Source organism: Dama dama, chromosome 16 (genome assembly GCF_033118175.1).
Source record: "Dama dama isolate Ldn47 chromosome 16, ASM3311817v1, whole genome shotgun sequence".
Taxonomy (NCBI): Eukaryota; Metazoa; Chordata; class Mammalia; order Artiodactyla; family Cervidae; genus Dama; species Dama dama.
Genome location: NC_083696.1, coordinates 21337416 through 21409091, shown reverse-complemented (window position 1 = coordinate 21409091; position 71676 = coordinate 21337416). Strand labels below are relative to the sequence as shown.

At 44.1% G+C, this 71676-nt stretch overlaps 2 protein-coding genes across 4 annotated transcripts; both read left to right on the top strand.

The window, feature by feature from the left end:
• Positions 1-14926: 14926 nt before the first annotated feature.
• On the top strand, positions 14927-20597 carry LOC133071338 (NUT family member 2D-like). The gene is made up of 6 exons (XM_061163953.1): positions 14927-15507; positions 16072-16200; positions 17215-17354; positions 17815-18110; positions 19245-19361; positions 19851-20597. Exons 1-6 carry the CDS (start codon positions 14927-14929, stop codon positions 20595-20597), a joined length of 2010 nt encoding a protein of 669 aa, XP_061019936.1.
• Positions 20598-39349: 18752 nt separating this feature from the next.
• On the top strand, positions 39350-70593 carry MSANTD3 (Myb/SANT DNA binding domain containing 3). 3 transcript variants are annotated; one of them, XM_061163537.1, is made up of 4 exons: positions 39350-39396; positions 39482-39549; positions 62331-62781; positions 69907-70593. In XM_061163537.1, the coding sequence occupies exons 3-4, from the start codon at positions 62364-62366 to the stop codon at positions 70314-70316; spliced, it is 828 nt and encodes a 275-aa protein (XP_061019520.1). In that variant the 5' UTR covers positions 39350-39396; positions 39482-39549; positions 62331-62363; the 3' UTR covers positions 70317-70593. The 3 variants fall into 3 exon arrangements, with proteins under 3 accessions (XP_061019520.1, XP_061019519.1, XP_061019518.1); XM_061163536.1 differs by lacking the exons at positions 39350-39396; positions 39482-39549 and adding an exon at positions 46669-46768; XM_061163535.1 differs by lacking the exons at positions 39350-39396; positions 39482-39549 and adding an exon at positions 48513-49373.
• Positions 70594-71676: the final 1083 nt, after the last annotated feature.

The window sequence follows — 71676 nt, the reverse complement described above, 5'->3', positions numbered from 1 at the left end:
TCCGCCTTTGAGTTTTGGAAAACCAAGATATGTGCTGAGTCTCATAACCTTTTTTACGCGCTGAGCTTAGAATTCTTGCTCCAAGTTCAGTTTTACTTTTCCTGGAACACCTTGTAAAGTAGCCACTTAGAGCTGAGCCCACTAAAGTTCAGTGACCTCCACCCCAACCACCTAAAAATTAATAGATGCATGCTATCCTGCTTTCTACCTCTTGCTGGCTCATAACCTGGGCAGAGGATTGCCTTTTCCCAGCTCCTTGCCCAACCCACCCCCACCACCCCCCAGGTCCAGGGTCTGACACTAATAACGCTTGTAACTTGACTTCCTTTGTGTGTATGTACTGAAACTATGCCTTCAATCAAAACAACATTTAGGGTTTTCATTCCCTGAACGAGGGAGTTTGGATGCTGAGGGAGCTGCCTGTCATTTCCTTGTAGGGCTGTGCCTCCTCACTCAGCAGGTCATAATCTGCATATTCTTAATGTAACACACCAGAAATCGCCCTGTGAACACACCTCACCCCAACATACAAGGGGCCATCCCAACTTCCTTCAAGCATAAGCACAACCCGCCACACTCCCTGACTTCACACATACAAAACATGTTTATGCATATCAACACAGCCCCGCCACACACATACAATTTCCACCACCCTAAAGACACAACCACACTCAGAATCCCTGTAAAGAAACAGCTGCAAGCTGTAACGGAGATGAATTTGGTGACATGGACATGGGCCACCTGGACTTCTCTTCAGGGAAGGCCTTGTGTCCTGAGTTGACGAGAGTATAGTTAGGAGGCAGTGTCAGCGCCCAGTTCCTTCAGGGACTGCTGGACTAGAGAGCTGCCTTGCCTACAGTCATTCCCCTTCCAGGAAAGTTCATATCTGATGGACTGATGGAGGCAGAGTTAGAAATGCCTGGCTCACTCCTTCCAACTGATGACCTCTCTGAAGAGAGAGTCTGGCTCCTCAGGTCCCATGGGGTAGGGTGAAGCTGTTTTGGAGTTTGAGTCACTGTTCAACAGCCCCTCTGCCCAATCCTTTCTGTTTCTGCTCCTCACAGGTGTTGCTTAGCAAATATCCTGTTCCCTAAACTCTTTCTCTGATTCTGTTTTCCAAAAAATCCAAACTATGACAACCATCATCATTTCTTCATTCAATTATTTATCAGGCATCAATGCACATGGCAAAGACCACTCTTACAGATTTACAGTACGTGGAGGAAATAGACAATAAACACATAGCCCCATCGTAAACATGGACACAGGCACACATGCAGGGTATTAGAAGATACCCAGTTAGCAATGAACTAGGGTGCTTGATCTACTTGGCTCTGCAGGTAGTAGTGGAAAGTGAAATGTTAGTAACTTGGTCATGTCCGACTCTTTGCAACCCCGTGGACTGTAGCCCACCAGGCTCCTCTGTCCATGGGATTCTCCAGGCAAGAATACTAGAGAGGGTTGCCATTTCCTTCTCCGGGGGATCTTCCCAACCCAGGAATTGAACCCAGATCTCCTGCATTGCAGGCGGATTCTTTACCATTTGAGCCACTAGGGAAGCCCATGGTAGTAGTGGGGGAGGGTACAAAGAGACCTGTGAGCTATTCAGAAACGGCCTTTCTGGTTAGGTTTCTGGGCTGTTCCCAGAGAAGAGGGCCTGAACTTCCTTCCTTATATACTGCAATTCTAATCTGGGTACACCATGTTTGTTGTTTAAAGCATGGGAGAGCTACAGGAAGAACCTGGACCATTGCCCTCCAAGATAACACTCCCTCTATTAGGGAGTGTTACTTACAGCCACAGAAAGTGAGTCTGGCCATGCAGTGAGGGGGAGAGGACAAACGTGTACAAGCTGAGAAGGATCTAGCAGTTTGGCCCTGAAAATGACTCTCAACTCTTCAAAAACTTTTGGGGTTCCTCCTTAGGTTTAGAGAATTCTTTGCCTAGAGCTCTCAGTTCAGTCTTTAACCAAAGGATAGAAGATATCTGAGGAGGCTTGCCTGCAACCTCAGTTAGTTTTATTTTAAATAGCAATTGTTGAATATTCTCTTTGGAATAGAAAAGTAGCTCAGTCAAAAGGTTAGTAAAACATTAAGTCAATCACTCAGTCATGTCTGACTCTTTGTGACCCCATGGACTGTGTCTCACCAGGCTCCTCTGTCCATGGGATTCTTCTAGGCAAGAATAGTGGAGTGGGTTGCCACTGCCTTCTCCAGGGGATCTGTCTGACTCAGGGATTGAACCCAGGTCTCCCACATTGCAGGCGGATTCTTTATCGTCTGAGCCACCAGGGATTGGAAAAGGATATGGTGGAATAGTAGGACTCAAGTCTACAGTCATACCTGTCCTATGATCTTCTGTTTCAGATAACTTTATCTCTTTAATTTTTCATTAGCTTTTTGTACTGAGTTTTTAAATGAAGATATTTTGGAATCTTGAAGGCTTGTAAGTTTTCACATACCCATTAAGTAAGCATTTCATTCTCCCTGTCCAAATGGGATCCCTTGCTCTAGTGTTGTCCTTAAATGAACAATCTTGTCTGATTGGAACACTCCCCACAGTGGCCACTGTAATTCTAGATCAACATTACTGAAATTTTGCCATCCTTTTAGGTCTCTACAGCCTCCAGGACTACAGTTCTTTTCTTTTTTTTCATTTTTAAAATAACTTTTTTTTTTCAGTTTTATTTATTTATTTATTTTTACTTTACTATATTGTATTGGTTTTTGCCATACATTGACATGAATCTGCCACGGGTGGACATGTGTTCCCCATCCTGAACCCCCCTCCCACCTCCCTCCCCATCCCATCCCTCTGGGTCATCCCAGTGCACCAGCCCCGAGCACCGTGTCTCATGCATTGAACCTGGACTTGTGATTCGTTTCACATATGATAATTTACATGTTTCAATGCCATGCTCCCAAACCATCCCACCCTCGCCCTCTCCCACAGAATCCAAAAGACTGTCCTATATATCTGTGTCTCTTTTGCTATAGGACTACAGTTCTTAAATATAAAATAAGCAAGTGTGCCAGAAGGTAGCATAACGAATTGAGATAAAGGTCCATTTCCTTAGCTAGCCTTTGTCAACCCAAAACAAGGCAAATACACCAGGGCCTTAATGTATCAGCAGTAACCAAGAGATGCTTCTATGTCTCGGCCAAAAGAAGGCCTGGCCTGCACCACCACCAATTCCCAAGGAACCTTGGAATGGGGGAAAGGATCACACTAGCAAATTCAAAGAAATTGGGACTAAAAACTTAATTCCAAACAAAAAGGAGAACTATGGCTGTCACCAATAGTTCCCAGCATGGAATCTGGGGGCCAATGCTGATTCCAAACAGATGGGAAAGTACAGACTAAACTGTCAGCAGTTCCCAGGGAATAAAATTAGGGGCTAGGATTTACTACTCAAAAATAGATTGGCAATAACCAAGAGATATTACTGTGCCCTGGCAATTTTGATCTGAAAGGCTAGGGGTTTGGCCTCAAGCAGAATCCCCTACCAGCCAAGCTGACCTGCCCTGTAAAGGAAAGTCAATCAGACTGGGAGCACAAATGCGAAGAGAATGGAGCTCAAACCAAGAGGAGCTTACCAACAACTTCCAAGAATGGCAAGAAGGATAGTGAATTCAAAGGGTTTATAGACATCACACCTGTTTCTCCTTGTCCCCAAATACCATTAAACATTCCTTTCAGATTCCATCACCACCACTAATACATTAAAAAAAACAATATTTAACTAAGTAAATTTGAAGATTTACTCTAAATTTGTAACATACTGACTCTAGTAAATGATTCATGAATCAGGCAGCATCTCATGTGGAAGACAAGGAGATACTCCAAGGGGTTGCACATCATGGAATGCTCTTAAAATAAGGAAGGCAGGACAAGGAAAGGAAGCGATGAAAGTTCCAGTGGGGAAAAGTAAAAGTTCAGATGACAGTGGCTTCTGATGGCAAAATTTTCTATTAGCTGGGTTTGTTGTTGGCCAAAAAGGAAATCTTCCCTCCTCCAGCTGGGGTAGTAATGGAGCTGCACTTCTTGTTTGGGGATTGCAAGGTATCAGTCTTCCTATTGGGATCAGTAATGACCTCTTCCTGCTAGGGTATTTGATGATGAGTGACAGGAAATGATAGCTCCCTCTACAGGCCTTCCAACTCCAGTTACAGTTGAGTTTTCCTTTTATTAAAGTTCACAGCATGTTTTGTTGGCAGGAGGATTCACAATGAGGGAGAAAAGGCCAGAAGACTCACCATTAAGAAGGTTCAGAAATTCTTAGGAGGATGCAAGGGAGGCAGAACATGACTACGGGGTCAGCTGGTGGCCATACTGACCATTTGGCTCCATCTTATGACTTTGCAGCTTGCTGTGGAATACTTTAAAAAAAAAAAAAAAGGTCACTTTATCCTATCACAGAAACAAGAGACTGAGATGAGCTTCCCACTACTAGAAGCATCCTCAGCCTTTAGAAAAGACCAGGGAACATGACTACAGGATTTGGGGATATCAGAGCCATATCTCCTCAGAGTGGGACTCCCCAATCTCTCCAGGTCTCAGTCCTCAACTGTCCCTCAGGGACAAAGTCTTCCCACCTCCATCCTTGTCAGCTCATTGATCCTGAGAGGTCCTGCCTTACCCTGAGAACTTAGGTTTCCACGGAGCTAGGTTGGTTGAGACCTAGTGATACAGCTGACTAGCCTGATAATAGTCCCCATCACCCTGGGGCAATTGGGCTCAGGGACACATGGCTTTGTAGACTTTCAACACCTAGACCCAGTGTGGAGGGTGTGCTTGCCCACCACCTGTGTCACAGAAGAGCCAGCAATACTTGGAGCTGTCCAGCCAACTCTCAGGGGGTTTTCCTGGGACAGCACTTGGTTACCTGACTTCTTATCCAGGAAACCCTATGACTTTTGATTGCTACCTGTCACACCAATAATGCACCTGTGAAGCTTCTCCTCTACAAGATCATCTGCCCACCAGACCCACTCTTCTAGGGGCCCAGATGCTAGAGCCATACAAATGCTGAAGGAGTGTCCACCTGTCTAAAGTACAGACACCCCTCTATCCATCTGCATGATTTCTGCTGGGAATCCCCAACATTTATGGGAATTCTTTGACCAACCTGATAGGAACAATGTAATGATTCAGAATGACAAGGATCCATTCACACTTACAACCCCAGAAGCTCCACTCACAACCACGTAAGTGTCCCATACATTCCCACTGATGCCCAAATATTCTTGTGTCATACACACATACATCTAAACACACACATCACTGGTGTGCTGGTAAATGCTTAATAAAAAGTTCTCTGAGAAAAGTAGGAAAGACTTCATTTGTGGTGTCTACATGGTATAAATATTCTCAGCATGATCAGTTTCAAGCTACCTAGTTGACATCACTGAACACAGAACTGGGAGGAGATATGCACCATTGACTATCCCAAGCTAGTATGAACCAGTTTCAGCACATCCCAAATCTTTTCATATGAGTATGTGCACATGATGCACTTACAGCCAGAGTAGGCCCCTCAACTCCCACCACAGATATATAAGCAAAAGGACACAACATACATATTCATATATGTGTGTATGTATGTATATCCATACACATATATTCTGAACACACATGTACATTTCTACTCTCATCTTGAATAAATATACACACAGACCACCTCTTACTACCTAAATTTTTATAGACAAAAACCTACTCACACTGAATATTCACATGCCACTCTTACAACTATATACATATATACACACAACATGGGCCTGAACTCAAACATGTGCAACCAATATACCACTCATATGTACACACTATACATGTATACACATAGGCTCATGAGGTACACAATTGTTTCATGAGCAACTCCCAAAAGACCCACATGCAATTCATAGCCCTAAAATACATATACTTCAGATTTCTGAACATACACATAACCTACACCATCTACTGAACTCTCACAACTGCCAGAATACTTAGCTCATAGCCCCAGGGATTCAAATACACACACACCCTACACTTATCAAATACAGCTGAACCTTGAACAACTTGGGTATTAGGATACCAACCCTCCATTCAATGCTTTTGTATCCATAGATCATGTAGCAGTACTGTAGTATTTACTGAAAAAAAAATCCACTAGGAGTAGACCCATATGGTTCAAACCCATGATGTTATAGAGTTAATTATACTTATATAAGTCCAACTTACCAGTACGGAGAACACACAAACAAGCCACACCGCTAAATTCTTCAGGCGTTACATTTTTAAATAAACACAAAGAGGACACTAAGTCTCCTATACTCACAAATTACAAATACACACAGCCATAAACTACTCATGAGTATACACCCCAAATGCTAAGACACACACAAAACACAAAAACAGCGACAATTTCTGTCCTGTAATATACACACGCAATTCTCAAACACCTATGGACACAGATGTGCAAATATTCCCAACCTCTGAACATAGACATCCCCCTCAAACACTACCTTGCCAGAATACAACCTCCCCACTGCTCCCCAAATATATAAACAAAGGACACTATATACATATATCTACCCTCATGCTAATATACACAGACCACTTCTTACTATCTACTACCAAACACATGTATAAACACCCTAGCAGTCTCCAAAGAAATGCACTTAGAATAGTCCTAACAACTCCATACCTCATGAACAAATTTTGATAATTCATACACCCTTTGATGACATACACACAAATTACTATTCACAAGTAACATGCGTAGAAGTATCTCCAGGAAACCATTTATGAAGTAACTTCCACATATCAAATGATCCCCAGCTAGCAGGAGCCAGCTCATACATCTGCAAATACTAACAAATAACCATATCACATATTCCTAATACATATAAGTGCAATTCTCCAACTCCTGTGTATAAACCTGGAACCTCACCTTCTCATCAGATACACATATACTCACTTCTCAAAATATATAAGCCTAAGAGGCCCCGACTGAAAAATACAAATACACTGCACTAGCAGATATTCCTCCAAATGACCATGCCCTTTGAATACACACACAAACTTACTTTACATACAACTCTCCATAAGCTCCAAACAGAACAGTTACCCACTGCACTACAAATAAGCAAACATATAACTATATATACTCTGTTTCAAATACACATCCCACACTACCTGCATATGCATAACCCCACATTCCCAAACTCTCACCAGAATTAACTCTTCCATCCTGCATAATACAGTATTATACAAACAGAGCACACCTACGTCTATCAGTTCCATAAAATAGCCACAGACTTTCCCCTACACAGCAAAAGATACAGACAGCTCCTGAAAATACACACACACAAACCACATAGGCCCTACAACATACACAATGCACAAATGATATTCGGAATACACATATGATCATCCTACATTCCCCAAATACACAAAACAGATAGTATACCCAAACTAATACACACCAGTCCTTTTCCTAACACTGCCCTTATGCATATGCAAATCCACCATGAGACACACAGAAATTCCCAAATTCATGGGTGAAAAAGACACATGTAAAAAATATTCCCCAAATACCAAATTACAAACACCTAACCACTAACTCCTTGAGTATGTCTCCGTTGAATCTCAACACCCTTCAAATACCCTTCAAAGATTTACCTTACACAGTCTCACAAAAACATAACTTCCCCTTATACACAAATATTCACAAACAAAACCAACCCACACATTTGACTACATATCAGATTCTCACCAACCGATTACATACGAACCCCATCTATGCTTGCAAATCAATACTGGATTGACATCAGACTATGAATCGTTTATTACTACATTCAGCAAAGTTTCTTCCATCATGGACAAAAGAGAGCAGTTTGAACATTTGTGTCCAAATCAATTGAACAATCGATTGATGTCTTTACGTTAAAAATGAAGACTCCAGTGAAACTATGGTTTCACTCACTTTCCACTCATTTTCCTACAATCTGTGCTAGTTCTTGGGAACCTGATGAGGGCTTTCAAATGGGAAGAACTTCCATCTAGCTTTCGTACTCTTCAGAACACGTGGACAGAATGGCACCTGTTTAACGGCTCTCACACACAATTTATCCCACAACATACGCCCAACAGTCACCGAACCGTTCTTGCAGCCTGCTCCCCCATGGCCAATAACCCTGGAGTAAACTCCGGGAGTTGGTGATGGACAGGGAGGCCTGGCGTGCTGCGATTCATGGGGTCGCAAAGAGTCGGACACAACTGAGGGACTGAACTGAACTGAAACACAGCAAACGGAACTGAGCTCTATAGGGGCAGGAATCCACACTGTGGGGAGCCTCCCCTACACAGACAAAGGCACAAATACCCCACAGGGTGAACAGCAGGCAGAGCGTGACACCCGCAGGTTGAAGGGTCCCTCCATCCCTTACCCCCATATTGACTCTGGAGGCGGCCTTTAAGAGGTCCGGCCCGCCGCTGGGACAGCCGCTGGGGCCCCGCCCTCCAAGCTAGCGCGTGCGCTCCTGTTTTCCAGAGCAGACAGCCTCAAAAGACCCTTGGAAGAGCTATTAGCTACCGCACTTCGAGTGCCCTAAATCCCCTAGAGGACTTGTGGGAAACTGTCCTTTTAAGTCCCTGCTCGAGAGGAGAGAAATGGAGGGTCGGGGTATCCTGAGGATCTTCTCTGGCTATGTCTCCTTGCTGGGAAATTTTGTGGTGCTCTCTTAAAACTAGCTCTTGTGAAATGAGCACTTGTGATTTTTAAATTGCACACGTGAAGTCCTTGCGCTTAGATGCAAAGAGTTTTGGAGAGCTCCAGCCTTATCACAATATCCTCAAATTGGAGCAAGTGTTTTCATGACCTTCAGACTGCAGTTCCTTGCTTCTTGTTTATGCCTGTCAAAAACCAGTAGGTCTTTTTCCTAGCAAGCTGGGAGTTTCTGTTAAAGAACAATTCTAGCAAAGAGTTTTCAGACCTGGGAACACTCTTAAGATGCTTTCTCCTGATTCCATTCCTAGAGTTCTTCCAAATGCATATACTCTGCTAGAATATTTTTTGTAGTGTATTTAATACATGGAGTTTTTTTCAGTAAATATTGAGTGTTTCCTTTGTAAAGTTTTTGTTGTAACCCTGAGTAAGATGACAATCTGGTTCAATTTAAACACAACAGGTATTAATACTATGGGAACAATTTTACTCTCCCCCCTTTTTGGTAATATATTGCAAAATTTCAGTTGGCAATAAAAAAAAATAAATAGTAGCAGAATCAACTTATTGACCTGACTTTGTAATGCTTGCCAAAGAAACCTCAATCAGCAAATCCTCTTTCTGGTCAATTGCAAGATTAGAGCATTTCTCACTCAACAGAATGCTTCTGAAGATCCCTCATATTTAACAGTACTAAGAGCTTCCAAATGCACAGATTTGAAAACTCCACAAGACACAAAAATTGTATCTCTTCCTGTCTTTAATGTTCCATAGGCAATGGCACCCCACTCCAGTACTCTTGCCTGGAAAATCCCATGGACGGAGGAGCCAGGTGGCTTACAATCCATGGGGTCGCTAGGAGTCGGACATGACTGAGCGACTTCACTTTCACTTTTCATTTTCATGCACTGGAGAAGGAAGTGGCAACCCACTCCAGTGTTCTTGCCTGGAGAATCCCAGGGACGGAGGAGCCTGGTGGGCCGCTGTCTACGGGGTCGCACAGAGTCGGACACGACTGAAGCGACTTAGCAGCAGCAGCAGCAGCAGCAGTGGTGTGGAAGATGAACTGTCTTCTGATGCTTGTGATCCATGTCCAGAGATACCTTTTCTCTGTAATCAATGCCTTCACCCAAAGTCTCTGCAGGAATAGTCAGAGATCATGATCTAAAGGAATTTTAGATACTTCCTTCCTTGTCTGGTCTTCCCAAATTGTATTTGGGCTGATTTGATTAACTCTGTCTCTGGGGTGTAGTATTTTTAAGTAGTACAAAAAATGATTGCAGAATTGAGATCAGATAATTTTTCCGTAATGCAATTTTTGCATCAGTGGCCCTGAGAGGCCTCATTCAAATACTTTATCAGAGTTATAAGTGAGAATCTTGTAATTGGTTGAAGGACTGAACAGGAGAGGAAGCAACCAGAAAGCTTTCCTTTCTTGTATTCTGCCTCACCATCCCTCTAGCATCAAGTCTAGTATTGGTTGAATATCATTTCAGTTTTCCTTCATGATAAAAGTCCAAGTACTGAGCCATATTTCCAAGTTATTTTTTCAGTCCCCAACAGGAGTTTCTTAATATAAAGTTCACCATGAAATTACTTTAAATATTCTCACTTCATCTCACCTTCTTTTGAGTCCATTTTTCCTTGCAAGGTGCAAGGAACTTCATAAGCACCAACAGGAGTGTTTTTCACCATATGGAACTGTCCTTCTAAACCTTTCTTTCTTTCCCCAACACCCCACAATCCCTGCTATAGCAGGGAGTGACTCTTGTCTCCCAAGAGATGTGGTTGTAGTCCTCTGAAGTTTTCACCTTTCATATCCCTTGACAAGATTCCTAAAATCCTTTCTTCTCACAACACAAAAGGTGAATATTCTTTCATGTCATTTTGATAATGATAAACTGACATTGATTCTCAATATGAAAATAAGAATCAGGCAAATTATTTAAAAAGATATGCTCCCATTATTTCCATGCAGGTGGGTCCATATCCAATGATGAGCCTAGGTTCTAAAGAGCAAGGGTATGTAATGCAGACAGGAAATTCACAGGCTTATAAGCAGGGTTTGCAGGCTAGGATTTAGATGGAAGTGGATTTATGTGAATGAGGATTGGACATTGCTAGATAAACTTTTGGCATTTCTCTCAAGGTGCACGTCCATTTCATGGGTAATAGATTTTTAACATCTAGAAAAACCTGTGCTCTGGGATATTTAGTCCTTTAAACAAGGAAAGAGAAGATTTTTTGCCTTCTTGTTCCTTACTTCTATCCTTAGTCCTACTAAGCCTAAACTTTCAATGCTATATGATGGCTCTTCTAAATCCATTTCATCCAGTCTGCAGATTTTGTGTGTTTGCAACTGTGTTTTGTGTTGGACCCAAGATGCACACTTCAATCTCTTTACTCTCAGTTCTCTTTCTCATAGTGTAAACTGTAATTGCTCAGTCGTGTCCAACTCTTTGCAACCCCATGGACTGTGCCCGCCAGGCTCCTCTGTTCAGGAATTCTCTAGGCAAGAATACTGGAGTGGATTGCCATTTCCTTCTCCAGGGGATCTTCCCGACCTAGGGATCAAACCTGAGTCTCCTGTATTGCAGGTAGCTTCTTTACTAAGTCACAAGAGAAGCCCCTCTTTCTCACAGAAATGACTGACGAATAATAGCATACTATGTTACACTTTTTTGGTAGTGTTGCCAGATAAAATACAGATTTCCAGCTAAATGCAAATATCAGATAATGAGGAAAATAATTTGCATAAAACTATGTCCAAAATATTGCATAGGGCACAACTAGACTAAAAACTAATTCATTGTTTATGCAAAATTCAAAAATCAAATTCATTTAGACATTTGCTATTTGTATTTGCTTGATCTGGCCATCCTATCTTTTCAGGTAATTTGAAATTTAAGAGACTGTAGAAATTCTCGTTCTAGGAATTAAGTCCAGAAACAGAGGAGCTGTAATACAAAATACAAAAACAATCATTGAAAATATACTTGGATATATTGGAACATATATGAATTCTCAACCAGAAAAAAAAACTGGAGACATTTTTAAAAATGAATATCAATTACATTCATTTTTAGTTGCAAAACACATCTCTGGAAAGATTTTAATGAGACAGATAACTCTGGTTTTCTCTGGGAAAGAAGATTGAGTTGAAGTGGGAAAAGAGGCGGAAGCGGGACTTGTCACTGCATATTCCACTTCTCACAATTTGATTTTGAACTGTGAGAAGGTATTACTTGTTTAAAGTATTATACTAAAATCATTTAAAAGATAAAAAACTAAATATTTAAAAACAATGTAATGCTATGAGAAACACAGTGAATTCTGGTCTTAGACATGTGGGCTGCATGATGGTTTTTTGATAGATGGATGTTTTCCAGCAAAAAGTATCCTTAGTAAGGAAAGTCCTGCTGGATGTTGGTTGGGGCACAAGGACTGCTTCCTTAGGAATGATGTACATACAGCAACCAAACACCCTGCATCTGCTGAGACAATCCTAATTTCAAACTCTCAGTTCCATGTGGCCATTAATACCCAAGGGCTTATAAGACTAACAGTTCTGAACTTGTTCTGAAAGTCTAGGCTCTGTTGAAGTCAAGATCAAGTTAGGAAGCAGAGTGAGTTGAGGGAGACAAAACTAGGTTGATGGATAAAGAAGTGAAATAAGTGGAAGATCAAGTCTGACCTCGGTGCTGTGAAACTGAGAAACAATTGATAAATTGCCTAAAGAGGTAGACACCAATTGTGTCACTGCTATGTAATGTGGAGGGAAGGTTCTCACCTTCCTGCCAGAGCTGTTCATGGAATGTCTGGTCACCCCAGCCAGGTCCACCTGCCCTCTGCCCCTCCCCCGCTGCAGAATGTTTCAGTTCCACATTCTACTGTTTGAATTCAAACATTTCCCTCCTTTACTTGGATGCTGAGCATCTGCTGGAGCAGCTCACTCTCTGGGTCTTGGTCTTGACTTTTCTCATTGAGGCTACCAGGCAGCAGTGGTCCGTGCCCAAGCCTGTGGGAATGGCTTCAGAAGGAGGTAAGCCTGTAGGCTGGGGTTGTGTTCTCAGAGACCCTGCCATTTCTCAGACCTTTGAGTCCACATGTGACGTTTCAGTGTGGGCACTGAAGGGAAATTGCGCTGGGTATGGAGAAAGGATGGCAGCAGGCAGGCTTGATTATTTCTAGAAGGAAGATAAACCACTTTGAAACGTGTGTGTAGGAAGTGTGGGTGATCTCCTGGTGGTGACACGGGAAGCGTCATGAGGAGGACCTAGCCCCATATTGTGTTTCTTAGGTACGCGAAGCTTGCCTCCACCCCATCTTTCTGAGGGGTTTGGACTGGGGCATACTGTATCTAACTGGGCCACAGGGAGAGGTAGTCTTAGTAGAAAACTATTCAATGGGACTGTGTGTGGTCACACCTGCAGTGAAGTTTCCTCTCTGAGAGCTAAGCAGGCAGTTACTCTTAACTGCTGCCGTCCAGACCTTCTCCACTCCTTCCAGCTCACAGCTCACATCTCAATTCAGGTAACAGTTGCCTTGGCTTTGACAGGGATGGGCATCCACGTAACTTCGACCAAGACAGGCCTCAGTTTCCCAAGATGTCCTAAGCTGTTCTTCCTTTTGTGGAAAAGCAGTTCTTCAGACCTACTTCATCTTGTCCAATATATCATGGTGGACCTTTGGCATATCTTGAGAGTTTCTTCATTTTTCACGTCACTCCTTTGTGGACAGGGAACAGATGTGGAGGGTGGTTAGTTCTGGTGGAATGTAAGTGAAAGCTGATTTCTTTTTTAAAGAGGATAAGGAGTGTAGCCCAGAAGCAGGCAGACGATCTTCTCTGTTATGAGTAAAAGTCCTATGACACCTGTTCTGATTAATTAGATACACGTGGTATGTACCTTGTTCTGAACAAGGATGTGTTCCAGACAACCTTATCACGATGGCACCTGGATCAGGCCTGTTTATGTTTGTCTTCACTCTGTCATTGGGAACTCAAAGGGGAAGGACCCCAGGCAGTCTATACTCCCACAACCAATGTAGCATGACCATTCCCTGGCCCTTGTCTAATCCTCTGCAGCCATTCAATGGCTGTGAAATAACAGAATTTAAGGGACAGATGCCCACTTCTCAGACTCCCCACGGTTCCTACGAACAGAACCCCTAGAGTGATGACATGACTCTGGGCACTGGGATGGGGGTGGTATAACCTGGCTCATATTAACGGTCTGCAGTGGTGGTTCTGATGTGCATGTTGAGCCAGTGTGTTATGGGTTTCTATCAGAATTCCATTCGAGTGATATTTTCCATTATTTTTGTTTTGTGAGGCTTGAAAAGAGTGAGAGGATTTATACTGAGCACCAGGAAAAAGGAAGACTGAGGTGGAGGTGGGGCCCTAATATTTTAAACAATGCCTGTCCACAAAAGGGTCTTTGGGTGCCTAGAACTTACCTTGGAGAAGGTCCCCACAGACTAGTGTACCTGCTGAGGGGCGTTTCTCACAGAGCAGATGTCCACCCAGTTCTGGGTCTGGGAGACAGCCTGTGATGTTTGGGTGCCAGGGAGGCTCGGAGAGCCTCCGAGTCAGCACTTGCTGAGGAGATTTCTTCCCAGCAGACAGGGCTCAGGGACCTTGGTGGCTAGGAGGGAGGTCACCAGTGGAATAATTCTCACCCAGAGGTCAGATCGTGAAAATCATTAGAAGAGACATGTCCATGCTGTACACACTGTCCAGATGTCCTCATCTATGGAGATTTACACTCTGATTCTCTCCAGAGAGCCTCAGTCCCAATGAGAGAGTCATTTCCTAGGCAGGTTGATAAGTTTAGGGGTCCCCTCTACATTCCTTAGGATTATATAACAATGATGTATCCTGCCTGAGGACAGTCTCTGGATTAAACCTTCTGGCTAGTCCTGTTATCTTAAAATGTAAATTATGAGAGTAGGTCTGGTGAGGTCTTTACAACCTCCAGACATTCTTTTGATTCAAGAATCCTGGCGTCTTTTAGTGGTTCAGCAACAACCTTTCATCTGTTGCCCATTCTCCTCCTCCATTCAAATCTTTCCTTTGTCTCAACAGCATCTCCAGCACTGGGAACGGATGTGACCTTGACCCCTGGTGCCTCCTTGCCTCCTTTCATGACAGTGCCTTTTCCTCCACCCATTCCTGGCCCCCAACACCGGCCACCCTGGGAGCAACACCTACCACCTTCCATGACTCCGTCATTCGCTCCTGGCGGCACCCAGCTGCTGCCAGCTTTCCCCAGGACACCTTTGGTGCCCAATCCTGGCCCTGGCCCCAGTGCCCCTGGGGCTTGCAACATCATTATCCAAGTCAGGTCCAATGGAAGGCCGGTGGAGCACCCCCAGACTCAGACCTTTGTCCTTACTCAGGCTCCCCTCAACTGGAGCACTCCAGGGCCCCTCAGCAGGAGTACTGCATGTCCTGTCCCCCTATTCTTAACAACCCCTGCGATGGAGACCATTGTGACTGCCCCAGCTGTTGGAATAGGTCAGTCTGGCAAGGGAAGCTGGACCCCAGGCTTTCCACCTCAAGCTCCACTACCAGCTGCCCAGCTGGCCCCCATCATTCCCCAAGTGAACTTGGGGCCACAGTCACATGGCACTTCCAGGGAGGGCAGCCTGGCCACCAACCAGTCCAAGGCCTCGCAGGATGACTCCTGTAACCCCAAAAGCGTGTATGAGAACTTCCGACGTTGGCAGCGCTTCAAGTCTCTGGCCCGGAGACACCTTCCCCAGAGTCCTGATGCTGAAGCTCTTTCCTGCTTTCTCATGTGAGTGAACAGCCAGGGGGTCATGAGGTTATCAGAGCTTTTAGATAAAAAGGAACTGGGGGTGGATGCTCAGATTAGGTTTCTAGGGATACCAGGAAGAAAGTCTGAGAGTGATGTCCCTGAGAAGGCACATTTTGGTCCTACACATCACCATGCAAGTTCCTGACATCCTTTCAGTACCTTATCTCAGTTACCTCACCGCCTTGTGAGTACAGCCAACTTGGCCTTCCATGATGCTCACTATGAAGTGTTAGCAGACTGCCTGGCACGTGCCATGCGTCACTGTTGATAGGGATTTTTATAGTGAAAAGACAATCTTGCAGAGGAAGGAGCCCTCACAAGGCTCCCTGTCCCAGCCTTAGCCTGGGAATGGATGGTCATCCTCTAGTGAGCGTGAGGCGGAGATGGCAGTAGCGGGAAGGCTTGTCCTTGCTCTCCCAGGCCTGCCTCTCACCCTCCTGATGCTCAGTCATGCTATCTTGGGTTATGTGGTCCAAGTTGCTGGGTGGAATCAGATGGGTGGGGACTGGGCTGGACTCTGAAACAGACCTTGATGGCTTACAGCCCAGTGCTTCGGTCCCTGGCTCGCCTGAAGCCCAGCATGACGCTGGAGGAGGGACTGTGGCGGGCTGTGCAGGAATGGCAACACAGAAGCAACTTTGACCGGATGATCTACTATGAGATGGCCAGAAAGTGAGTCAGCGTCCTGGGCCCTAGAGCAGTGTGCTGGGTGAGAGGGGTGGGTGAGGGCTAGACCCCAGGTCAGGGTCTGGCTGTGGGTGTGCTCACTCAGCACAGGGCCCCCACAGCCTAGATGCCCTACTTCCCTCCAGAACCCCTCCCTCACCTTGAGAGTGTGGGTCTTCAGTACTTCCTCCACCAGGACCTCTGATCTCCCCTGATGGTGACCTACCTTTGGCTTGACATGAAGGTCTCAGGATGGGGTGGGGTAAAGCTTTGAGCCCCAGAGGGGTCCAACCCCAGCCATAGAGGCTGTGCAGGGGCATGCTTTCCACCCACCAGCCTGCTGCTTCCTTGGTCGTGGGTGGCTGGCAGCCACTGACATAGAATTTGGGACCCCCCTCTTCTCATGAAAAGAGGGTGGAGTGGGTACCCTGACCTCCCAGAAGTGGCTGGGGAAGCCAGCGTGTCATTAGCCCAAGTGTCTCTGGCCGTTCCAGTATTTTCTCCATGGCAGTCCTTTTAGTGTGAAAAATAGAACCAAACAAACAGACATCTCTCAGAGGAAAGGAAAGCCTCTCCTCTAAGCTTAGCGGCCAAATCCTCCAACACTTCCTGGGCCCTGTCTCCGGGACTCTCAGCCCCTGTCCAGGGTCCTGGATTTAGCAAGGACCACTTTGGGGACATGTGCCTGATTCAACCTCTGGCCATCAACCCTTCATATAGTTCTGGACAGGAATGGGGGCATGAGGAGGGTCCCCTGTAGGTCTGCCTGTGTTCTGAGGGCCTGGTTCAATTCAGCAGCCTCAGTCTATGCTCTTGAGTGCCCTCCAAGTGCTGGTGGGGCAGGAGGAGTCCCAGATGTCGAGTCAGTTCCAGGAGAGCCCTCTGCTGGGAATAGTACCTCCCAGGGCCTTGCCCACCCCAAGACACACCCTCTCCCAGCCCCTCATTCTGTTGCCTTTGTCCCCGGCTCCAAAGCCCAGGCCTTTTCCTCAGTGTGCCGTATGCCTCCATCACTCCCAGGTTCATGGAATTTGAGGCAGAGGAGATGATGCAGATTCAGAAGTTACAGTGGATGCAGGGGGTGCAAGGCCTGCCTCCTCCAGTCCCACCAAAGCTGGATCCTCAGGGGTCCTCAGCCCCAAAAGTGTGCCCTCAGCCGGGCACCCATGTTCCCACCGGAGTTCAAAGCAAAGGTAACGTGGGCCAAGGGATGACCACTGGCCCCATGTGGATCCTTTTCCTTCAAGAGGGTCATTGGTCTTTCAACCAGAACAGCCAGTGAGACAGGGTCTTCAGTCGTCCTTTGTCACTATAGGGTATTATCTCCATTAGTTTAATAACTCCTCTTCCACCTCCCTGTCAAAAGACCCCACACAAAGTCTGCTGAAAAAGTGGGCTTGTTGGGGATACCCTGAAGAATCAAGGTTCCACATTCCTCACGGGACTCTCTTAGATGGCCTCCACCCCCTCCCACTGTGCATGAGGCTTCAGGTGGTGCTAACCCTGCCCACACCTAAGTCACTGACCCCCAAACACTGCCCTCACCAGCGCGTGCTCAGTGGTCAGGAGGTGGACGCAGAAGCCCCTCATCTTCCTCCCCTCTTTCCTGCTCTGCCTCAGCCAATGCTCCCCGGAAGGCCGCCTCCCGGGCCCATCCCACCCGCTCGCAGCCACACAGATCCCAGCGGCACCCAGGGCCCAAGGCACCCAAGGAGATTCCCCCTGAGGCTGTGAGAGAGTATGTGGACATCATGGAGGCGCTGGTGGGGCCCATCCACTCGGCCACGGGCAAGTCAGATGCAGAATGTGGAAAGGATGGAAATGAGCTGAAGCAGGAAGAGGAAGGGACTTATGCAGACCCGGATCTCCTGAACTACATTGACAAGCTGTGTTCCCAGGAAGACTTTGTCACCAAGGTGGGCTGGGCATGGAGCCTGGGGTCTATAAGATTCCAAGGCATGGAACTCTCAGCACCCAAGATCTGGGTTCTGCCCAGGCCAATGGGACTGAAGCTCTGTTCCTTGAGCTGTGTGTTCATGTGCTTCGTGTGTTTGTCCATAGGTGTGTATGCACATGTATGAGTGTTCATGTTTGTGTCTGTCTGTGTGTATGCCTTCATATGTCTGTGTAGGTACATGTGTATATATGCTTTTTTATTGGAGTATAATTGCTTCACAATGTTCTGTCAGCTTCTGCTGTATAACACGTGAATCATCCATATGTATACATATATCCCCCACCCCTCACTCTTGAGCATCCCTCCCACCCCACTTTCCACCCTTCTGGGTCATCACAGAGCACCAAGCTGAGAGCTTCCTGTGCTACACACCGGCTTCCCATTAGCTACTTATTTTACACATAATGTGCGTATATGTCAAGGCTCCTCCCTCAGTCCGTCCCACCCTTCCCTTCCTTTTTTCCTTTCCCTTTCCTCTTCCCACTTGTATGTCTACAAGTCCATTCTCTCCATCTGCACCTCTGTTCCTGGCCTGCTAATAGGTTCATCAGGACCATTTTTCTAGATTCCACATATATATATGACATTTTTTTTCTCTTTCTACTTACTTCACTCTGTATGAGAGGCTATAGTTACATCTGCACCTCTACAACTGACTCACATTCATTCCTTTTTAGGGCTAAGAAATATGTCACTGTAAATATGTACTGCATTTTCTTTATCCTTTTATCTGTTGATAAACATCTAGGTTGCTTGCTTTCCTGACTATTGTAAATAGTGCTGTAATGAACATTGGGGCTTCTGTGTCTTGTGGAGAAGAGTATGGCAGTTCCCTTAAAAACTAAATATAGAACTACCATATGACCCAGAAATCCCACTACTGGGCATATACTCTGTATATGTACTTTTTTGTGCCTGTATGTGTATGGGCATATTTGTGTGTGTGTGTATGTGTATACCATGACAATTTAAAACATCCCATCTTGTGGAGGAGAACAGGAGTGGGTCTCTACTTTTCACTTTCCTCTAGGTCTTCTTGGCTCCCAGGCCATTCCTGGCCAAGGATGCTCACAGCCTTTTCCTTCTGTTCCAGGTAGAGGCAGTCATTCACCCTCGATTCCTGGCAGACTTGCTTTCCCCAGAACCACAACTGGATCCCTTGGCACTAGCTGAGGAGCTGGAGCAGGAGGAAGGCCTCACCCCTCAGGAGGTGAGCAGGGGAGGGAGGGATTCTTCTGGAGCCTATGGGTGGGGACCCCATGTGACCCAGGGGAGCCAGGGAAGGGAGGGACCCCAAGTAGAACAGGAGAGACAAAGGTCTCCCAGGTAAACCAGGGTGTGGGGGACCCTGGTGAGCAAGGGAGACATAGAACCCCAGAGCAGGAGACTTCCATGGCTTTGTCCATCCCTCCCCTGCCTGGGACATCTGGCCTGGAGGAGAGCCCGCTCTGGGGTAGGTGCAGTGCTGGGTGATAGGAGGGAGAGGATAGGGAGCTGGGGCGGGTGATGGGGGAGGGAAGGACACAGCTGGGAATGAGGAGCAGGAGGCCAGCAGGAACACCACAGTGTCTATATTTGGATTTGAGTCTCAGGATCGCCCCTCCTGTCCGCCCCACCCAGGGCCATGTCCCACGGCCCAGTGCTCCCCCTCTCACATGTGGGTGTGCAGAGCAGTCACTGCCCTCTTCTCTCCTACCAGCTGGTGCAGAAACGACTCCTGGCCTTGAAGGAAGACAAGGGAGTGCGGACCCCCAGCAGTCAAAGTGTACCCCGAGTGGACTCAAGTCCTTCTGAGTCCGACGCCAGCAAAGAGGCCCAGAGACATGACCAAGGCCCCCAGCTAGGGATCAGTCATGAAGCCTGCCCACCAGAGGTTGATTTCGAGGCTGTTCACAGGTTCAGCCAAGCAAACACTGACCTGTCCAGGGCCAAAGACCTTGTTCCCTCTCGAGGACAGCAGGAGTTGCCTCCATTCCAGCCAGGACAACCCTCCCCTCCCCAGGGTCAAAGGTGCACTGGCCCTCAGCCAGGACCCAGGGATACCTCAGTTCTCAGAATGGCCTCTCCAATTCTGGGGGCCCAAGGGCCCAGGGACGGGTCCAGCGAGGACGAGGAGGAGCTCCCCAGCCTGGCCTTCCTCTTGGCCTCGCAGCACAGCCTGCTGCCCTGGGGGCTGTCCCAGAGTCCTGTCCCTGCCTCAGGCCAGGCCTCCTCCTCTCAGAGAATAGGCGTCAGCCCAGCTCCTCTGGCCGCTGCCAAGTCTAGGAAGCGGGCTCTGTGCGGAGGCCCAGCTGCTGTTGAGATGCTGCCCGGCCCGGGGGCTGGCCTCGGGGTCTCTGAGAGGCCAGCCTTGACTCTGGGACTGGTTCGCCCCTCACAGCTGAGAAAGAGAAAGTGTGACCCGTTTGTCACGGGGAGGAAGAGGAAGCGTCTCTGCAGCCAGTAGGGAACAGCCGCCGGCCCCAGGGGGAGCCTAGGGCTCCTCAGCTCACGGAGATCCTGGCTGCTCTTGGGGGAAGGGACTCCAGGGCAGGGAGGGGGTTGGGGTTGTGGGAGGTTCGAGTGGTGGGGGAGGTGGATCTGGGTGGGCGTGGGTGGCAGCGGGATTTTTGGAGAGATGTACATAAAATGTGAATAAATGTAGTTTTGTTGGGAAATGCTCTTGGGTCACTGTCATCTTACTTGTGTCTGCTCTGCTCCGCAGAGGGGGTCCTGACAGGGAGGAAGGATGAGGGAGCGCTCAGGTCTGTGGGCCTCCAGGTGGCCAAGTCTGGCCTCCACACAGATAAGGACTCCTCAGGCAGCTCCTGGGAGCTCTCAGCTCTCATCCTCCACAGGGACCCCCTCGTCACCCCTTCTCTAAAGCCAGCTTGGCTCGAAACCTTTGGGACATCTGTACTGTCCTCTGCATCCCTGGACCATCTGGGGATGGAGACTTGCTGTCCTGCCCTCAGCCCTCTGGACACTAAGCAGTTTCCAGGATGGAGCCTGGAGACAGCTTTTGTCTTTAGGGAGCTTCTCTCTGCTTCCCGAAGCAGCCAGATGAAGGGGCTGGGCTGATCCTCTGCTCATCCAGGGTTTCCTGTGTGGTGGCCTGACCAGAGAGGAAGAATCTCAGCCATGGGTCCGGATTGTCTGCCTCTCTGCCTGGCTGGAGGGTGAGCACCCTCCTGTCTCAGTGGGATTACTGCAGTGTGGAAAGTAGTGGAGGCAGCTACCTCTTAGGCCCAGTGAGGATGAAACAGGAGAAACGGGTGAGAGGAAGTTCATGGGGTGCCCATTAAAAGTGTATATAAGGAAAGTGACAGTTGGGCCCCTTTCTGGAATTTATGGGAATTTTATGCAGGAGTGTCTTGTTCAAGGAAGGGAGGGGACCCATCTTGCTGTGGCTATGGGGACTGACCTTAGGGGCCTGGGGTTCTGCAAAGACATCCCACAACTACAGTCCCTTCCCTTGCCACCCATGGCTGGACATGTGTGTGTATTGGGATCGACACGAATCTGAATTCACACATGAGACAGTTCCTCCTAACAACATATGGCTCCGGGAATCTGGCCTTGAAGCCCAGCAGGATTTGATTATAAGACTTCCAGAGGCCTGGGGGAACAGCCACTCCAGTCTTGGAAGGCATAAACAAAATCTTGTGTGCACCAAGACCCAGAGGAAAAGAGCGGAGACCCCAAAGGAGACTGAACCAAAACTACCTGCTATTGCGGGAGGGTCTCCTGTGGAGGCATGGGTGGTAGGGGCTCCACCATTGTATCATTATTAGTCAAAAGAAAAATAACGGAATTTTATATCATCAAACCTACCATTTAATAGAAAAACCTGTAATGACTTTTCATAATCCAGATGCATATCAGAATTATCTTGGAAATTTTTGAAAAATACAAATTCTCAAGCATTGCTTTTTTAAATTTTTTTGCCAGAATTTCAGATATGTTTCTAATGAACATTCAGTTCAGTTCAGTTCAGTCGCTCAGTTGTGTCTGACTCTTTGAGACTTCATGGAATGGGGCATGCCAGGCATCCTTGTCTATCACCAACTCCCGGAGTTTACTCAAACTCATGTTCATTGAGTCAGTGATGCCATCCAACCATCTCATACTCTGTTGTCCCCTTCTCTTCCCACCTTCAATCTTTCCTAATATCAGGGTCTTTTCAAATGAGTCCATTCTTCACGTTAGGTGGCCAAAGTATTGGAGTTTCAGCTTCAGCATCCGTCCTTCCAATGAATATTCAGGACTTATTTCCTTTAAGATGGACTGGTTGGATCTTCTTGCTGTCCAACGGACTCTCAAGAGTCTTCTCCAACACCACAGTTCAAAAGCATCAATTCTTCAGCGCTCAGCTTTCTTTATAGTCAGCTCTCGCAGCCATACATGACTACTGGAAAAGCCGTAGCTTCAACTAGACGGACCTTTGTTGGCAAAGTAATGTCTCTGCTTTTTAGCATGCTGTCTGGGTTGGTCATAGCTTTTCTTCCAAGGAGCAAGTGTCTTTTAATTTCAAGGTTGCAGTCACCATCTGCAGTGATTTTGGAGCCCCAAAAAATAAAGTCAGCCACTGTTTCCCCATCTATTTGCCATGAAGTGATGGGACCAGATGCCATGATCTTAGTTTTCTGAATGTTGAGCTTTAAGCCAACTTTTTCACTCTCCTCTTTCACTTTCATCAAGAGGCTCTTTAGTTCTTCTTTGCTTCTGCCATATGGGTGGTGTCATCTGCATATCTGAGGTTATTGATATTTCTCCCGGCAATCTTAATTCCAGCTTGTGCTTCCTCCAGCCCAGCGTTTCTCATGATGTACTCTGCATATAAGTTAAATAAGCAGGGTGACAATATACAGCCTTGACGTACTCCTTTCTCTATTTTGGAACCAGTCTGTGGTTCCATGTCCAGTTCTAACTGTTGCTTCTTGACCTGTATACAGATTTCTCAGGAGGCAGGTCGGGTGATCTGGTACTCCCATCTCTTGAAGAATTTTCCAGAGTTTGTTGTGGTCCACACAGTCAAAGTCTTTGGCATAGTCAATAAAGCAGATGTAGATTTTTTTTTGGAACTCTCTTGCTTTTTCGATGATCCAACAGATGTTGGAACATATCTGGACTATATAAGGCTCTTTTATCTAGTTTGCTTCACTTTTTTCATTTCATATTCAGGACTCCCATTTCATTTAGTCTATGTTTTCTAATTTCTCCATCTCTTCTTTTTTCTCGGTGTCCTTCTTCAAGCCTTTATCAAGTGTAGAAAAGCTCTTGTATACATAGATATAAATAATATGTATAATATATGTATTTTAGAAAACTTACTAGTTTTTGCCTAACTAAAAAATTTACAACATTTTGATTCCACTTGTTTGACTTAGTATAAATAGAATGTTAGTTTTCTAATTTAAAAAATAAATATGTAACAAGCAGCAAAGTTTTACTATATAGCACAGGGAATTATAGTCAATATGTTATGATAACCTATAATGGAAAATAATTTTAAAAATAATATATGTGTATATGTATAACTGAATCACACACTAAAAAGAATTCCACTTTTTGAAATTTAGTAATGTTTATCTTTTGTCCAGTTTTTCTCACCATCCTATGAACATCTAATAGCAACGTGTGAGATACAAAATTTTAAGTATGTCTGTATAAGATATAAGATTAACATAAATTAATATAAATAGAAGTCTATTATATTTAAATTATTAATGACATCATTCAAGATGCTTCTTTTATTATTTTTATGCACTTGATAAAATATTCTCAGAGAAATGTGAGTATGCCTCACTATGGTTATATTTTTTTTTTCTTTTCCATTTCTTCTAATTTTTGCCTTACGTATCTTTGTGTCTTTGTTGTTAGGTGCCGAATGGTTTATGATGTCTGTCTTCTTTGTGAGTTGTACCTTTTATCATTAAAAATATTCATCTTTGTTTCATCTAAAAATAAATAAATAAATTTATACAGTAAAAAAAAATCAGAACTTAGAGATTTGGAAAATTATCAGCCTATCCATATTTCAAAGTGAGCAAGCTTGTTCTGAAGAAAACTCTAAGGGTATAGCTGAGCAACCATTTGAAGATGAGATCATGGATGTGCCTTGTTAATTTAATCAGTCTTCGGGATTGGTTAGAGAGGGAGGTGGGAGGGAGGATCGGGATGGGGAATACATGTAAATCCATGGCTGATTCATGTCAATGTATGACAAAACCCACTACAATATTGTAAAGTAATTAGCCTCCAACTAATAAAAATAAATGAAAAAAAAAATCAGTCTTCTCAACAGAGACCAAGGATAGAGAGGGATAAACCAGCAGAGACTTTACTGCCGCTTTGAACGAAAGGGGACAGAGAAAGCCACTGTGAAATGAAAATATCTCCTGCCATATTAATCAATAAGAAATGTCACAGCCATCAGTAATTTCTAGCCTCCAAATGTGAATGAGAGCTCCCAAAACTGGGATCCAGTGATGCTGCCACCTCCACCCTTCACCCCATGGTGATTGCTGAGGAGCTGGGGGGATGCAAGAAGCAAGGTGAACAAGGAAACAGGATTGGCCCTAGATAGGTGAGGTGTGGCGGTGATCAAAACCATCCCCAAGAAAAGGCAAAATGGCAAAATGGTTGTCTGAGGAGGCCTTACAAATAGCTGAGAAAAGAAGAGAGAGGCAAAAGAGGAAAGGAAAGATATACCCGTCTGAATGCAGAGCTCCAAAGAATAGCAAGGAGAGATAAGAAAGTCTTCCTAAGTGAACAACGCGAAGAAAATAGAGGAAAACAATAGAATGGGAAAGACTAAAGATCTCTTCAAGAAAATTAGAGATACTAAGGGAATATTTCATGCAGAGATGGGCACAATAAAGAATAGAAATGGTATGGACCTAACAGAAGCAGAAGATATTAAGAAGAGGTGGCAAGAATACATAGAACTGTACAAAAAAGATCTTCATGACCTAGATAACCACAACGGTGCAGTAACTCACCTAAGGCCAGACATCCTGGAATGCAAAGTCAAGCATAGGAAGCATCACTATGAACAAAACTAGTGGAGGTGATGGAATTCCAGCTGTGTGATAGCAACCCAGCTTGCACATTCAAGGACTTCTCAGGGGGCACTAGTGGTAAAGAACCTGCCTGCCAATCCAGGAGACATCATGTTGTACATTAGCTCCTCAGACCTTATTCCTTCATTCTGTTTCTTATTTTATAATGGAAAATTTGTATCCATTTGCCAGCCTGTTCTCATTTCCCCACAACTAGCTGCAGACAACAATTTCAACCCTCTGTTCTGTGATTCTTTTTTTTTTTTTTTCCTTTTAGATTCCATACATAAGTGATACTGTCAGGCTTATTTCACTTAGCATAGTGTTTTCCAGGTTCATTCAATGTTCTTGAAAATGTCAGGGTTTACTTTGATTAAGGCTGAATAATATCTCATTGTGTATGCTACGTATGTGCACTTGTGTGTATCACCTTTCTTTATCCATTTATCCACTGTAAACAGATCTCTGACAAACCCACACTGACCTCCCACAGGGATCCCACTAATCCCACACAGGGACAGAATGACCAGGCTTGAGGTCCCTGCTCCATGCCCCCTTCATCTGAGCTCTGGGGGGTCACTCTGTAACCTGGGGCCCAGTCCCTCCCCTCAGACCCTGGCTGAGTCCCCACTGCTGTGCCCTCCATGGAGGATGGGGCCCAGAGGCAGGACTTGGCTCCAGGGAGAAAACACATCACAAGCAGACCTGTGCCCTCTGTCCCCACGGCCCCGGCCTGGTCTCACATATGGGGGTCCTGAGAGGCATGGAGGCAGGGCCATTCCTGCTGGCTCCTGGATCGGAGGCCCCTTCTGAAACAGCACTCTCCACCATAGGAGTGATTGTGACACAGAGCCCTAATCTCTCTAGAGAAATGCACCTCCTGACCAGAAGAGAGACCAGGCTCCAGGGAGAAACCACAGCCCAAGCAGGCCTGTGCGGCTGCCCTCCCATCCCAGGTCCCGGTCGTACGCGTTGGGGTTCTGACACGCTGAGAGTAGCTGACGCTTGCTGTGACGCCAGCATAGTCCCTGGGCCTGTTGAGTCCCACATGTTCCCTAGGAGCCTCCTTGGATTACAGACTGTGAGTCAGTCCCAAGCTCCCGGGCCTGTGAAAAAGCTGATTACATACACTGTGGAGAAGTGAAGCTTCCCTGCTCAGAGGCTCTGCTGTCTCTGGGAGCCTGGTCCTCTGTGGAGGAGCTCTGGGTATTCTCCCTCTGTCTGGGCTCTGGGAGCTGGAGTAAGGAGAGATTCTGGGGTGGGGCCACTATGAGCCGTGGGCCCCTAACTTCTTTCCTCTGGGCTGTAGATGGTGGTGGGACACCAGGGACTCCTTAGTCACTGTACCATCTATTGGGCACCTCTGCCACCTGCCTCCATCCTCTACATCCCACACCAGGGGCACATTTGGAAGTCAAAGCAGGCACCTGGGAAGAGTGGCCCCCGATCCCCTCACTACCCCCCCCACCCCCCCAGCAAGGCACATACAGAGGCCACCACCTCTCATGGGATAAAAAAACATTTATTTCAGGAAACAAAATAATACATGGTTGGAAGAAACCATTAGCACATAAAGGATGTGCTAACATGGGAGAAAAACTTGAATGAAAGAAAAATTTTTCAAAAAATTGAAAAAAAAACGAATTTCTTTTTCTTGGAGAAGAGTTTTCCTACCAAAAATGCTGTGAAAAGCATGTTCTGATTGACCAGAAGAGGTGTATTTCCAAAGAAGACAGTGCTTTGGACAGTGGAGGGGACAGCCTGGGACACTTGTCACTCTTGTTCCATGCTGGCAGGCTCTGCCTGGAGGGGGACCTGGCTCCCTGGGTGGTCTACTTGCTGTCCCTGAGACTGGTCTACTTAGTCGTTTTTGGAGTAACATGTGGCCCATGGGGGTAACTTGGTGATTGCGGGCTGTGTTTCTCCTCACTCTCCTTTATTCTGGGTAGGAGAAAAACCTAGTGTAGCAGTAATGTGAACCTAATGGGGCCCAGAGTTCTGCTTTGCACCAATTTAACTCAGAAGCATGAAGTCGATGGTGAAGCTCCATCTTTTCTTTAGAATCTGTCCAACAGCTGTCATAAGAGTCTGATCTTCAACAGCCCTGCTGTCTGTAATCAATCTGCTTTTGACTGGTTTCTGGCCCTGGGTGGTGGATGTTGCAAGCTTGCCTTTTTGCAGGGGCTATTCTTATCCTTTGCATTTGCTGGAGAAAATCCATTGGAGAACCTGCTTAATCTGTGTTCTGAAGTGGCTTTCTGAAGGAGCCTGTCCCTTCTTCAGGTTTAACTGTCGCAATTTGCTTCTTTGGGACTCTGCTGATATCTTTTGCTGCCCAGGTTACTCATCCCTCAGGCCTTGTAGGCCCTCTATTCTGCCTACAAGGCAGTCCTAGTTTGAACCTCCTATAAGTCTCTCTCCTATCAGTGGGAACAAGCTTATTGCTCAGATTCTTATATTAGGGTTGCTGTCTCAAGATCTCCTGCTGCCTGCTGGGTGCTCCCTCCACTGGAAGTCATGTTACGGAATGTCTGGTAATTGGACACATCTCCACTGGGCAAGTTCTGGGAAGAGGAAAGAGATTCCTGAGAAGCCAAGATGTTTGCAGCAAAGAGCATATCTGAGTGATAGTCCTTGAGAAGCGTGTCAGTGGCACAGTCTTGAAGGAGCACACCACTTTCACAGTGTGCCCTTGGAGCTGCTAACTCTTGGAACTCAAGCTTATGAAACTGTTCATTGGTGTGTAGATCTTCTGGATTCTAACTTTGTGTTTGAGGAGGGATTTTTATTGGACCTTGGAGATTATGATCTCCTCATATCAATATTCAGAGAAGGAAATGGCATGCCACTCCAGTACTCTTGCCTGGAAAATCCCATGGATGGAGGAGCCTGGTAGGTTGCAAACCATGGTGTCGCTAAGAGTCGGAAACAACTGAGAGACTTCACTTTCACTTTTCACTTTCATGCATTGGAGAAGGAAATGGCAACCCTTTCAGTGTTCTTGCCTGGAGAATCCCAGGGACGGGGGAGCCTGGTGGGCTGCCGTCTATGGGGTCGCACAGAGTTGGACACGACGGAGCGACTTAACAGCAGCAGCATATCAATATTAATGATTTGGGATTTAATAAGTACTCTAGGTTCAAAATTACCTTACCATGCAGGGCCTGCTCCACAGACAGTCAAGGAGGTCCATGACTGTCATGCTAGAGCAAGATGCTGGGGAGGCTTGCTACCCAGCTTCCCTCTGTGGCTCATTCTTGGCTGTTTCTGGACTTTGACTAGGCTCCAAGTTGCATTTGTCCACTCCCACCACAGGCTCACTGTGCCAGTTCTGCCAACAAAATTGTCTGTGGGAGCCTGAGAGGTGGCTGGTCGTCCTGTCCAGTCAGAGGAACCTCTGAGGGCGTTATGGATGCCCCCAGGCGGGGGTCCTTCCAGAGCCCCCTTGGTTTCCTCACTTGCCTGTGAGCAGGCAGGAAGGGGACTTTCCAGAGGGAGATCAGTGTTGTTATCACTTTCTCTCCCAGATGGCGCTGAGGAGGTTTTCCCAAGCCCTAGGTTACCTTTTTTGAGTGGTCCCCAGAGTCACGTGTGGCCTTCAAGCTAGATCCTGGAAGGGGCATGGGGTGAGCCCTTGTTAACTTAGAGCGAAGTATGAACTCGAGGACCTTAAGAAGTAGGTCCCACCTGCCCCTCACCTGAAACTGAAAGCTTATGATGAATGGTGCCGGTATTCCTGGTCTCTGAAGGAGAAAATTTCAAAACTAAAATTTCACAAAAATTTCAGTCTTGACTGAAACACAGTCTCAGTCACTCAGCGTTTTGTGTAACAAAGTTTTATTAGAGTGAAAAGGGTAGAGAAAGCCTCCAGCAAAAGGGGGTAGGAGAGTACCCACCGTCACTAGTTTTTAAGCAGGTTGTTATATATGAGAAGTATATAATGCTCTGCTTTAAAAAAAAAAAAACAACTCTGGTGTTGGTGAAGACTCTTGAGAGTCCCTTGGACTGCAAGAGATCCAACCAGTCTATCCTAAAGGAAATCAGTCCTGAATGTTCATTGGAAGGACTGATGTTGAAGCTGAAACTCCAATACTTTGGCCACCTGATGCGAAGAACAGACACAGGAAAAGACCCTGATGCTGGGAAAGACTGAAGGTGGGAAGAGAAGGGGACGACAGAGGATGAGATGGTTGAATGGCACCACTGACTCGATGGACATGAGTTTGAGTAAGCTCCAGGAATTGGTTATGGACAGGGAAGCCTGGCGTGCTGCAGTCCATGAGGTCGCAGAGTCGGACACAACTGAACTATATACTTCTTAACTGACTGCTGAAAATAGATAAAAAGAACATTTCGAGGTTGTAAGAGTTCCACCAGACCCTTTCCCAAGTCATACATCCTGAGATAACTTCAGTACAAGATTAGCCAGAAGGAAGGAGTTCTGGAGCACCGTGTTTCTGGGCAAGATAAATTGTTGTTGACAAACAGGCTCCCAGACAAGATTTGTTACAATTATAATCATTGTCAGGGAACGTTTAACAGTAGGACTCCTGTGTGCTGTTTTCCGTCTCTCATGAGCCCTCTGTTCCTTATCGGTTCCTGGTAACTGTGGGCCGAGTGGAACGAGAGGAACGAGTGTAGCGGCATGCTGCTCCCAGGACTGAGGTCATGAGATGGAATGCATGCATGGATTTCCTTCATTAGCTTTTCCATACGGTGAAAGTGATTATTTACAACCCTCTTTCTTTTGATATGAATTGTCTCCTGGCTTTATGACCCCTATTACTTCTTATTTCCCTGGTAACTTGTAAGTCTGGTCTTTTGATCTTTATCTTTGCTGAAGAAGTTACCTTTTTTTGTAAAACAGTATATATACGCAAACAGAGTTCAATAAAGCACCCTTGCTCCATCAGAGACTTGGGTCCCCATGTCGTTCTTTCTCTCTTTCACCCTCTGGCTAATTCTCTGGAGCGATGAAGCCTGCCGAGCTCACTTTCCTGCCTGGACTTTCAAGACCTCTTCGAGAGGATGCTCTGTGCCTACGTGAGTGGTACAAGCCCTGTCCTAGGGCTTTATTGGTTCTCTGCATAACCCAGGGAATACTAGCCTCTTTTTCTCTTTTGCTTTCTTATCGTGGACTCTGGACTACCAGGTTCCGGTCCATTAAAGGACCGCAACAAATCATTAACGTAGAGTCTAAGAAAAGCATACCCGTGAGTAAGATATATTGTGCTTTGTAATCATTGGTTCTGGACCTAAAGAAGGCCAGGTCTCAAAGGAGATATATTGTTGCAATACCAGTACAGGGCTTAAAAGAAACATGTCCTACCTGACTAAGGCAAAAGATTGGATAAAGGAATGTTTGCTGCCTCCTCCTTTAAGGGCCTTGGGCTAACTGCCCAAGGTTTAGCTCTCTTATTCTCCTCTTTTTCTTTTAGGAGAATATTGTTGCTGATGGGAAAGGGGTGAAGAAATCTGTCTTTAACTGCTTCATGTTGGTGAGGGGCACTGGCCCTAAGTAGCTGAAGCAACATATTCTTCTTACTCTTTTATTTAGTGTTTCTGATCCAGGGGCCCCAAGTAATAGCTAGAGGAGGCAGTAGAAAATTGTAGAAGAATGAACAATCATTTGCAACTTAAATTCCTCAAGTTGCTTAGATACAAAATTCATTAGACAATTAAGGATACAAGGTGCAAACAGTAAGAATAACTACTAGAGTAGTTTTCCACTAGGCTAGGCCCACAGACTACACATTCCCAAGAGTCTGTGGATTTGGGGAAACTACAGTTCCCAAATCAAGACTGGATCTATGACCAGAGTGGAACATCAGGGGAGTCCATCTTGAAGAGTGACCAGAATCTCTACATCACTGTTACTTTGGGAAGCCATTGTATCCTTTAGGAAGAACAAACTAGACAAGTAGATTAAAAAGGCAGAAACCAAAAATCAGTAAAAGAATTATTATAGTCAGCAGTCCAAGCAAGAATAAGAATCAGGTTACATTTGGGAGTAAATTTGATCTTGGTCTAGACAGAGTCAACACTTGGGTTGCCCTGTCTGTGAGAATGGAGACATTTGGTGTGGTCATATACATTTTGAATGTAGGTATAGCAAACCCAGTTCTCAGAAGTAGTCGAAAGAGTGACAGCTTGAACTTTAACAGACAAAATAAATCTCATCATTTCTTTTTAAGCGAATGTGTATCTAACCCAAAGTAGATAGGTGCTTTATGTAGACTTATAGCCAGGCAGCCAGTTGTCTAAGTTTGTCCAAGTATGCTTTAGCCTCTTACTGTGGTATTAACATATAAGCCATTGTAGTTGTCACTGTTAACAATTTTAGTGTTTTTCTAGGTATGAGAAGATGCAAGAATTGGGGCTCAAGAAAATTTTTACCTGAAAATATCGAACTATCTGAAGGCCTGTTTTGTCCATTTTTCCAAGAACACAGGGTGAATGCCTAATTTCTGATTTCCACCCTGAACTCCTTTCAGGGGATGTTAAAGTTCAACAGCTATAATGTCCATGATTTAATCTTTGTAGAGGAAGTTGGCAAGTGCCAGTTTCCAGTCAGCAGGGCCCCATTATGGCCATGAGTTTGACCATCGTTTGGGGCATTTCATGACCATCTTGTCCCATGGTGCTGGGAAGGCTGATTCCCAGGTCTGTCAGAGATTTCACAGATTGGCCACTCTGTGCTGCTACTGGACTAGGCCTTGTGAATAGCAAAAGTCTCTGGATCACACCCGTCTTACTAGCCTCTTGGTCCAGGAAAACATTTCCTCTTGTTGTTTCTTCTAATATAGAGAGTCACACTGCTACAATTATGGATTTCATATGGAACTGTATTCCATCATTATATCAGTGGCTCAGTCACACAATTGATAATGTAAGGGACAACAATTTTTGAAACAGGCAATGTAGAAAACAATATAGTTAGCACTAATAGTAAAATCATAAGTAAGAACTTAAGTAAAGAACTTCCATTAGGTATATCCCAGTGATATCTCCAAGTCATCTGACTTAGTTTGTTACATGACTATAGCCTGCTGTTAATCTCCTGGTTGCAGATCTTGAAGGATCTGATCTTTATTCAAAGATTGGATTAGAGATAAGATAGGCTTTAGAGATAAGCTTTAGAAACAAACTCAGAGTGTCCTTTTCAATAACTTAATTAAACCTCTTAGCAATATAACATAGCCACAAGGAACTATTTCAGAAATGAGTCTTAGTAAATACAGATCTTAATTAACAAAACTAGAACTTAGTATTCAGTGAAACATAATATTTTTCTACAATTATTCCCATTTTTATTATATATAGTCAAAACTAATTTTCTTTCTAAAATAAGTTTGGTCCATTGACTACAGATGCCATAGGACTGACATCAATTTTTATTGAGGTGGATTTTTCTTTTAGAGGTCTCCAGTATACTTTGAGATTTCTGTATATGTTGGGAGACAGTCTTTTTATTTACCTGATAAATCTGTTCAGAACCCAGTGTCTCCAATTTCTGGAAGGACAAGACAGAGAGAAAAAAGTTATAATTTTACCCACAGGTGTAAATTACTAAGTGGCTTTAAACCATCAGTAACTTGAGGAGAAGAGCCTCTTTATATCTGAAAACAAAGATTAGAAGCCAGCAGTATGTCAGACAAAGAGTCATGAAAACTGTAATGCTTGTATGGTTTGTCCAGTAAAGTGGGTGCCTTGATCACTGAGGATTGTAGAAAACATGTCTTAATCATTTTTTCTCCATTGTGAGACACTAACCCTGCAGCCAGGAAAAGCCTTATCCTATCAAATAAAAGTGAGGTTTGTCAGGGAGCCAGGAAAAGCCAAGCATCCATATTGGATTTCCCAGCGCCCCAACTGCTTGGTTTACAGCCATTGTTTATCCATTTTAAAGTCCCTGATGAAGGGTTAATTTTGTAGAAGCAAAATGAGCTTTGTCTATGTGTGCCATAGTCTTCATAGAGCTTTGTGAAATAGTATTCATTCATTTTATCGAAGTAAGAAAAGATTTAAAAAACAAATATGAAGGCAAAGAAATCTACATAGTCCGTTATCAAAAGCCATTTTCCAAGAAAACTTTGTTCTTTTAATCAGGGAGAGAAAACCAAATTCCAGTTTGGTACCAGTTTACATTCACTGTGACACAATAGCTATCTACTTAATCAAAGTAACAATAAAAGATTTCAAAGGCAGTTTAACATGTTAAGAAACTTGTACCATGTACACGAACCTTTTTTACACTTGCCACAAAGCTTTTTTACACTTTCCGTATTCATCACTTTATTTGTACTTGTACCAGAATATTCAAGGCAGCTTTATTCATAATAACCCAAACTGGAAATAACTCCACTGTCTATTGACAGAAGAATGGAGAAAGAAATTGTGGTATATTCATACAGTTGAATCCTACAGCAACATAAAGGAAGGAACAATTGATATACATAACAGCACACATTCCATTTATAGGAAGTTCAAGAACAGACAAAAGCAAGTTAAGAAATCAGAATAGTGGTTGTGTTGTGCCATGGCAGGGAGTCAGGGGAGGGAGGGTTCAGGGCATAGAAAAACATGGAATTTTCTGAGGTGAAGGACTACAGACCGAAAGAAAATTGCACAATGTGAGAGCTGTGAGCTAAGTTTCATTTAGGGTCTTATTGAAGACTATAACCCGAGTGAGAGCCTTTCAGTAGCTCTGAGAAACTGCTCTGAAGAGATAGCTGGGGAAACTAACATATATGATTTTTGTCTGGGGAATACATGCAGTCAAGTATACTATGTATCTTGGTAACAGATTACTGCTAGTCATCAAGAACGGATGTATTGAGTTAATGATTTTGGTGCTTTTCAATGTATGGAAAGTTGTAAGAAACTTCATTCACTAAGATTCTTCCTGAGACACATCTAACTGTGTAAGACCCTGCTTGTCCAAAGCACAGAGCATCCTGCTATCATTTTAATTTCTTCTGTCTGAAGCACAGAGTGCTTCATCCTGTTATCACCTTAATTTCCTCTGAAGTAGAATGTACTGTCAGTCAACAACTGCAGCAAGTTAATCTTTGCAGAACTGGGTGAAATGCAATGCTCTCTGTCTTTCTTTTTTTACAAGTCTTTGCTTTATATTGATCTAGACATTGGTTGCACAAGTGTATCTGTCACAATTCAATAAGCTTTACACTTAAATCTGTTCATTTTTTCATATATAAAGTATATATTACCAAAGTACTGTTAGGATAAAGAGTTGGAAAAAAAGGTGACAATACACATTTGTGTGATTTCTTTTTTTTTTTTCCAATTATCATCTTTTTAAATCTTAAAAAGAAATTTTTTTGGCCACAGGGCATGTGGGATCTTAGGGCCCTGACCAGGGATTGAACTTGTGCCCCTGCATTGGAAGCACAGAGTGTTAACCACTGGACTGTCAGGAAGTCCCATCTGTGTGATTTCTGAAGATGAGTGAAAGACTTGTTGATGATCTCTAAAAGTTGATGGCATTCATTCTTTTTTAAAGTTAATTTTCTTCTGAAACTTTCTGATGTCATTTTATTGTGTTCTATCACTAGCACTTATTTTACCAGATTAGTTCCATTTCCAGAACCAAAATAGAACTGAGACAAGGAGAGAGAAGAAAAAATTGTACATGGTATACTATGATCAAGATAGAAATAGACATAATTACTTAACAAGAAGCCTGTAATAGTATTAACTAAGTTGTGGGTAGTGACAAATACAGGAAAAGAAGTATTTCTCTGGAGGGAAGGAAGGATGTCTTGGAGGAAGTCTTTGGAGGAGAGGGTGAGCTGAGAGCACTAATTAGCAGTACATGGCCTCAACGAAGTCACTTGAGCCCTCTGAGGATGATTCCATATTAAACATTTTCTTATATGCTAAATGATAGGATTGAACTGAGCTCAGAGCATCAGGCTATAATATTAAAGTACAGTATAATGATTAATATCCTGAGTCATTCAAAAAACCTACTTTCTATTCTCTGTATTTAGTTTCATAAGGCAGAGAGGTATGTAAAACATGATTTGTAATAAGAAGCTATTTTGACATATTGAATGCCTTCTCTGTGCCAACTAATAGGCACATATGCTAGGCAATATACTTTCATTGTCTTATTTAACTTTCACTTTAATTGATTAATTACTTTTATAACTTGTATTGGATCAAGAAAAAAATGTTTTAAAATAACATATATATATATTTCATCATCATGGTAATGTAGCACTATTGCAGACAACTGAGGAAAAAAATAGAAAAATCATAAAGAAAAAATAACCCTGTCACTCTGAAAGGAGTTATTACCATTCTGACAACACATATGTTGACTCTTTTATACACACACATTTGTTTTAGTTTATTTTCTTTGGTTTTATAAAACTGAGATCAAATTCAGTATATTCCTTTGTATCCTGTTTCTATTTTTCAAAAATATGATTTTTCAGTAACCAATAGCAATCCATTTTGTAAATACAATAGATTAGATAATCCCTTATTTTTGGCCAGAAGAAGGGTTTTAACACCAATAATGTAAATTTTAGTTATCTAAAAAATCCCTAGGGGCAATGTCTCTATCAGGGTCCTCAGGGGAAACAGAGGACACACTTGGAGACAGTAATTTGAGGAGTGTTTAACACGAGATCTGTTTACAAAAGAGTGGGCAGAGATTACAGAAGCCACAAGTAATAATGGAGTATGTGACCACATTGCTGATGGTACCTATGGGCCTGAAGTTGGGACAGGAGGAAGGAGGGGCAATTACAGGAACCTGGAAATCAAGAAAGTTGGCAGAAACTCCTGCCTGACAGAAACCTAGTAAGTACTTGGTTGAGGAAGCAGCTAGTCTTCAGGGACCCGAAAGGAGGAAGCAGGGGGATAAAAGCCAAGACACCCCACCTGATTCTGAGCTCCTGCCTATGCACCCCACTCATACTGTTCTCCCCAGTCAGAAGCCATGGGGCCAAGGAGACTTTGGTGTGGTCTGCACAGGTTGGCTCCCTTGGGTATTATGCATAGCAAAGAAAAGCGAAGAGTACATCCAGAAGAGCAAATGGAATTCCAAGCACATACACTTTCTTGCTTACTTGCCAGAATTTATCTCTGTGATGACCTGCGCTGGGAATCTGAGAAATTTTCTCTTGAGAAGTGATGTTGAATCTGAGATCTAAAGGATGTGCAGTTGTTTAGAATGTGATGAGTTCAAAGAAGACATTCTAATGGTCCAAGTGAAAAGATGCTCAACACCACTAAGCATCAGGGAAATGAAAATCAAAACCACAGTGAGATATCACCTCACACAGGTTCTGTTCAGTTCAGTTCAGTCACTCAGCTGTGTCCGACTCTTTGCAACCCTATGAATCGCAGCACGCCAGCCCTCCTTGTCCATCACCGACTCCCGGAGTTTACTCAAACTCATGTCCAAGGAGTTGGTGATGCCATCCAGTCATCTCATCCTCTGTCGTCCCCTTCTCCTCCTGCCCCCATCCCTCCCAGCATCAGGGTCTTTTCTGATGAGTCAACTCTTCACATGAGGTGGCCAAAGTATTGGAGTTTCAGCTTCAGCATCAGTCCTTCCAATGAACACCCAGGACTGATCTCCTTTAGGATGGACTGGTTGGATCTCCTTGCAGTTCAAGGGACTCTCAAGAGTCTTCTCCAACACCACAGTTCAAAAGCATCAATTCTTCGGCACTCAGCTTTCTTTATAGTCCAAATCTCACATCCTTACATGACCACTGGAAAAACCATAGCCTTGACTAGACAGACCTTTGTTGGCAAAGTAATGTCTCTGCTTTTTAATATGCTATCTAGGTTGGTCATAACTTTCCTTTCAAGGAGTAAGCGTCTTTTAATTTCATGGCTGCAATCACCATCTGCAGTGATTTTGGAGCCCATAAAAATAAAGTCTGTCAATGTTTCCACTGTTTCCCATCACACAGGTTAAGATGGCTATAATAAAAAAGACAAGAGATTACAAACATTGGTGTGAATGTGGAAGCATGTTGACTATAGCTAATAATATGGTATTATATACTTGAAAATTACGAGACAGTACATCACAAGCATTCTTACGTGAAAAAAAGAGTTGTGTGAGGTGATGAATGTATTAATTATCTTCACCTTGGTAATTATTCTAATCATTTGATAAATAGATCAAATCTCATTTTACCCTTTAAGTATATACAACTATATTGTCAATTTTTCCTCAGTAATATTGGGAAAAGTGTGACTAACAAGTAATGTTGCAAGTAAGGAAAAGAACATTCTAAGCAGAGAGAATAGGATGTGCAAAGTCCCTTGAGGTGAGAACACATTCAAAGAACTGAAAGAAGGCAGTGTGTGAAATAGACAAAGGAGAGAATAGAATCAGAGTGAGTACAGATTTTGGCAGGGCATTGTAAGTCCTGCTAAGGATTTTGGTTTTTATCCTTAAAGCGAAGGTAAGTCATTGGTAGGTATTAGGCATCCAATGACAGATTAGATTTTGTTTCTCAAGAAAATTACTCTGGGAAGAATGGATTAACAGGAAGGGAAAAATGAAATGGATGTGGTTATACCAGGGATTCAGATGAATGCTTAAACTAAGGTAGTGGGCAGATATGGTGAGACAAAGAAAAGTTTGAGAAATTTTAGGGACGTGAAACTGACAAGACTTATTGAGATATATATATATATATATATATATCCCACATATATATATATGGGATATAGCAGTTTGGAGGCGATGGCAGTGTCAAGGAGTGTACTAGATCACTTGCTTGTAAGATGGAATTAGGAGAAAAGCTTTTTGGAACTGGGAAGTTATAAAATTAATAATAATTAATCAAAAAGTAAAAAAGGAGGAGAAGGGCTGACTGTTTTTTAGTGAATTAAAGACTGTAGATTCCGGAAATAAAGGAAGATGCTTTAGAAGCTGAACACTGAGAGCAGAAACCATTTCTAAAATTTAGCATTTGTTAAACAATTATTAGAGGAAGCTGGAAGGCAGGGAAAGGAAAGCCTGAGAGGGAGGGCAGAGGAATGACATGAGACAGACCTTGAGAAAAGAAGAACTTATGCAAAAATAGCACAATTTGTTCCAGATTCAAGAAATGACTCAACTTTGGAGAAAACAGGAATGCAATAAAATAGTTATCACAAAAATACAAATAAGCAAGCAAACAAAATTACATTCATTATTTATTTCGTTTCCTTCTAGTAAACAGCGCAGCCTCCTGTTTCCACCTCTTTATTTCTTTTATTCCACTCTCCGCCCCTCTCTTTCTTGAAACATCGTGAGCTCCCTGAGAGAGGGCCCACACTTCTCAAGTATTTTGAACACTGGTTCTATCATTATCTAGCCCCCCTTTGGACCACAGTGAGGATTAACCAGCATGAGGATTAATCGTCTGCCTTCTACAGACCCATCCTTAGCTATTCATTCCTCTTTTGAGTGCCTCCTTTCCTCGTCTGTATCATGCTGCAGCGTTCTAACCCCGCTAGAGCGTAAGCTTCTGGAAAGCAGAATTGACAGGACCCTGACATAAGGGCGGATGGGGTCAGTACAAGTGACTGGGAGAAGAGAAGAGCATGGACCAAGTCTAGAGACAAGCGGGATCTATTTCTCAGGTAGGTGCAGATCTGAACCCTTGACTTGGGCCTGCTTTTCCTCCCGCAGTACGGGAGTTCTGTGTTGGGGGTTAGGGGGTGAGGCTCAAGGAACCCCGCTCCCGCACGTTCCCAAGTATCTATTCAAGCTCGGGAGCCCTGTGGGCACATCTTCATGCTAAGTAGATACCCGCACTCAGTAGCCACTAATACATATTTCTGGAATAAATAGATGGCTGGATGAAATACTTGTGCAATGGAAACTTCTTGTGGCAACTCCCGAGCGAGTAGAATCCTTATAATCCCCGCCATTCATTCCGCAAGTCCTGGGCTCGCGTGTCTCCGCCAGTTACATGGAAGCCCTGCCCACCTCTGGGCGCGGCCCCGCTCGGCGCGCTCCCTCGGCTCGGGTCCGTAGCTCTCGGGGACGCGCGGAGCAGTGGGCAAGCTCCCGGCCACAGTGCGCTTGCGCAGAAGGTGCAACGGTCCGGGGAGGGGTGGAGCCTGAGGAGCTTAGCCTGAGGTGATAAGGGAAATACGGAAAAGATCCGGATGGAGGTCAGGTCTGGCTCCGCCGGGAGAGAGGAGATGGGCCAGGTTAGTGGGTGTTTGCAGGGTACACAAAGACAATTTGTTGGTCAGTTCACATTTTTACTGATTTTGCCTTTTTTTTCCAATTAAGCTCGGTGTTCAAGAGCTGATGCTTTGGAGGTCCCAGTGTTCTGACACCTCGTGCCTACGTGGCTTTGGGTAAGTTACCTGCCCGAGCTTCTGTGTCTGCCTCTGTAAAGTGGACCTGGTAATAGTTGTGGGCTTCACAGGATTTTTGTGAAGATGACATCAGACAGTGTGTGTAAAGTATTTGGCACAATGTCAGAAACGCCCAATAAGTGATAAGTGCTATTACTATCATCAATGTTAGTATCATTAAGTATCATCGTAATGTGTTTTTTTGTGTGCCAGAATCTTTTGTATGCAGTTTTTATGCTGGTAATCTTTGGAAAATATCAGAGAACCGTAGAAGTAAAAGGAAATTAGAGATTGGAAAATACTCTGCTTTTAGAAAGGAGAAAAAAGTAGATCTTGAAAAATGGACTCTAATAATCTTGAATTTTACTGAGCACCAATACAAACCCAGGATGGATCGTATCAAAGGTAGTTTGTGAGGAGAATTTCCTGGCAGTGCGGTGGTTAGGACGCCACGCTTTCACTGCTGAGGCTATAGGTTTGATTCCTTATGGGGGAACTAAGATCCCACAAGTCAAGCAGTACTGCCTAAAAAAAAAAGTAGTTTGTGAGCCTTTAGAAAAGGAACTGGTACTCACTATGAAGCAGTCTGCACTTTCTCAGAACAAATAAATCAAGCCAGATTAACTTTTTTGAATGAAGAGTAAACTGATAGCTCAGTGGAAAAACTTTCTTTCCTTTAGTCGTTTACCTCAGCCTGAGATGCTGCCCCATATTAAGAGCCTTTCTTGTCAGAGTCGCTTTCATTTCTGACATAAATCTTACAGAAATAATTTTTTGAGCTAAATGGGTAATATGTGAATACCTTTATGATGTAAAAAATTCAAAAACTAAAAATGAAGGGAAAGTCCCCTTCTGAATTCTTTTTCCACCTCCACTCATCAATTTAGCGTTCATTTTGCTCTGACACTTAAAAATCGATCTATACACTGATTTGTAGCAGTTAGGACTTTATTCTGCCAACTGAATAACCAGCAAAAGAAAGCAGATTTTTAGTCTCATTTGAAAGGAAACCCAAGGGCAGGTAGTGTAGAGCCAGCAGACTCTGTCTTGGTTTCACCATCCACACGTTTGTACTTATGGTCACAAGGTGATTGCTGCTTCTCTAAAACTGAGTCCATATATTGGACAGGAAAGGACAAAAGCTATCTTGTGAAGTTTTATATTTTAATTCAGGAAAGAAAGCCGACTGGAACATCTGCCTACAACTCATTGGCCAGACTGTATCACGTGACCCTTCTATCAACAAGGGAGTCTGGAGCCCTTGGTGGTCACGGGGTTACGACTCCATGCTTCCACTATAGGGAGCATGGGGTTCCATCCCTGGTGGGGAAACTAAGATCCCTGAATGCTGAGTGGCCAAAAGAGAAAAAAAAGTAAGACAAGGGAATCTAGGGAAATATTAATAATTTACTTTTTAAGCATCTAAAATATAGACTCCTGAGAGTCCTTTGGACAGCAAGGAGATCAAACCAGTCAGTCCTAAAGGAAATCAACCCTGAATATTCATTGGAAGGACTGATGCTGAAGCTCCAACACGTTGGCCACCTGATGTAAACAGCCAACTCATTGGAAAAGACCCTCATGCTGGGAAAGATTGGGGGCAGGAGGAGAAGGGGATGACAGAGGATGAGATGATTGGACATCATCACCGACTCAATGGATTTGAGTTTGAGCAAACTCTGGAGATAGTGAAAGACAGGGAAACCTGATGTGCTGCAATCCAAGGGGTTGCAAAGAATCGGACACGACTTAGCGATTGAACAACAACAAAGTACAGAATGACATAGTTAAAGTGAGGGGTGAATATCTTTGGGCTAAACAAGTTTTCAGTGCCTGCTGCAGAAATATAGAGGTTGGTTTTACTTTTCTGAAAATAAATTCACACTATATATTTTTGGCAACTTGCTAATTTTCCTTGGCAGTATGAACGAATTAATACTTTCCAAGGTGGCCTGTATGAAATTTCCTTGACTCCTTTAGCTGCTGCATAATACCCTTTTTTCATTATTCTAAGGCATACTCTTTCATTCATGTTATTATCACTAAAATTGGTATGCATCTTACACTTGCTATCATCTAGGCAGTAGTAGTGATATAATTGTCATTGCCTGCTGGATATGCTTCAAAGCTTGCAGAAAGGATGTTAGCAGCCTGGAATATTAATGATTCTGACTCTACATATGACTCAGAAGGTTCCGACTCCAAGAAGAAGATTTATATATGTTTTAATCAATTTATTTGATGAATACTTTTAATGTATGCATGAGGGTGACATGGAATTAAAAATTCATGTCTTAAGTTTCATGTGGTTTTTTGAATAAATATAAAATAAAAATTATAAGTGTTAAGAAAACTTTTTTGTCATGGTTTAATTAGGAGCACTTTTTTCTTTTTTAATGATGCATAAAATAATGGTGTTTATCATTCATGATGTCCTGAAGTCAGTGAAATATGATTTTCTACACTGTGGCTATTCCATAGTTTAATCATTTTTGTATCAATAGATGTTAAGTTTTCACTTTTTTTTACAGTAGTGCTTCCGTAAACTCTTTTTCATTCCTCCTTTTCCATATGTGCAAATAGTATTTCTCTTGATTCCTAGAAACACATTTTTAAAAATTCTGAAGCCACTGACCCTCCAATCTATTGTTGTTGTTCAGGTGCTGAATCATGTCCAACTATTCATGACCCCATAGCGTGCAGCACACCAGGCTTTCCTGTCCTTCACTATCTCCCACAGTTTGCTCAAACTGATGTCCACTGAGTCAGCAATGCCATCCAACCATCTCATCCTCTGTTGCCCCCTTCTCTTCATACCCTCAATCTTTCCCAGCATCAGGGTCTTTTCCAATGAGTTGGCTCTTTACATCAGGTGACCAAAGTATGGGAGCTTCAGCTTCAGCATCAGTCCTTCCAATGAATATTCTGGGTTGATTTCCTTTAGGATTGACTGTTTTGATCTCCTTGTTGTCCAAGGGACTCTCAAGAGTCTTCTCCCGCACCACAATTCGAAAGCATTAATTCTTCAGTGCTCAGCCTTCTTTATGGTCCAGTTCTCACATCTGTACATGACTCCAGGAAAAACTATAGCTTTGACTAAATGGACATTTGTCAGTAAAGTGATGTGTCTGGTTTCTCATACGTTGTCTAGGTTTGTCATAGCTTTTCTTCCAAGCAGCAATCATCTTTTAATTTCATGGTTGCAGTCATCATCTGCAGTGATTTTGGAGCCCCAGAATAAAGTCTGCCACTGTTTCCACTTTTTCCCCATCTGTTGGCTATGAAGTGATGGGACTGGATGCCATGATCTTCATTTTTTGAATGTTGAGTTTTAAGCCACTCTCCTCCTTCACCTTCATCAAGAGGCTCTTTAGTTTCTCTTTGCTTTCTGCCATTAGGGTGGTGTCATCTGCGTATCTGAGGTTGTTGATATTTTTCCCGGCAATCTGGATTTCAGTTTGTGATTCATCCAGCTGGGCATGTCACATGATGTACTCTGCATGTAAGTTAAATAAGCAGGATGACAATATACAGCCTTGATGTACTCCTTGCCCAATTTTGAACCAGTCTGTTGTCCCATGTCCAGTTCTAACTGTATGCTTCTTGACTGGTATACACGTTTCTCAGGAGGCAGGCAGGTAAGGTGAGCTGATGTTCCCATCTCTTGAAGAATTCTCCACAGTTTGTTGTGAACCACATAGTCAAAGGCTTTCCTGTAGTCAATGAAGCAGAAGTAGATGTTTTTCTGGAATTCTCTAGCTTTTCTATGATCCAACTGATGTTGGATCTCTAGTTCCTCTGCCTTTTCTAAATCCAGCTTGTACATCTGGAAGCTCTTGGTTTGAACATTCTTTAGCCTTGTCTTTCTTTGGGATTTGAATGAAAACTGACCTTTTCCAGTCCTGTGGCCACTGCTGAGTTTTCCAAATTTGTTGGCATATTGAGTGGAGCACTTTAACAGCGTCATCTTTTAGGATTTGAAATAGTTCAGCTGGAATTCCATCACCTGCACTAGTTTTGTTTATAGTAATGCTTCTTAAGGCCCACTTGACTTCACATTCCAGGATGTCTGGTTCTACTTGAGTGATCACACCATTGGGTTATCCAGGTTATTAAGACCTTTTTTGGTCTAGTTCTGTGTGTCCTTGCCACCTCTTCTTAATCTGTTCTGCTGCAGAGTACATCATGTGACATGCCCAGCTGGATGAATCACAAACTGAAATCCAGATTGCTGAGAAAAATATCAACAACCTCAGATACGCAGATGACACCACCCTAATGGCAGAAAGCAGAGAGGAACTAAAGAGACTCTTGATGAAGGTGAAGGAGGAGAGTGGCTTAAAATTCAACATTCAAAAAATGAAGATCATGGCATCCAGTCCCATCACTTCATAGCCAATAGATGGGGAAAAAGTGGAAACAGTGGCAGACTTTATTCTCTGGGGCTCCAAAATCACTGCAGATGATGACTGCAACCATGAAATTAAAAGATGATTGCTGCTTGGAAGAAAAGCTATGACAAACCTAGACAACGTATGAGAAACCAGACACATCACTTTACTGACAAATGTCCATTTAGTCAAAGCTATGGTTTTTCCTGGAGTCATGTACAGATGTGAGAACTGGACCATAAAGAAGGCTGAGCACTGAAGAATTAATGCTTTCGAATTGTGGTGCTGGAGAAGACTCTTGAGAGTCCCTTGGACAACAAGGAGATCAAAACAGTCAATCCTAAAGGAAATCAACCCAGAATATTCATTGGAAGGACTGATGCTGAAGCTGAAGCTCCCATACTTTGGTCACCTGATGTAAAGAGCCAACTCATTGGAAAAGACCCTGATGCTGGGAAAGATTGAGGGTATGAAGAGAAGGGGGCAACAGAGGATGAGATGGTTGGATGGCATTGCTGACTCAATGGACATCAATTTGAGCAAACTGTGGGAGATAGTGAAGGACAGGGAAGCCTGGCGTGCTGCAACCCATGGGGTCTCAAAGAACTGGACACAACTTTGTGACTCATCAATGACAAAATTTTCCAGGGAAGTCTCAATTTAAAAAATCTTGGTACATTATTGTCATTCAGTTCAGTTCAGTTGCTCAGTCGTGTCCGACTCTTTGCCACCCCATGAACCACAGCACTCCAGGCCTCCCTGTCCATCACCAACTCCTGGAGTTTACCCAAACCCATGTCCATTGTGTCGGTGATGCCATCCAACCATCTCATCCTCTGTCGTCCCCTTCTCCTTCTGCCTATTGTCATTAGCTATCAACATACTTCAGAAGTTCTGAGATTTCAGTATCTGAACTATACTGTACTGCCTTGAGTTCCAGTGAGGCAGATGTCACACAGTTTGTTTCCAGATAGCATCTCCATGGGGATGGTCTTAGTTTTTAAGTTCTCTGGACAATTTCAGATCTACTTGGATTATTGTTAAACCTGACAGATTATTGTTAAAGTAATGAACAGGGAGCAGTATACCTCTACATTATAGTAAGGGTCTTTATTTTTATTAGTGTTTCTGACCCCAGAAGTGTTTGGGTGTTTCTTTGCAGTCAAAAGACCTGGCTCAGCCTCTCACTCTCTGAGCAAGGTGACTCTGTGGGTCATGGGAACTAGGAGGGTGGGGATAGCCTCACATATATCCAAGGAATTAAAAAAAAAAAAGCAAGTGTTGGTGAGGTAATGGCAAATTTGGAACCCTCATTCATTGCATATATTGCTGGTGGGAACATAAAATCATTCATTTAGCCACTATGGGAAATTTTTTGGCAGTTCCTCATAGAGTTAAACAGAATTACCATATAACCCAGCAATCCCATTCCCAGGTATATACCCCAAAGAACTGAAAACATTGACAAATACATTTATATAGGCTCATTCAGAGCAGCACTATTCACAGAGGGTGGAAATAACACAAATATCCCTCAATAGATACATGTATAAACACATTGTGGTATACATACAATAGAATATTATTTAGCCATAAAAAGAAATGAAGTGTAGGACACACACTGCAAGGAGGGTGAATCTGGAAAACATCATGCTAAGCGAAAGAAGCCAGGCACAAAAGACTACCTGTTATATGATTCCATTGATATGGAATGTCCAGAATAGCCAAATTTAGAGAGAAAAAATAAATTAGTGGTTACTCCGAGTTGAGGAGACCAAGGGATAGGGAGTGACTGCTTAATGTGTAGGGAGGGGGTTCCCTTTTGGGGTGATGAATCTGTTTCAGAACGAGATAGAGATGGTGTGGTTGCTTTACACTGCATTGTCATAAATGCCACTGGATTGTTGACTTGAAAGTTATTTTTATGTTATGTGTATTTCACTCTAATAAGACGACAAGACAAAGTTAAATCCTCTCTACCCTTCCGAGCTTGGAATTTTCCCAGCGGATACAAGGCAAAAGAGACAGCTAGCCCCCATCCTTGCCGGGGCACGAATAAAAGGTGCCTTGTCCCACAGTTGCAATTGTGTATTCATTCGTTCATGCATAAATTCCCACTTACTCAGCACAGCGTCTGAACCAGGTTTGGGCTGCAGAGGGAACAGTCTCTGCCCCGGGAGCGCACAGCCTAGGGGGAGACACATCCCGCAAATTAAAAAAATAAAGCAAAACTCCGTGATGAACCCAGCAAAGGAGGGTTGGCTACTTAAGTAGCAGGGTGTTCCGAAAGAAAAGGGGGCCTTTGTCAGACAGGGGGCATGGACTGAGCCGATTCCTGTCCATGGCCGCCAAGTCCCTGGCGACAAACGCATTCTTTTGTTGTTCATGGAAATGAAACAGTTTTTCAGGCCCTTCAGGAGCTCGTCCGCCAAGGTGGGAAGACGGAACTCAATAAGCACAAGGATGTCGGGCACGAGGGAGAGGGGTGGATAGGCGGGAGACCCCCTGCGCCCCGCCCCGAAGCTCGGGGGAGGTCGGCGACCGCGTCTTGGGGAGGTGGGGACTGCGCGGGGCCGCGCTCCCGCCCTCCTCGGCGCCTGCGGAGCCGCAGGCGGCGGGCGGCCCGCGAGGGGGCGGCGGCTCCCGGGCTTTGTGGCCGCTGCGCGCGCGGCGGGGCCTGGCCGGCCGGGGGCGCGCCGCCGCCGCCCGGCGCTCCGGAGCCCGCGGCCCTCCCGGCCGCCCAGCCTGCGAGAGGAGTCGAGGCCGCCCGCGCTCGCATCTCGCCGGCCCCTCCCCCGATCGCCGCGGCCGCTGCGCCGCCGCTGCAGGTAGGAGGCTCCCCGGGCGGGCGGGTCGCAGCGGGGATGGGGCACCGGCCAGGCGTGCGGGGGCCGGGGGCCGGTAGGGCGCGCTTCCGGCCCAGGCGCCACGACCCATGCCCCGCAGGCCCGACGGCCACCTCCGCGCGCCGCGATGGGACTCGGTGAGTGGGGCCGGCCTGCGGCGTACAAAGCCCCAGGGCGCGGACCTCGGGGAGATTCAGCGACGTACCCGGGGTCTGGGGACTCTGGACTCCGAGGGCAGAGGAGCGGTTTGGGGGGTGAGGGAGAAACCTTCAGTGCCGGCGGCTCCCCATCCCAGTGTCCCCACAGTATGCCGGGCTCTGTGCTCGCGCTTTTGCACGCTTGTCTTCTTTAAGACCCCTTGTGTCCCTTACAGAGGTGTGAGGGGAGGGGCCCCTCATTCAGGGGCCGAGCGCCGAGCATCACAGCGGTGCCCGCCTGACCTTGGGAAAGCGCCTTTACTCCGAGCCCTGGCTGCAGCTCCTGTAAATGAGGGTGGGTTGGGGGGAGGGATGGTGGCGGAGAGTGCTTGGTGTAATGCCTACCCGCAGGTGCTATTGTGAGAGATGAGGTACGCAAATGATCATACATATTGAGCACTTTCTACATACCAGGCCTGGGTACCAAACAGTTGGCATGAGTTATCTAATTAAATCATCATGCTGGCGCTGTGATGTAGCTACTGTAAATTGCACTAGTAATCTTTATTTAGGAGTAGGAAATAGAGAATTTAGCCTCCCTATTCTGATTAAGGAAATTGGGTGTTTCTTAGGCATGGTCACATTTAAGTTTACAGATGTCCCTGCAATGTCAGGAGAGCAGTTGTGGGATATATTTATTGCACATTTAAAACCGGCAGGTAGGATAATATCAGGGCCAGGGGTGTGCATTTCAGCGTCAGATAAGTCAGTTGTGTTACCAAGGAAATTGTTGAGTATTAATTCAAAAACATAGTTCCAGAGTTAGGACTGAGGGCTGCTCTGGGAGTTTGGGGCCAGAGAGACAAGGGGCAGACTAGGAGGAAACGGAGGATTCTGAAGCCCTGGGTGGAGAGAGGGACCTGTGACCACCACCCCAGCAGCTTTCTGGACCAAGATTTCATCCTGCCCTTAGAGACAAGGCATCCTATCAGGAAGGAGGGGAGGGGTGGGGGAAGGATCCAGGGGCAAGATCAGTGGATTGTCTCTTCTTACTCCCAGGCCACCCCAAAAGTATTCAGATGGGTTGAGAACCGGATGACAGGGCCTCCTAAAGCACCATGGTCCCTTCTCATGATTTTTTAAATTCTTTTAATATGTTTGAGGAGATTGGGATGCTCACCAACTCTAAAGATTGGTAAGATGCTTAAAATACAAAGATCTAATTGATGTAATGAAGGAATGTGTTTGAATACAGCTCCCTTGGTTGGATAAGAAGTGGGCCTGAGGAGATTATTTGGGGGTTTAGTTTAGAATGAGGAGAACTGAAAAGATTCTGGACCCTGAAGAAAAAAGAGAAAGGCAGGAAGGCCCAGGCGCTGTACCCTGGGGCAGGGGGTAGAAGGAGCACTGAGACCCCCAGAATACCATGTGCAGAATACCCAGCCAGCCCCCTGGTGCTCGAGTACCCAGAAGGTACCCCTCTTCTCCCAGCTTGTGACTGCATCTTCCTTGAGTGTTGTGGAAGGTCAGGGCTCGACTCAGGCTGACTTTTCTCCTGAGTGAGCAGGAAAAGCTTTTTGGAGAAGGGTTGCTTGAAAACCGGTCTTGAAGGACAGGGTGTTTGGGCGCATGGTGATGGTGAAGGTAGGAGCCCTGTGCCTAGTAAAAAGAGCAGATGCTTTGGAGAGACAGATAGTGGGAGGTTTGAGTTCTAGGTCTGCCATTTCTCAGCCATGTAATTTTTTGCAAGGATTAAATAATGGTTTTTCAAGTGCCAGGTAGGGAGCTCAGTAAGCGCTAGGACCTTTTCCCCTGTCCACAGTGACATTTGTTTAACTCTTGTCTCCTGAGCACCAGTCTTATGCTGAGTCATATGCTTCATGCTGAGGATCCAGAGATGAGTCAGAAATTATGTATTTCCCTTAGGAATTTCCCAGCCTAGTGAAGGAGATGGACACAATGAGCAAATTAAAGAAAATAAGGGAAGTGCAATTATCTACAGCTGGTAGTGAGCTCACAGGAGAGTAACTCATTCATTCTGGATAGAACATTCAGGGCTAACTACCTCTTTAACAAGATATAACAAGATGAGATGTTATCATAGAGGTTTTGAATGCAACACCAACTCTTAATTTCTATCTTTTTTTTGCCTTTGTCTTGTCTTTGCCCTGATAGTCTCTCTCTTAAAAAAAAACACACACACACAACCTAGTTGCAGTGTGTACATAGTTGTTAAGCTGCCTCAAGCTCATTTTAGGAGGAAGCTATTATAAATAAAATCAACATAATAGCCTGGCTGTTAGTTAAGGAAGGCTTCACAAAAAATTTCATGAGAGTTGGACCTTGAGGGATGAAGATAAGCCCTTGGTGGACTTTGGGGTAAAGGATTCCAGCCAAAGGAAGCCCCATGTCCAGAGGCATGCGAACACAACAAGTTCAAGGGCATGAAGGTGAGTTTGGTCTGGCTGGGTTGAAACATACAGGGAAAGGGTGTTGTGGGGGCAGTGTAATCGGGGCCAGATCTGGAAAAGCCTTGGAATGCCTTGTGAGCAGTTTGGACTTTATCACCAGAGGTCTACATGCAGGACTATGGCATCATCACTGTGTTTTAGGAAGAGTCCTTGAGGGGCCGGAAGTTTGGGAGGTCATTTTGGGAGACTAGGGCTGACCGTGGACACAGGCAGTGAGGATGGGAGCAGAGAAAAGAGATTCAGAGGTAAAATGTGAAGTGGGTCTTGATGAGTGGATCCATGGGATTGAAGAGCATACTGAGGTGGCTGAAATCATCAGAAATCGGAGGTTTGGGAATGAATAATTCATTCGCTTTGGGAGATTTCTGAGGTATCCATGATGGACAACTAGATGGAGGTGGCCAGGAGACAACTGGAAATGTATGTAGTGTTGAGGGGAGAGGATGGGGCTGGAGAGAGGTTCTTCCTGACATCCCTACTTTCTTGAGATCAAACGCCAAGAATCAGCTATGTGCTTAAGATACAAATAAAATACAGTTCCAAGCCACAAGAGTTCATACTTGGATAGGGGACCCCCTGAGGCTATGGATAGACTAGTACAGAGTAATTCTGAGGCTGAAGGAAAAGGTAAATACGTGGGACCCCGGGCCCTGCGACTTGAGAGCTGTTGTTGCTGAAGTGGTGAGTGTTGCTGAAGAGGAGATTGTCCTCAGATGAGAAGCAGGCCGGACCGGGAACACCTACGTAAGGGGACTTGCATTTTGTAAAAGCACTTTCTGTGGAGGGTACTTGAGTAATGATCCCAAGGGAATTTCAGGGAGACTGGGACAGTGTGGGGAGATGGTTTGGGATGGAGCTGAGGGGAGAGGAGGGGAGGGGTCAGGACCTTTAAGAACTTTCCCCTGGTTGGCAGAGGGAACTGTGAGGGGGCTGGGAGATGGGAGGTAGGAGCCCCTTGCCTTAAACACAAGGCTGGTTCTGCTCACGATCACACTTAGACACAGATGGTAAAAATAAACACTTCCCGGTTACTTGGCCACCTGGAGTGGGTGGTGAAGGAGAAGAGGAGGGAGAGCACCAGAGGAAGCAAGTTTAGTGCTGGGTATAGACTGGAAAATCTTCTAAAGAAAGAAGGCAGAGAGGGCATCCTGAGTAGACAGGTCTGAACACGTGAGAGCAGGTACATGGCAAAGTGTGCACGGGAACAGGAGTGTCTGATGATTCTTAACCTCTGTGACAGATGGAGGAGGAAATGGCAACCCACTCCAGTATTCATGCCTGGGATATCCCATGGGCAGAGGAGCCTGGCAGTTTGGAGTCTATGGGGTCGTAGAGAGTCAGACATGACTGAGTGACTGAGCTTGCACTGCGTCGGATGAAATCAGGAAGGCATCATAGTTCTAGCTAGGCTTTTAAAAATTTGACATGCAGGGACTTCCCTGGTGGTACAATGGATAAAGATCCCCCTGCCGGTGTAGGGGACACAGGTTCGATCCCTGGTCCGGGAAGATCCCACATGCTGTGGGCAACTAAAGCCAGTGAGCCACAACTCCTGAGCCTGTGCTCTAGAGCCCGTGAGCTGCAACTGATGAGCCATAGCTACTGAATCTAGCGTGCTCTAGGGCCTGAGAGCCACAGCTAGTGAGAACCTGTGCTGCAGCTGCTGAAGCCCATGAGCCTAGAGCCCATCCTCTGCAACAAGAGAAGCCACTGCAATGAGAAGCCTACACACCGCAACTAGACAGTAGGCCCTGCTCACTCCAACTAGAGAACGCCTTCACGCAGCAACAAAGACCCAGTGCAACCAAAAATAAATAAATACATTTTAAAAATTAGGCATGCAGTACAAGAGTATGATTTTTGTTATGATAAATCCTTGATAAAAGGAGAAATTTAACATAGTGGGACATCTAGATATAATTAGGTAAAGAAAGTACAAATGGCGAGCAGGTTAGTTTCAGCATATATTTCCCCTATATTTATTTCCCTGCTGTATACCAAGTGCTCTTCAAGGAGCTTGGGCTGCAGTAGTGAGGGAGGGGTCCATCACTTGCTTTAGACATTTCACTTAGAAATAACCTACAGAGTTAAACCTGGGCTCACCTCCCCTAAAGTGCTGAGTTTATTCTATTGCAGTGTTCTCTTTCTTTGGCTAGTAGCCCCACTAGCCTCCTAAATAATCAGAAAATGCCATCTATGCATCTTTGGCAAAGGACCATGAAAGTCAGGTTGCAGAAAAACCATTGTAACAGCATTGTTAGTGTGGGCTACAGCACTGGATGGGGCTTCAGAGAACACGCATGGTAGTTTTATAATTTAGGGATGAGGAATCAACAGGAGGAAAGCGGACTTGCCTGATGGCACAGAGTGAGTGTCAGAGTTGAGGGCGGTGGCCTCAAGTTTTCAGTTGGGGTAAGGGGGAAGGCTTGAGGGTACCTATCCAAAGGGCATCTTGATGATGAGAGGGTTCCAGAGAAGAGATCTGGGGGGAGGGGTTGCAAACAAATGATGAAGCTTCACTTGTAGCCCCTCCTCTGTCTCTAGGAACCCCTGTAGTTTGCTCTGAGACTCCGTTTGCTCATCTGTAAGGTGAGAAGATTGGATTGAAATCCCTTGTGAGTTTAACATGTTAGGATCGATGTTGTTTCCTGAAAAAGGTTGTTTGGGGGGATGCTGAGAGAGGAGACAGTCAATAGACCAGGATAGGAAATAGCCTTTCTACTCTTTAGAACAAACTGATCACCCATAACCCGTGGCCAGGACCCCCTTCAGGGAATTGGCTGCTACATTTCCTGCAGCTCACTCGCCAGTTCTGTATACTTTCCTTCTCTCCAAAGTTGCCCTGCTTTGTTCTAATGCCAGTTCTGAGTCTGTTCTGATGGGAGTTAAGGTCTTCGTTCTAGGTGCTCCCCAATCTCGGGGTCACATCCCTGGGCACATTTCTTTCTCTGTGCTTAGCACACTATCTGGTCACCGGCCCATCCACAGTACACTGTCTTGTGTTGTGTGCTCATTGGACCATGATCTCCTGAATCTTAAGACATACCCCTCTCCCTTCCAATGCCTGCACACGCAGGTGCTTATTTAATCCTCGTGCATTCTCTTTGCCTCTGCTTTCTCTTGATCTCCCACGCTAGTGGAGACACACACACATCCTGGTCATTTCTCACTTTGAAACAGCCCCTGGCATGCCACTGCCTCCTTTCCATTAACTTGCCGCCACTCAGAATCCAGGCCCTTCCTTATCAATTATTTATCTGCATGATCTCCTTCAGCGCTCTCTGTTCATATCCTATACATTCTTAAAAGGTCTCGCTCAAATGTCCTTTTTTTTTTCCATTTATTTTTATTAGTTGGAGGCTAATTACTTTACAATATTGTAGTGGTTTTTGTCATACATTGACATGAATCAGCCGTGTATTTACATGTATTCCCCATCCCGATCCCCCCTCCCACCTCAAATGTCCTCTTGTTCATGAAGAGTGCAAGTTAACCTCTTCCCTCTTCTGAATGCCCAGGGTGCTTTGTCCTGTGTTATGGTCTAAGCTTCAATGTGCCTGTCCTTTTGATGATCAGTTTCTGCATGCCAGGGCTCCTTCCAGGCTCTGTGGTTCAGCTTGTCTTTTCATCTTGCACATATTCTGGGACAGTACTGAACCTTTGGCAGGAATTCATTACGTATCTGTTGAGGTTTTTTTTTTTTTGCCAGTGAATAGAAGAGCCAATAAGTATTTGGGTGTATGTTGTATTTAGACCACTATTTTACTTTTGGAAGCAGTTCAGTATGGGTGAGTGGGGTGGAAAGAACTAAAATCTTTTGAAGATCTAGTCTGTGCTTCTTGACTGACATTGCAGGACAGTCATATAGAGGGACTCAGGCGGAGTAGGGGGTATTACCTCTTCCTGCAGATGAGGCATGAGGTTAATTGACTTGCCAGGGTCACACCGCCAAGTGAGTGCTGAAGTTAAGATTTGAGCCCAGGTTTTCTGCATCCAGTGTCTTCACTTCACTTTAAGAGCAATAGTTCATATCCTAACATCTGTCTGAAGTCTCAGTGTCACGATTTTGGGTCATGGTTCCTACAAAGGGCAGTAGAGATCAAATCTGGCCAACTTTCTCTAGTCTTTGCCCAAATTTCAGGACTTCGTTTCATCCTTGGTGGACTTAGAATATTATTGGATGGTGTATTAGTCACCTTGACCTGCCATATAAAATGCCACAGACTGGTGGGGGGCGGGGGCTTAAACAACAAAAGTTTATTTCTTACAGTCCTGGAAGCTTAGGAAGTCCAAGATTAAGGTGCCAGTAAAGTAGGTTTCATTCTGAGGCCTCTTCTCTTGGCTTGTAGGTGGCTGCCATCTCTGTGTTCTCACACGACCTCTTTGTAACCTAGGGGTTGGTGGTGACTGGGGAGGTAGGGAACAAGAGCTCTCTTGTTTTTTCTTATTAGGTCACTAATCTTCTCGAGCCAGGACTCCACCCTTATGCCCTCATTCCATCTTGTTGTTGTTTAGCCACTCAGTTCAACTCTTTGCGACCCCATGGACTGCAGCATGCCAGCCTTCCCTGTCCTTCACCATCTCCTGGAGCTTCCTCAAACTCATGTCCATTGAGTCAGTGATACCATCCAGTCATCTCGTCCTCTGTCTTCCCCTTTTCCTCCTGGCGTCTGTCTTTCCCAGCATCAAGGTCTTTTCTAATGAGTCTACTCTTCCCATCAGGTGGCCAAAACATTGGAGCTTCAGCTTCAGCATTAGTCCTTCCAACGAATATTCAGGACTGATTTCCTTTAGGATTGACTGGCTTGATCTCCTTGCAGTCCCAGGGACTCTCAAGAGTCTTCAACACCACAGTTTGAAAGCATCAGTTCTTCAGTGCTCAGCCTTCTTTTATGGTCCAGCTGTCACATGCATACATGACCACTGGAAAAACCATAGCTTTGACTAGATGGACCTCTGTCGGCAAAGTAATGTCTCTGCTTTTTAATACACTGTTTAGGTTTGTCATAGCTTTTCTTCCAAGGAGCAAGCATCTTTTAATTTCATGGCTGCAGTCACCATCTGCAGTGATTTGAGGGCCCCCCAAAATAAAATTTGTCACTTTTCCCATTGTTTCTCCATCCGTATGCCTTGAAGTGATGGACTGGATCCATGATCTTCAGTTTTTGAATGTTGAGTTTTAAGTCAGCTTTTTCACTTTCCTCTTTCACATTCATTAATAGGCTCTTTAGTTCCTCTTCGATTTCTGCCATAAGGGTGGAATCATCTGTGTATCTGAGGTTATTGATATTTCTCCTGGCAATGTTGATTCCAGCTTGTGGTTCTTCATCCAGCCAAACATTTTGCTTGATGTACTCTGCATATAAGTTAAATAAACAGGGTGACAATATACAGCCTTGATGCACTCCTTTTCCAATTTTGAACCAGTCCATTTGTTGTTCCATGTTCAGTTCTAACTGTTGCTTCTTGACCTGGTTTCTCATTCTATCTTAATTACTTCCTTAAAAGCCTATCTCCAAATATAGTTACTGTGAGTGTTAGGGTTGCAACAGATAAGTTTTTTTAGGGGAATGGGTTGAATACAAACATTTAGTCCCCTAACAGATGGATTTTTTAAAAAAATTAATTAATTAATTTATTTATTTATTTTTTCAGTGGGTTTTGTCATACATTGACATGAATCAGCAATAGATTTACACGTATTCCCCATCCCGATCCCCCCTCCCACCTCCCTCTCCACCCGATCCCTCTGGGTCTTCCCAGTGCACCAGGCCCGAGCACTTGTCTCATGCATCCCACCTGGGCTGGTGACCTGTTTCACCATAGATAATATACATGCTGTTCTTTCGCAACATCCCACCCTCACCTTCTCCCACAGAGTTCAAAAGTCTGTTCTGTACTTCTGTGTCTCTTTTTCTGTTTTGCATATAGGGTTGTCGTTACCATCTTTCTAAATTCCTTATATATGTGTTAGTATGCTGTAATGTTCTTTATCTTTCTGGCTTACTTCACTCTGTATAATGGACTCCAGTTTCATCCATCTCATTAGAACTGGTTCAAATGAATTCTTTTTAACGGCTGAGTAATATTCCATGGTGTATATGTACCACAGCTTCCTTATCCATTCGTCTGCTGATGGGCATCTAGGTTGCTTCCATGTCCTGGCTATTATAAACAGTGCTGCGATGAACATTGGGGTGCACGTGTCTCTTTCAGATCTGGTTTCCTCAGTGTGTATGCCCAGAAGTGGGATTGCTGGGTCATATGGCAGTTCTATTTCCAGTTTTTTAAGAAATCTCCACACTGTTCTCCATAGCGGCTGTACTAGTTTGCATTCCCACCAACAGTGTAAGAGGGTTCCCTTTTCTCCACACCCTCTCCAGCATTTATTGCTTGTAGACTTTTGGATAGCAGCCATCCTGACTGGCGTGTAATGGTACCTCATTGTGGTTTTGATTTGCATTTCTCTGATAATGAGTGATGTTGAGCATCTTTTCATGTGTTTGTTAGCCAAACAGATGGATTTTTAAGGTGGATAGTAAATGTCCTTATTACGATCTTCTGGTGGTTTAGTCATTGTTATTGTTTTGGGAATTGTGCTGATTATTTCCTCTTTGTTCTTTTATAGTATTGAAATCCTGCTATTTTATTTAGTTCTGTCTATGGGTCTTTGCTTAGCCCAAGAGGAATTTCCATCGTATTTGGATTTTGCTATTTTATTTGACCATTTTTACTTTACTGCAGCTTTTGGTGTACTGATTATTTATCATATATGATACTCATTCTGTGCATGGTAGGCAGTTTTATGTCTTTATCAAAAGATATTGATTTGTTAAATTTTGCTGAGGGCCCACAATGGGAGGGTCTCTGGGCTGCTTGTTGTCCTACAACCATGCATCTGCACTCTGTCTAGCAGAACAATGAACGGAAAAGATGATCCATACTGAGTAGAGCTGGGGGCAGTTTCTAATAAAAGTCGATGCAGCAGAGGCTTGTTAATGTTGTCGTATATAACCAGTTGTGGACATTCCTGAAACTCCAATACTTTGGCCACCTGATGCAAAGAGGTGACTCATTGGAAAAGACCCTGATGCTGGGAAAGATTGAGGGCAGGAGGAGAAGGGGATGACAAAGGATGAGATGGTTGGATGGCATCACTGACTCGATGGACATGGGTTTGGGTGGACTCCGGGAATTGGTGATGGACAGGGAGGCCTGGCGTGCTGCGGTTCATGGGGTCGCAGAGAGTCGGACACGACTGAGCGACTGAACTGAGCTGAACTGAACTGATAGACATTTCTCAGCAGTTTTAAGCTAGAAGGTGCTTTCTAGTCTTGAAGTTTCTACTAATAAGCTTTGCCCGGACATCTCTTTCTGCAGGAAGTGTCTGTTTACTTAGGACTGTCAGTCAGGCGCCCCAGCACAATGTCAGCATCCAGTTTCCCTGAGCCTTGACCATTTTAAAGCTCCATATTATTGCTACAGTTACTTTTCAAACACACATTCTTAGCAGACCAACAGTGGGAATTATTTCAGTCCCCTGGTTAGAGCCAGAGCAGTGCACCTGGGTGGGGGCGGGGTGTGTGGACCCTAGGTTTGAAAGAACAGGGAGGGGAGGAGCCAACAGATGGAGATGGACAGAAGCAGGCACAGCTCCTAGGCTGCTCTACCCTAGAACCTTTCCCTGTTGACGATTAGATTGCTGATTGACAAGTAATTTGAGCAGGGCACTAGAGGCTTCGCTAGGTCTGAAAGAAGTGGGCTAAGCAGAGCAGAGCAGCCTGGGCATGGAGTCAGACCCGGGTTTAAATCCTGGTTCTGCTACTTACTATTTGTGTGACCACAGGCAAGATACTGAGCCTCATTTTTCTGATCTGGGAAATAGGAATAATAATTGGTTAGTGGGGATGTACAGCCCACTTCAGAAGGCTGTTGAGGAATCCGTAGGGGACCTTTGGGGTACACTGTCTTCATACCAGAATCCTTTTATAGCCCGTAAGGATGCAATCACATAGCCAAGGGAGGCCTGCTGTTCTCCAAAATTAGGCAAAGTAAATTGGTAACTTTCGATTTACTTAGCTAGTAATTAAATAACAGTTTAGTTAATAGGCTATTAATGGTCCCCAGGTGTTGGTAATTCTGAATATTTGCTCTTTGAGAGAGTTGTATAATTTCTTCTGGTACTTTCATAGTTTTTTTGTTTCAGCAGTGTAACAAATGATGCTCTCAGGGGCTATTTTGGGGAGGATTAAGTGATATAGTGCATATTAAGCAGTTAGTATAGTGTCGTGCCTACAGTATAGCCTCAATAACAGTTATCTGCTATTGTTATTACTGCTCTTATTAGAGACCAAACTGGCCTAGGTTAAGATCCTTTATGAATTTAGACTCCCCACCAGCCCACCACCCCCTGGTGGCAGTTAGTGGTACTGCACACATTGTGAGGAGGAATTCAAGTGCCTGGAACTAATTCCCTGTAGTTTCAATTCCACTAAGTATCACAGGGACTTTGTTAGGCAGTGTGGCCTATTTGCTTGGGAGCTGCAATTCATATATCACTAAACAATGAAGGGACATATTTTTCACCTCCACAATTGGCACAGATTTTTAAAAAATGTTAACAGCGGAAGTCAGTGAAGTGGGAATATCAGTTGGTACACCATTTTGAAGAAATAATCAAGGATAGGAAAAAGAGGTTTATTTAGAAAGAAAATGTATATCGTATGTAAGATATTACCTTTGATAGAATGAAATAGCAAACAATCCCTTTTTCATTTGGGAATCAGATTCCCAATCCCCATAGCAGTGATTCTTAAAAACGGTGGGGCATGGGGGAAGGTAGACATCTGGGGGCAGAAGAGTTGGGGTGGGCTTCATATAGTGTAGTGTGTAGGTTAAGAACATTTGGTATACCTATTGATTTCATAATAAAAAACCATAGAACATAAAACATAAACCATAGAACATAAAATTGAACATAGACATCTTGGTAGATAGAGATACTATAGGAAGAGATATATTGTAAGGAGTGTGTGTTAATAAATTTCAGTTTGGAAATGCTGCTTTATAGGAAACAAGAGTACTGATGAAGGGGGATATTAATTTTGGACCTTTGGGGAAGATGGGGTCTGAATTGGATCATCATAGCAATATTAGGGCCATGTGGCTGAAGCATAGTCCTGGTAATTTAGGAGTTCAGGACTTGTCTCCAAAGATAAATTGTCCTCCCAAGGACAGAGGAGCCTGGCAAGTTACAGTCCATGGGATTGCAGAGAGTCGGACACGACTTAGCAATTAAACAACAGCAACATTTCTCTTTACCCAAGACCTGAGGGCCAGACCGCCTCTGGCTTGGCTAAAGCTCGCGATTTTTGATGTGGATGTGTTCATAACGAATGTGAGGGCACGCACCTTGTATCTGAGACACTGATCACACTGACCTTAACTTTTGGGAGGAAGTGGTACATGGTGGGAGACCCTGAGCAGGTTCTGCTGCCCTCATGTTAAGTCCACATTTCCTTGGCTTCTATTTAAAGGTTCTCTGATCTGGCCAGGTCCCCTCCACGCTCAGGTCTCACAGATTTCAGCTATTTACAACTGCAGTTGGGACTTCCCTGGTGGTCCAGTGTTAGGTATCTGTCTTGCGGTACAGGGAATGCGGGCTCAATCCCTAGTCTGGGAACTAAGATCCCACATGCCTCAGAGCAGCTAAGCCCGCATACCGCAACTAGAGAGTCTGCAACGAAAGATCCTGCGTGACGGAATGGGGATTCTCTGAACCACAGCTAAGACCCAACACAGCCAAGTAAATATTAAAAAAAACAACAAAATTACAGCAACCCCTTCCCAGGCATAGTGTGTGAAGAGCTGACTTGTATAATGGTGTGAGTTTAAGTCAGTGTTTTAGAACTTAAAAGCCACAGTCTTTCCCCCACAACCTGCCTATGGAACTTTTCAAATACGGAGATCAAGAGAATAATTTGATGAATCTTAGTGTACCCATCACTCTTATTCAGATGTCTTATTTTTGGCCAGTGGGGCTCCTTTCAAGTTAGTTTCTATTTCTGTTCATAGCGGGTTGGTCAGTTTTAAATGGACTGCATCATCAGTATCTTGATACTTGTCTGTTATTCTGAAAACTCAAGAGGCTTGAGGAACATAAAGAGGATGGGGCATATCAACCTTGCACAGAGGACAGTGCTCCGCTTGTTTTATTGGTGCATTCTCTGTTGCTTAGTGACATTCTTGCCATGATGAACCTGAGAGATTAATTTTGTAGGAAGTTTTCTCTGAATAAAAGATGTGGGAGAATATGTGGTCATAAAACACATAGGTTCAGTGGAATAAGACATTTATTAAGCATCTATTGTGTGAAACATGCTGGCTCGGCACTGGGGAGGATGGCAAGATGACCTAGGGAGTCATAGTTGAGTAAGAGATAATTGTGAAATGATACTAAGAATACCAGGTGATTCGAACTCACAGAGGCAGAGAGTAGAACAGTGCGTACCAGGGACTGGAGTTGGGAGTGGGGGAAACGGGGAGATGTTGGTTAAGGGGGTACAAGATGCAGTTATGTGGGATGAATCATTCTAGAGATCTAAGGTACAGGAATGAGACTATAATAATGCTGTATTGAATATTGGAAATATGATGAGAGACTAGATTTTAGGTGTTCTCATCACACACATAGAAGGTAACTATGTGAGGAGATATGTTATTTAGCTTAATTGTAGCAATCATTTTACTATGTATGTTACATATATACAGTTTTTTAAAAATATAAAAAGGTATAACATTTTTACATTTATTAAAAATATAAAAATCTATGGTTCAGTTCAGTTTAGTCGCTCAGTCGTGTCGGACTCTCTGTGACCCCATGAGCTGCAGCACGCCAGGCCTCCCTGTCCAACACCAACTCCCGGAGCCCACCCAAACTCATGTCCATTGAGTCAGTGATGCCATTCAACCATCTCATCCTCTGTTGTCACCTTCTCCTCCTGCCCTCAATCTTTCCCAGCATCAGGGTCTTTTCCAATGAGTCATCTCTTCGCATCAGGTGGCCAAAGTATTGGAGTTTCAGCTTCAGCATCAGTCCTTCCAGTGAATGGACTGGTTGGATCTCCTTGCAGTCCAAGGGACTCTCAAGAGTCTTCTTCAACACCACAGTTCAAAAGAATCAATTCTTCTGCACTCAGCTTTCTTTATAGTCCAACTCTCACATCCATACGTGACCACTGGAGAAACCATAGCCTTGACTAGACAGACCTTTGTTGGCAAAGTAATGTCTCTGCTTTTTAATATGCTAATCTATGGTATATAGATTCTAATAATGATAAGGGCATGTGTCCTAAGTTGTATCCAACTCTTTGTGACCTGATGGACTGTAGCCTGCCAGGCTCTTCAGTCCGTGGGATTCTCCAGGCAAGACTATTGGAGTGGGTTGTCATGCCCTCCTCCAGGGGATCTTCCTGACCGAGGGATTGAACTTGCAGCTCTATGTCTCCTGCATTGGCAGGCGGGTTCTTTACTGCTAGCACCAATGCCGTGCGGCATGGCCAAAAATAAATAAAATAAAAATTCATTAATTGGTAAAGGATGTAGACTGTGCTATAAGATGGACTATCCTTTGGCAATAACAAAGAATGAAGTATTGATATGTGCCACAATGTACACAGACCTTGAAAACATTATGTAAAGTGAAAGAAGCAAGTCACAGATTATTCCATTTGTATGAAATGTCCAGGGGAAAAAAAGAGGGGCATTGGACTCAATCTTTAAAGCATTCAGGCCCTTACACCTTTAAAATTATATTAATGATTTACATGTAACTGTACACTTTCACGCATTGGAGAAGGAAATGGCAACCCACTCCAGTGTTCTTGCCTGGAGAATCCCAGGGACGGCGGAGCCTGGTGGGCTGCCGTCTATGGGGTCGCACAGAGTCGGACACGACTGAAGCGACTTAGCAGCAGCAGCAGCAGTACACTTTTAAAAGTGGCCCTTAGAGTTTAAGGATTACAGACTCCAAGTCCTCATTTTAAAGATAAAGAAATTGAGATTCCTCTAAGAGCATGGACCTATCTGCAGCCGCAAACATAGCGATGGAAATGTCAGATCTTCTGGGGTGATTTCTGGATGATTCTAAAATCTTGGTAGTATTTATATTATCTGTTATATTAGGTCACTCACTGCCTTCTCTTATCTTCAGCTGTAACAAAACTTTGAGAGACCTGTTTAGTTCAAAAGGTGCCTAACATGAATTTGAGGAATTAGCAGTTCCTTAATGTTTAGGAGAAACAAACTAACACAATAGAGTTCCACGTAGATGTTCAGCTTTTCTTTTCTTTTTCTTTGGCTGTTCTGTACCACATAGGGGCTTCCTCAGTGGCTCAATGGTAAAAAAAAATCCACCTGCAATGCAGGAGACACAGTAGATGCAGGTTCGATCCCTGGATTGAGAAGATCCCCTGGAGGAGGGCATGGCAACCCACTCCAGTATTCTTGTCTGGAGAATCCCATGGACAGAGGAACCTGGTGGGCTAACGCCCATGGGGTAGAAAAGAGTCAGACACGACTAAACACAATAACCAGGTAATCACGAAATAGCCAAGAAGTGCAGCAAAGGCTCTACTGGAGTGGGTAGCCATTCCCTTCTCCAGGGGATCCCCACGACCTAGAGATTGAACCTGCTTCTCCTGCATTGCAGACAGATAGATTCTTTACCATCTGAGGCACCAGGGAACCCCCACTTGAAAATCTATTCTTAAGTAAAAACCTCATTCCTGGTAAACTTCTGAATGTTTTCTTGAGAATATCACAACTTAATATTAAAGAGGGGGGCAAAGGGAATCAAGTCAGGGATGGAGCTTGAGTGACTGGCTGATGCCTTTATAGCTGGAGTTGATAATGATTGTCTCAAACTTCCTGTTTCAGGATAGCAAACAGCCAGGAGAAACACAGTGGAAAATGCAAAACAACGAAATCATAAAACCTGCCAAATACTTCTCAGAATTGGAAAAGAGCATCCTGCTGGCGTTAGTAGAAAAGTACAAGTATGTGCTGGAATGTAAGAAAAGCGATGCGCGAACTATTGCCCTCAAGCAGCGAACCTGGCAGGCACTTGCCCACGAGTACAACTCCCAGCCCAGCGTGTCGCTGCGGGATTTCAAACAGCTGAAGAAGTGCTGGGAGAACATCAAGGCTCGGACCAAAAAGATTATGGCCCACGAGAGGAGAGAGAAAGTGAAGCGCAGCGTCAGCCCGCTTCTGAGCACCCACGTCCTGGGGAAGGAGAAGATTGCCAGCATGCTGCCGGAGCAACTTTACTTCCTGCAGAGCCCTCCCGAGGAGGAGCCCGAGTACCACGCTGAGGCCGCCGCCCAAGGTATCGTGCCTGCCGCCCTCTTGCACCTTCCCCTCGGGTACCCGTTTGACATTGCAGTGTTCAAGTCCTTCATTTCCACGGAGCTTAGGAAAAAAAAATAACTTTCATATCACACTTGACTTTCTTAATTCAGAATTTCTGGATTAGATAGGACATTCAAGTCATGTTGTCCATAAAAACAGAAGCTCTTCTCTCCTTGTACTATCTCTTAGACAGGTCTCATAATCACTCTTATCACCTAAGAGGGAAAAATAAGGGGCTGCATCAATATAGTTATGAATGAAGTATCTTAGTTGCTTATCTCAATCTATCTTATATATTAAAGAGACTTTGAGGATTTATACTCATTCAGTCAATCATATTTTTAATCTTTCAAAAAGTAGTTTTTGAGGACCTATTGTGTGCAAAGCACCACACCAAGTTCCTCAACAGGCCACATTGAGAAAGTGAACTATTTCAAACTTACCAAAAGTACAGAGACTAATATACCAAACACCCATTTAGCAGTCACCCAAGTTAAAAACTAGCGTTTCTACCCATTATAATATTGTGATCTATAGTTCTGGTTTGTGTACTCCAGGAAACATGAGAAATTCTGGGAAAAATTCATTTTAGTTTTAATATACTTTTTCGAAAAGAGAAAAATATGTCATACATAATTCTTAGGGAAGTAAAAGAATGTCATATAATCAAGGCTGTAACAGTAGTGGGTCATGGCTTTAAAAAGTTGGAATTAAGGGACTATTGAAATGTCTCCAGGCAAGGGGAGGGTGAGAATGCATATAGACAAAGTGTCAGTAATTTCTGCCTCTTTTAAAATAGGAAAGATCATTTTATGTAAAGATTCATGGCAGTTTGCAGACAATATACCTAGATGCAGAGGAGGATTTCTGGGAAGGCCAGAAGGCTGCTCATAAGGCCCTCCAAGGACCCAGACAGCAAGGATTTGCCTGGAAAAATCCAACTCTTGGCTTGCAGGATGAGAAATTCACTTATTAGTGTCCCAAGAGTAAACTGAAGCTCTGAGGGACTGGTTAATTAAAAGTCACAAGAAATTGTTTAAAACCAAGAATGTTATTCATGTAGAGTGGAAAAGATAATAACATGTTTCTGATTAGCACGTTTGTTTTTTTTTTTCCTTTCGGGCAGATCATCCTGGGAAGCTAAATTATGATCAAATGTTTGTTTTCTGATCATTTGGCCAAGGTTAAATCTAGGAAGCCAGTTGAATGTCAGGCAACTCATGTGTTGTTTCTCAGGGTAGGATCTCTGTGTTTAAGTTGATTCTTGAGTTTCCCAGCCGGGGAAGCTTCCAGTGTTAATATGGACACTGCCAGCTCTCTCTCCTCCATCCTCATTGCTGCTTCTGAGCTAAAGTGGGGTCCTCTGCTAATTGACAGTGTCCTTGCCTTGGAGATGTTTACAACTTCAGCCAGTTCCTCTCCATTATGCTGGCCTTGGAGTGATTCTGTGTCTGTGAGGCAGTGAAAGGAATGGTGCTGGGGGAGGTGAATCAGCAGGGCTGCTTTTCAAATTGCTTCTATTCCCTGAGAGATGCTGAGGAAGATGCTGGTGTGGACTGCGTGCAGTTCACTTTGGCACATCTGCATTCTGGATGATTGTGTATTGATTTCATCAGCTTATTCTAAGGCGACAGTCTTATTTCCCCATTTTCAAATTCTTGAGTAGGAACTAGAAAGTCTCTTCTTACAGATTTTTTTCCTCCTGCCTTTTAGAGGAAAGGATATAACTTATTTACTCATAAACACAATTTCTAAATTTTCAACAAGAAGGGAATAAATGTGGATTCCCAGTGTCCTTCCTATAGTGACATTTGCTAGAGACTCACTTGTAAAGAGATTTACTTTAAATTGGCTGTGTGTACATATATGGCACATGAGACTTTTTGCTGATGGTTCTTAAGGTACAGCCATATGCTGTCTGGTTCCCGTTTCCAGGTCAGATCTGGAGGGTGGTGGAGAAGTGTGTTGCTTTGTCAGTTGGGAACTGGGTCCAAAATAATTTGTATTCTCTAGTAGTTAAGCTACTGGAACTCTTTCCATACATTGAAACAGCTTTGAGCTTACCTCACCCATTTTGCATTTCAACTTACTTCTAAGAAAGAAAAAGAAAACTGGAGTTGTTAATCATTGTTTGCGGGTCTTGCTGGGGAAAAGGTTGAGAACCTGCTGTAGAGTTATGGCTCTCATTCTATCGTGTATCTTTTGGTGCATGATCTCTGTGTGTGTGTTTAGTTAGTATCTCTGCTAACTTTGTCTCTAGAGTCCCTCTGTCTCTACCGTGCTGTCCAGTAGAGCAGCCACAAGCCATGTGAGGCTGGTAAGCACTTGAAATGCAGGGAGACTGAATTGAGAGGTGCTATGGATGCATGCACTGTATCTCAGAGATTTAGTACCAAAAAACAGAATGTAAAGTCTTATTCATAACATTTATATTGATTGATGTTGAAATGATAATACCTTAGATCTATTGGATTAAAAATGTCACTAAAATTAATTTCACTTCTTTTTACTTCTTTAATGTGGTTATGAGAAGGAATTTTAATGGCATATGTAACACATATTTCTGTCAGACACTGTCCTGACACCTTACAGAGTGCCTGTGACAGAATTAGTTGCTCAAAGATTTGTTGGAGGTTATGCAAAGGAGCCTAACACATTCCACTAGAGGCCTCCCTCCAACTATTTCTTATGTGAGATGTCTTCAACTGTGTCATCTTGATCACCGTCCCTTGCATGTTCTTAGCTTTGTCAATAACTTTCATGAAATGTATATCTGTATTTGAATGCACTGGCCTTAAAACTTAACACTTAGGAACGTATTTGTAAAAAACGGATATTTTCCCCTTAAATATATTAAAAGAATTTATATAAAAAAAATTTATAGGTTTTTGATATGTGATAATTTGGCTTTGATACTTATCTTCCATAATCTTTGGGGAACAGGTTTGCAGAACAAACTAAGGGAGTCGACAAAACTTGCTGGGGGTGATCAGGAAGGTAGAATGGCCAAATGTCAGATACACGTAGGAAAACTAAGCTTTCAGGTAGGACTCAAATATCTTGAGAGAACTTACATTTAATTCACATGCTGTTAGTTCTCTACTATACAGCTATACTCCACTAATGCAGACATAGGCATGCCAACCTATCAAATATTTTTAATAAATTCCATTATTAGTCTTTTTAGTTTAATCCTGTTCTTTTGGGGTGGAAACTCCAGTACAGGGGACTGATTTTTATTTCTAGTCATGACACACTAGCTATATAAAAGGCTGGAAAAGTCCTTTTTTGTGTATGTATTACTTACACAAAAATCAGCATTATTTTTGTCCTTTTTTTTAATCCCCATTCACCACTTGCACTCTTTTCTCCTGAACGCTAATCATTCTAATGTGTTGTATATTCTCTCACGTGTTCTTGAAAGCATGCATTGGTGTTGTGTGTGTGTATTTTATTTTTTGCAAATATTAAAAATTTACATAGATTAAAAATCGTGCTTTAGATGCCATTCCTTTTTCTCTTACTTCTTTTCACTTAGAATGTTTTAAAGATCTATCCCCACCATAGTCAGTAAGTCTAACTTGTTTCTTTTAGTTGATGTACAATAGTTGTGTACATCCCCAGCATCTTATTTATCCATATTCCCTGTCAGTCCTGTTTCCATTTTTTTCTGCTGAGAAGGGCTGAGTTTTAGCCTGTACCTAGTTTCCTTCCCATCCTTTGACTGCCTTCATTGGTTTTCCTGATGAAATTAAACTTACTCAAATTGCCCAGTGGAAGAACACCCCTTGACTGTGTTCTCTGCTCCCAGGACACACTTTAGGCCTTCTTACCCATTTTGCACACGATCGAGTTGTTTTCTACTTCTACTGGCTTTGTTTTACCTGGGAGAGAGATTACATGGTGTGTGTTTGCAGCAGGTTGCCATTCCCAGGATAGTCTTTTTTCCAATTAAGAGGAGACTCTCCCCATCTGAACACTAGCTTGCAATCATTGGAGCTAATATTTGTGTGAAAGTTAATTAACTACTCCATTGGGCTTTTCTAGTTTTAAGCTCCAGCTTCTAGCAGAGTCTTGAGAGATCTGGCTTTTTAAATTTAAAATGTTTACACTTTTAAACTAAAAAAAATAATTTTAAAGTAGATTCATTTATCTGTTCCCAGACATAAACATACTGTCTTCACGTTGATAAGTCTAGATAGAAATTTGGAGATCAAAATTTGAAATATACACCCATAGTATTAATAATCAGTGGTTTTTTAGTGGATACAACCTGAAGACTGCATTTCAAGATATGTAAGTAATCAGCTGAGCAGGTGATATAATGAGAGGCTGGGTGTTACAGTAGTTGAGCTTGGGTTTTGGAGTCAGGCAGACCTGGATTGGAGTCCTGGTTCTTTCAACTAGCCAAGTGACTTTAGCTTATTGTGTTTGGTTTTCTATGATAATACCTCCCTCAAGGACTTCCCTGTGGTCCAGTGGTTAAGACTCTTCCAGTGTAGCGGCACAGGTTCAATCCATGGCCCCACATGCTATGGGGTGTGCCCAAATGAAACAAAACAAAAACACCTCTCTCAGAGGGTTGTTGTAAGGATTAAATGAGATAATGCAGCCAAGCACCAGCCGAGTGCCTGGTTAGCTGCTCAGAAAATGGTAGCTGCTGTCATCATCGTCATCATCAAAAGGCCCCTAAAGCTAAGACTTACTGAGATAAAAATAAGCATTTAGAAATTGGGAGAGATGAGTAGCATTGTCAGGGCATGGGCTTTTTAAAAGCTCGGAGGAGTATCCAGAACTGTCCCCTGGAATGAAATCAAAGAGGGAAGAGGCTAAAGGTACCACAAAACGTCTAATGTGTCCAGTCTTCTTTGAAGACAGCTTCAGATCTGAGACTCGAAAGGAAACGGATGAGGTAATCCTCTTTGCATTTGAGCCCTTCTGAGGGAACCCATTCTCGGTGCTCAGCCGTCCCCGCTCCCTTGTCCCGCGCCTCGGTTCTCCACGCAGAATGCTGTTCTTTCTTCACAGTTGTGCTGTGTTGAGAGCGATGTGACCCTCTGCAGCCAATTCATCCCGCACACATTTCTCACAAGCCCAGCAGTGTATCTGGCCCTGAGCTGGGTCCTCCAGGAGGATGAATCAGAGGCAGTGTTTGTCTTCAAAGTGCTCAGAGACCTGAAGGGGAAGTAGTTAAACCGCCAGTTTTAACAAGTGCTCTGCCAGAGGTAGGCTCCGGAGGCAGTGGGAGCGAGGGAAGGACATCTAATTGAGGCTGTAGCCGCTGGAGCTGGGAAGACTCCTAGGGAGACATTTTCATTATCTCTGGATGACGCAGGAGTCCTTTTAACCTTTCCTTTCAAAAGTAAGATTTTTTTTTTTACCTTTTCTTTAAGCTTAATTAGGGACTAGTTATGGTTGTTACCTAACCCCTTGGAGTGAAATCATCTCAACAGCAGCCATTTTCCTTTTATTAACAGAGTGTTACGAGTTAGGTTTCCCCCAGTAGCCATTAACATTCCCGGGATCCCATCTTCTGGAATAATGGAGTGGACGTACTAATGTAATCAACTCTGTTAATAAATTGATGTTATGTTCCTCTAAGGAGAGGACTCTCATTGTTGGAAATATAAAGCGTCCCAAGAAAGCATTGGAGTCAAAGCTAGAATCCAGTCTTACCACATGGAATCATGGGTTAGCAATGTTAGTGGTTTCCTTATGGAAACTCCCTAACCGATACTCATATCATTGCCCTATAAAAATACTAGGGCAAACATGGCACCACCAAACGGGCAACCTTTTGTATCATTAAGCTCTGTTCCCTTCTGTTCAAAGCTTCAGCGCATAAATATTTACTAGGCATCTGCTGGGTACCAAGCAAAATAATTGGTGCCCAAGGATAAAAGAAATGAATAAGTCACAGTCCTCAAACAATGCTAGGATGTGTTAAGTTCTATAACAGAAGAGAAAGGGAGAGGGCTGAGGTTTCACAGAGCAAGTAGCATTGATCCTGAATGAAACAGGGGTTAGGGAGGAGGCTGGAAGGGAAATTGGAGTAAGAATGTGTGTTTGAGTGAGGGGCTGGAGACAGTTAGTGAGCCCAACTGTAGGCAGAAGGAGCAGTGAGACAGCATTATGGGAGAAAATAAAGGTTGTGGTAGAATTGGAGGATACCTGGGATTTTGAAGAGTAAGTCAAGGAAGATAAAGGAAAGTTGGAATTAGATTATGAGGGTTACTTAGGGTGGATTGAAAACAGAGCCAGAGATAGGAACTCCAGGGGAACATTTAAGTGTGAGTCCAGAAGAGAGACAGAAGAAAGAGCAGTCAGAGAGGAAATTTAGGAGAAAGCAATGGTTCAGAAGCTAATAGAGGAAAAAAATGTCAAGAAGGGTTGTCAAGTGCTAGGGAGAAGTTACATAAGAGGGATCAGAAATTGTCTGTAGGATCTGAATATTGACCCCCAAATGGTAGCGCTAGAGGCAACAGCCAATTGTAGGAGACTGAAGAGAAGTCTGAGGAAGTTAAGCCAGGGAATGTAGGCTCATCTTTCCAGGAAGAACCTTTGTGAGATGCCTCTCCAGGGTAAGGGTCAAGATCTGTGACCAGGACCCCCAACAATGGTGCCCTTGTGGAGACTGAACTTCAGTGTTCGTGGCTAAATGAGAATCAGAGAGGGAGATCAGACCAAGGGAGAACTTCTTAATCTGCAGACCGACTGCTGGCTTCGTACTGTGGTCTTCTGCTCACTGGGGGTTGTGCACATTTCATTTTAGAATTTATATCCGCATACCCAGGTCTCCAATCCTTGATAAGCACAGTCTCGGACCACTTTTCTCATAGTGCGCAGTGTCAGAAATGACATGATGAAACCTATTATTGTTACTTTCTTAAGGGAAAATTGCTTTCGATGTATGGGTTTTTTTTTTTTTTTAAATGGGTTTTTTTAAAAGTCAGGAGTGGCAGGGTTACCTGTGGCCGTGCAGACCAGAGCAGATGCTGTCTCAAGTCATCCTGCCATGGGGGACCCTATCATTTGAAATAGGATTGATTTACTCTCTGCCTGTAAGATCTTTGAACATATGTTTTCTGCTACTGTTTTTCAGAATCATTTGCTGTTTCAAATAGAGAACTGTGCGATGATGAGAAAGAGTTCATACATTTTCCAGTATGTGAGGGGACCTCTCAACCTGAACCCTCGTGTTCAGCTGTCAGAATAACAGCCAATAAAAACTACAGGAGCAAAACCTCTCAGGAAGGTGCTTTAAAAAAGATGCATGAGGAAGAACACCATCAACAAATGTCCATCTTACAACTGCAGCTGATACAAATGAATGAGGTGCATGTGGCCAAAATCCAGCAGATAGAGCGAGAGTGTGAGATGGCAGAGGAGGAACACAGGATAAAAATGGAAGTTCTCAATAAAAAGAAGATGTATTGGGAAAGAAAACTACAAACTTTTACCAAGGAGTGGCCTGTTTCCTCATTTAACCGGCCCTTTCCCAATTCACCCTAAAAGACTGTGGGGGTGGCTCCCTTGTAATTAATCTGTGTTGGCAAAGAAAGTCTGGAACACGAACGTGCGGTCAGTCACCTGTAACAGAGCTACGAACTAGGAAAATTAGAGTGGTAGCAGTCACTTAAGAAAAAAAAAAGAATACATTCAGGCAAACAGCTGCGCCCTATGTACCCCTTCAGTGGTAAAGAAGCTGTCAGAGTTTTCTGAAAATTATCACTTTGAGTGCTATCATTCTGAATGTAATGTCTCTTAATTAGAATTCATACAAGAACCATGTGTGAGTGTTGTTGTATTTTTTTTTAATCAAATGCAAGTGTGACTATAAAGGAGTGTGGCTGGGTTTTGTGGGTCTTTTCATTTTTTTTTAAAATTAGACAGCAGACCTTTTCTATCCACATGAATGCCCTCCTGTTGAAAGTGGCTGTCTTGGGAGGATACATGTTTCTCCATTGGTGATGCTGTGGCTCAGAACTTGCTAGAGGTCTTTCGGGAACCTCCATAAGAGCTGCAGCACACTTGTCAGTGTTTTTGTGTCATCTCCTGAGTGTGGATTTTCTGTTTTTAAACAGCCCGACATATGGAAGGTTATCTTCTAATGTGGCTCATAGACTGCCTTTTTTCCCCCTTTCCTCAAAGAAGAGTTCCAGATAATGTCTCCAACAAGGGTAGCTTTGTCGGAACTAAGGATGCGATTACTTAGATGTTCGTTTAGAGTTCTACATTCTGTCATGCTTATTTCTTATTTTATTAAAAGATAAGACTTGCAATTTTATAGTCACACTGTGGATGTTTTTTAAAGGTGCTGCCTCCCCCACTGTGCTCCAGTTTTTGCCTTCCTGCTGTAGGTTCCTCCCAACTTTGTACTGCTGAGTTCATGCTTGCCCTTAGTTTTAATTCTTTAGCCACCCAAGGAAAGACCCTTCCCTCGCCACACTGCTGGTGCTGGCTAATAGTAATGCTCCACAGGCATTACACAGTTGGTGTTGAGCTTTTTCAGAATCCACTACCAATAGAGTTGGAAATATGGATTGATAAATGGATATTTTGACTGAGCTGTGATATAACTTCTCCTGTAGTCTAGTGTGAAAAACAGCCTTGGGAGCTGGGCGTAGCAGTGGTTGGGAGAAGCAAAGTGACACTCAAGGGCTGTGGCAGGTCAGCAGAGTCTGAGAATGAAATTTCAAGACTGTGTGTCGGGGAAGGAGGAGTATGTGTGGCAGAGGCTATTTAGGTAGTGTGGGACGTGGAGTCAGGGCTTGAATTCTGAGCTTGGCTCTGCCTCCGGTGCTATGTGACCTTGGCTAACTCCATTGAGCCTTTGGCCCTGCTGTTTCCTGTCTCTGAAACAAGGGAGTTG

Excerpts from the sequence above, each read along its gene's own strand:
- MSANTD3 (XM_061163535.1), top strand. Across the intron at positions 62,782-69,906 it reads CGCTGAGGCCGCCGCCCAAG|AATCATTTGCTGTTTCAAAT; the intron begins GTATCGTGCCTG and ends ACTGTTTTTCAG.
- LOC133071338 (XM_061163953.1), top strand. The coding sequence starts at position 14,927 with ATGACTCCGTCATTCGCTCCTGGCGGCACCCAGCTGCTGCCAGCTTTC. Across the intron at positions 15,508-16,071 it reads GCTCTTTCCTGCTTTCTCAT|CCCAGTGCTTCGGTCCCTGG; the intron begins GTGAGTGAACAG and ends GATGGCTTACAG. Across the intron at positions 18,111-19,244 it reads AGGAAGACTTTGTCACCAAG|GTAGAGGCAGTCATTCACCC; the intron begins GTGGGCTGGGCA and ends CTTCTGTTCCAG.